The sequence below is a fragment of the Miscanthus floridulus genome, chromosome 16, assembly GCF_019320115.1.
Source record: "Miscanthus floridulus cultivar M001 chromosome 16, ASM1932011v1, whole genome shotgun sequence".
In the NCBI taxonomy this organism is placed as follows: domain Eukaryota; kingdom Viridiplantae; phylum Streptophyta; class Magnoliopsida; order Poales; family Poaceae; genus Miscanthus; species Miscanthus floridulus.
Genome location: NC_089595.1, coordinates 29,946,286 through 30,018,374, shown reverse-complemented (window position 1 = coordinate 30,018,374; position 72,089 = coordinate 29,946,286). Strand labels below are relative to the sequence as shown.

The window sequence follows — 72,089 nt, the reverse complement described above, 5'->3', positions numbered from 1 at the left end:
GTAAACCTGCTAAAGTAGAGGTGCATAGTTATGATATCATCAATAAGTAAAGTTTAATCAGTTCTTCTATTGCCTTTATCCTCCCCGACAATGGCACTAGAAATGCTTGTTGACATTTCATAGCATCGCTACTAGAATTGTAGTTCCTAGCAATGACACTAGAAATGCTTGTTGGTATATAATAGTGCAATTAAGAAAATAAGAATTCTATAAGCGCACAAATATACCATTGTAGCACTTCACCGGGAGTATTCCAGGTATCGTTATTTATATTTTACCACTGGGAGGAACGATGGCATAGAAGAGAATGATAAACTTGTAATTATGATAATAACATTAAAAACACTTGCTCTAAATAGGGGTAAGACAAAGAATATTTATATGATAAGTGCATAACAATTCAGAGAAAGAGATAGATACTCATAAGTGTAGTATAGCTAAACTAAGTAATTATCAAGAAAGTAAGATTTCTAAGTTAGTTCTAATCACAAGTTAGAACATATAGATTCTATAGCAATAATTAACTCTCCATTTATACATAAGGGACATATCTAAGAAGAAGCATATTAATACACCTCTCCGTCGTGACATAGGTCCTGCTAGTCCTACAAACGGGGTATGTAGGGTGCATCCATAGGGAAAACAATGTATAAGCACCACGCTTACACAGAGTTCGGCTACTCAACCCACATGAGTAATGAATTGAGCGCTCTGTGATCTTATGTGTAAACTTAAAGATAACTACAACTATATCATGTATAAACACATAGTAAACTAAGAACATGATAGAGAGAAACATAATGAGAAATAAGAACAAAGTCATAACAAGATGATAAAAGGATACAAAAGTTATACCAAGTCTTCCAGAGATGAATCTAGAACATTGGATGATAGCACAATTCTACTTGAATCTTACTATAGCTAAACTATACTAGAACTATGGATAACTAGAGTTCTACTCTTGTCTCTTGAATTAGATCTCCGAATGTCTCCGAATTCAGGATGATGGCTTCCAAAAGGGGGTCTAGGGGGCTTTTATAGGGGGGATTGAGTAGGGTGCAAGCAATTGCCACGTCATTGATCCGCGACACGCCTTAATCTCGTCCTCCACGCAAACTGACTTGAATTAATGGCTGAGATTTGTCCCAAAAATTGGTGGAGAAAACGTGGGCTGATAGGTGGGGTCCATTAGGGTCTGTCGACCTATAGGTGGGGTTGGCCGACCCCACCTGGGCCCCCCTGTTAGCTGGGTTTTGTTCCTTCATCATGTAATGATGTTTAGGGCCTAGTAGAGTTGGTTCCATGATGTTTGGATCTTGTTTTGTTGACATAATGTGGCCCAATAGTCCTGTTTTCTAGGAAAATTCTCCTGCATTTATAAAATCACCAAAACTCATGGAAATACTTAGTATAAATCACTATACCTATGTTGGTGATTGATTTTAAGGATGAATACACGTTATATTGACGGTTTATGATTGACATTATTGACCGTCAACACCTGGGTCACTCTACCGCTACCAGCACGGCAAGCGGGTGTATGACAACACCTACCCAGGCATGGGTCAGATGACCACAGGAGCCGGCTTACTCGAAGCCGGCCAGGCTAGAAGACCCTGAGCACCGCGTGCATGGTCGAGGGTAGCACTAACATGACTGGGAGGGCGATGGTCAACAAAGGACAGCCGTCCTGCTCCCACGCTGGCGCCATGACACTCCTTCGGATTACCGGTGCTAGGACAACAGCCATGCCTAGCACTAAACACCCACGACTTGCTGGATGACATAGGGATGGACATGACCCGCACTGTGCCACCATGGCGCACCATACCTTGACGTAGGAAACAAGAACCGATGATGATATCCGGACGTGCAACAGAGGCTGAGACGGGACACGGAGGGACCACCGATCAAGCTTGCCAACTTCTCCCTCCCCTCGAGCTCTCAACCACTTAGGTTGGGAGAACCTTTCTCTCTCAATTGTTACCTGGCCCCTAGGACTATATAAGGGCTTCCATTCCAAGAGACTGAATCCCCCTATCTCGAATCCTCACACTGTAGAACCCACACTTGCAAGCCTCCATTATAAGCCTTCAGAGCACTTGAATCGAGGAACATGAACTCGGATCCCTCGAAGACCTTACGTAGGGCTTCACCATGAACTAGTATAATTCCATGTGTCTCCAGTGCTACCATTGACTCCCTAGAATAGCGTGGCGCTAAATTTACTGGTTGGTCCTCAAAACACCGATAGTTGGCACACTAGGTAGGGTGAAGTCCCGCATTCTCATTAAAAAAGGAAGTTGATGGCACCTTACACCTATGTCAGATTTGCTCTCAGCGCATCCCCCAGCGGCTGCATCCGCTCTGGAGCCTTGAGTTCATTGATGTATATGGGCCCGCCCCACCTTTGATTTCCACCCTAGACTGGCTCTCTGCTTCGGGGACCAAGATTTTGTGGCTGACCACCTGGGTCAGCTGCACCTCTGCGAGGGGGCTACGTCCCCACCGCAAGTGCCATCATAGGATCCTATGCCCTTTGGTAGTGGTCCTATGGTCATCGATCTAGACACGCTGGCGCACCAGATCGACGCGTATCTCAGGCCTAACCCCGAGTCGGATCTAAGCCAGTGCACTTTTTATGCGCTGGCCAACACCTTCTCCCAGGCCACGAAGGGTGAGCCCATGCCCTAGAAACCAAATTCTAGGATCCTCGCGTCAGCTACCCTATGGACTTAGGAATGCCATGGAACTTTTTGACCAGGAGCTAGCCAAGCGCACGTCCTCCCCATCAAGTCCTGGCATCCTTGAGTTCATGGGAATGGTGGACCGTGTCCCCAAATCCTTCTATGACCTCCTACTGTTGTCCCCAAGTGCTGAGGACTCTTGGTCTAGCTCTATGGGGAGTAGCCACCCATCACGGGAGTCCAACATGTTGCACCTCTTGGGGAATGAGGAGGCGGCAGGGGAGAAAGAAGATGGGTACCAAATCCTATGAACCCCAGAGGAGCAAGCGGCGTACGACCAAGAAAGGCTCGAGCGAGCCAAGGCTTGTGAGGTCGACCTGGCGAACGAGTGCCGCGGCGAGGAGTCCCCAAGCCAGTAGCACCTTGACATGCTGAAGCACCAGCATGGGCTCACCATGTTTTTAGCCAAATCCAACAGGGCGAGGGAGAGACGTTGGTCTTCCCCCGAGCCAGCCAAAACATCACTACTGTAGTGATGATTATGCATACAATGCCCGAGCCAGCAGATGACGAGGGTAAGCGCATCCACAAGGAGCTCCGAGACCTGCTGGAGGCCATGGCCTTGCAGCAAGCACAGAGCTCAGTGGATTGGGGATGGCCCGAGGCTAGCACTAGGCCCAGCTTGTGTGGCCATGGTGCCCCAAGCAGGCATCACGCAGAGGCCAAACAGCAGAGCAGGATGAAGGCTCATGGTTTCCTCGACACGTAGCTGGTTTGCCAGCAACCACAAAGCTCGTGCGGCCCTAGGCGCACGACGTCGTGAGTTTAGCGTGGTGAACGTCAACTGACAACTTATCTTCGCCAGCGATCCCGGTGGTTGCTGGCATCACTGGCATGACTGAGACATTCAGCATAGTTTGAGCCTAGACTCTTACATTCCACAGGCATATGCAAGAAGGATCCGACAAGCACCATTCCTGGTGTGGTTCCGCGCACCACCCAATATCATCAAATACTCTTGGGACACCAACCCTGGCGTATGGCTCGAAGACTTCTGCCTCATGTGTTGGGTTGGTGGAGTAGATGATGAAGTCTTCATCATCTAGTACTTACCCCTCTACCTTGCGAAAAGCGTGCGATCCTGGATCGAGCATCTCCTAGTAGACTGAATGCACTCATGGGTTGACCTCAAGCGCATCTTTGTGGGGAATTTCTAGGGTACATACCTACACCCTGGTAACTCGTGGGATCTCAAGAGCCGCAAGCATAAGGCCAGGGAGACTCTTCAAGAGTATATCTGCCACTTCTACAAGCAGTGCAATGAGCTCCTTGACATCGTCGACATAGACATTATCAAAGCATTCATCTCCAGAACCGCCAATGAGACTCTTGTCCACGAGCTCAGGCACAACAAGCCACGGATGATGCAGGAGTTGCTCAATTTTGCAACCAGCCATGCTTTCAACGAGGCAGCTGTCTAGGCCAACTTTGGCAGAAGTAAGGGCAAGGCCCCTACCAAGCCCGTGGATGAGACTAGAGATCACACCCAACGATGGAGGGGCAAGAAGTACAAGAAGCACCATGGTAGCAAGTTCATCATGGCGACCAACAGGGTCGATAAGCAGAAGACCGATAGGACCAACCCTATCAACTTTGAGAAGATGATGAAGGCACCATGTTGCAACCATGGCTACCCTGTCAAGCATGCACTTGAGGGCTATGACCTCCTGAAGCGCTACCTCAAGGGTGAGTACAGGCCGGCCAACAAACAGAAGCTGGCGGAGCCCGCCGGTGACTAGGAAAAGGGGGATGCTTTCCCTGATCCGAAAGGGTGCCTCATGATCTTTGATGGGCTGATCGCCAATGAGTCTAGGCACATTTAAAAGCTCATGACTAGAGAGATCAACATGGCCATTTCTCTGAAGGAGGTGGTTCTGGCCTACTTGAATTGGTCAGAGGCTGCGATCACCTTCCACAGGTCTGACCACTCCAACCACATTCCTCAACTAGGTTGATTCCCTCTCATCGTCAACCCAATCGTCGACAAGATGCGACTGACCAAGGTGCTCATGGAGGGCAGGAGTGGTGTTAACCTCTTCTACGTCAAGACATATGATGCCATAGGCTTATTGCGAGCAACGATTTGGCCATCCAACGCCCTGTTCCATCTAGTCGTACCGGGCATTCAAGCCATCCCCCTCGAGCAAGTCAATTTGCACGTCATGTTCGGGAGCCGTGCCAACTTCCACACAGAGATGCTCACCTTTGATATAGCGGACTTCCCTGGGTCTTATCATGTGATACTGGGCTGGCCATGCTACGCCAAGTTCATGGCCATCCCCAACTACACGTACCTCAAGATCAAGATCCCAGGGCCATGCGGAATCATCACCATGGGTGGCAACATCCGCTAGGCACATCTCTATGAGTGGGAAAACTGCAACATTGCAATGGCCACATGCCAGCTCCCTGAGCTTGGAGCGGTCTAGGCCACCACGACCGAGGTTGCGCCCAAGTCGAGCGCTAAGAAGCAGTCCTTGGGGGCTTTCAAGCCCACTGAGGACACTAAGGTGATGTAGATTGACCTAGAGGATACTAGCAAGGTGGTCCATATCAGTTGTAGCCTCTCCAACCAATAGGAGCGCGCGCTCATTGATTTCCTAATTGGAAATCGGGACATCTTTGCATGGAGGCCCTCTGACATGCCAGGAATCCTGAGGGAAGTCGCCGAGCCCAGCTTGGACATCTTGCCAAGGGCCAAGCCAGTCAAGCTGCGCCTCCACCGCTTGGACAACGAGAAGCGAAAGGCCATCGAGGAAGAGATCACTCAGCTCCTGGCATCTGGGTTCATCAAAGAAGTGTTTGACCCCAAGTGGATTGCCAATCTTATTCTTGTGCAGAAAAAGAACAGGACATGGTGCATGTGTGTCGACTACACAAATCTAAACAAGGTGTGCCCAAAGGTGTCGTATCCCTTGCCATGCATTGATCAAGTGGTCAACTTGACCATGGGGTGCGAGACCCTATGGTTCCTAGATGCATATTCAGGATACCACCAGATCGTAATGAAGGAGTCCGACTAGCTCGTGACTTCCTTCATCACTCTGTTCGGTGCTTACTGCTACACCACTATGTTGCTTGGGCTCAAGAATGCAGTTGCAACCCATCAAAGGTGCATGACCAGGTGCCTCGGTGAGCTCATCAGAGAAACCATCAAAGTCTACATCAATGACATCATTGTAAAGATGAAGAAGGTCGATAGATTGGTCAACAACCTGAGGGCGACGTTCACCGCCTCCGAGAGTTCAGAATAAAGCTTAACCCCAACAAATGCATCTTTGGGGTGCCTAAGGGGAAGCTCCTTGGGTTCATTGTCTCCAAGCATGGCATCGAGGCCAACCCGGAGAAAATCCTGGCAATTGAGAATTTGGGCCCCATATCAAACCTGAAGGGCGTCCAGAACCTCATGGGATGCCTAGCCTCCCTTAGCCAGTTCATATCATGGCTGGGCGAGTGCGACATGCCCTTTTACAGGCTACTGAAAAAGTCCAACCACTTTGCTTGGATGAACAAGGCGTAGGAGGCCCTCGAGAGGTTCTAGACATTCCTGGCAACGGCTCCAACCCTGGTGTCACCCGAGAGGGGTGAACCGCTCCTCCTCTACATCACCACGACCACATAGGTGGTTAGCGTGGTGCTCGTCATCGAGCGGGATGAACCAGGGTGCTCCCACAAGGTGTAGAGGCCAGTGTACTTCGTTAGCAAGGTCCTCTCCAACACTAAGGTGAGTTACCCTCTGATCCAAAAAATAATATACGCAATCTTTAGTGCCAAGCGCAAGTTGTTACACTATTTCGAGGGGCACCCCATTGTGGTCATGGCATCGGCTCTGCTCGATGACGTGGTCCAGAATCGCGATGCATCTGGCCGCGTCGCGAAATGGGCAATAGAGCTCATGGGATGCCACATAACATATGTCCCTAGGATGGCGATCAAGTCGTAGGTCCTTGTAGATGTTGTTGCCGAGTGGACTGAGGAGCAGACACCTCAGCCTCTGACCAACCAGTAGTACTAGATGATGTACTTGGATGGTTTGCTCATGGCCACGGGCGCTGGTACTGGGGTCATTCTCATCTTCCGAAGGGACACCGCCTAGAGTACGTTGTTCGACTTCACTTCTAGGCCACCAACAATGTAGCAGAATATGAGATCCTCATCCATGGCCTTAGGATCGCTTTGGAGCTCAGCGCGCTCTGCCTCTACGTTAGGGGAGACTCAGAACTGGTCATCAGCGATGTCATGAAGGAGGCATCATGCCACAATGACAAGATGGTCGCATACTATGATGAGGTATGGAGGCTTGAAGAAAGGTCCAATGGGCTCGAGCTCCACCATATTCTTAAGCGCAACAACCGTGCCGCCGATTTCTTGGCCAAGCTGGCCTCCAATGGAGAGCCCGTGTCTCCCAGAGTGTTCATCAATGACGTGCACAAGCCGTTAGTGTGGACAACACAACAATCTGACCCAGTGCCGGAAGCAATGACCCATGACCAGTCCGGTTTGACCTGTATGGGCCATGACCCGGAGGCTGCGAACCCCCTCGACCAAGTGATGGTCGACTGAGAGGTCACGACCACTAGCCAAGATTGGACTGCACCTTTCATCGACTACTTGGCACGAGGGAACTTGCCCGGTGATGTGACAGAGGCGCGGCGCCTAGCTAGGCGCTGCAAGTCATTCGTCATCATCGGCGATGACCTCTACAAACGCAACACGTCACGAATTGTCCAAAGATGCATCCTCTGCGAGCAAGGGCAGCAACTCCTCCAAGAGATCCACGCTGGCATCTATGGCCACCATGCGGCATCGAGATCACTGGTCAAGAAATCTTTTAGGTAGAGCTTCTACTAGCCCACGGCAGTCGCGGACGCCCAACAGATCATGCGCACCTGTGAAGGGTGTCAGTTCTATGCGTGACAGACACACTTGCTCGCACAGGAACTGTAGACCATTCCCCTGGCCTAGCCTTTTGTGACCTGGGGCCTCGACCTACTTGGGCCTTTCAGGAATGTGCTCGGGGCCTACACCACCTCCTCGTCACTGTGGACAAGTTCACCTAATGGATAGAGGCAAAACCAATTACAAGAGTTAGGTCCGAGAATGCGGTGGAATTTTTCTTGACTTCGTGTACCAATTTGGAGTCTCAAACTCTATAATAACCGATAATGGTATGTTGTTCACTGGGAAGAAATTCATGTGATTTTGTGACGACTATGACATCCGGGTCGATCGGCCCTCTATGGATCACCCACGAACCAATGGCCAGGTAGAGCGTACCAATGCCTTGATCCTTTAGAGCCTCAAAAGACGCATCTTCGACAGACTCAACAAGTTAATAGGGCGTTGGGCCAAGGAGGTCCCTGCTGTGCTATGGAGCCTAAGGACGACCCCAACCATTCCACGGGCTTCACCCTGTTCTTCATGGTATACGGCGCGAAAGCCGTACTCCCAACTGACCTCGACTATGGTGTGCCATGGGTCAAAGCATATGACGAGACCAGGACCGCTAGGGCACACTCGACTAGCTCAACGAGGCGCGTGACGTGGCACTCCTACGATCTGACAAATACCAACAAGCCCTACGGCGCTACCACAACAGGAACGTTTGAGGTCGCACGTTCCGGGTCGGTGACTTGGTACTGTGTCGAGTCCAAGCCAAGGACGTGCACAAGCTAATGCCACCCTGGGAGGGACCCTTCACCATCGCCAATGTCATACGCCTGGGGGCTTACTACCTCAAGGACCGTGACAGCAGAATCTACACCAACTCCTGGAACATCGAACAACTATGTCGATTTTACCCCTAACTCCTTTACACGCATATGTTTGAATCTGTACATAAGTCCATGAAAGAATCATTGAATTTCATTTTCAATCGTCAAATGTGGCTTAAAATTCAAACTTTATATACGCCCACCATGACGACGCTACCCGAGCGACCCATATCGACCAGCACGAGCAGTCGCCACGGCTCGCTCTCGAGGGCTACTCACATGGGCACATACGGCCAAACTAAAGACTTGTTTTTTTTTGTGCTTTTTCTCGCCTTCCTTCTACATCACAAGGAGCCAGCGACCCGTCTCCCGACCTCTTGCTCGCACCATTGGGTCGCGCAAGACTAAGCCCCGCGGGCCGGTCCCTAGGCGAAGTCACGTGCCCACGCACAAGTCTAAGGAGACGGAATGCTACTTCGGTTCGAGCATAAGCAACGGGGAAAACCAACTTTCTAAAAATTCTGTCTCTGTCTTGTTTTCTCTTGGCATCACGAAGAGTCAGCAGCCCGAGCCCCGACCACTTGCTCGCGCCATTGGGTCGCGCACGACTAAGCTCCGTGGGCTGGTCCCTAGGCAAAGTTTCGCACCCATGCACAAGATCAAAGGGAAGCGGAATGCTACTCTAGTTCGAGCGTTAGGGCCGGGAAGAAACAAGATTTACTTCGAAAGCATAAACATTATTCGTTCATCATAAGCGAAACTTGTTCATTGCAAATCATTCAACACAAACTGAAACTAACTATTCATACTCCGTGGGGACGTGGCGACTGACACGGACGCCGGCAGCTAGGACCTGGTCAGCCAAACGCTGTGCGCTCGGGGAGATGGCGTTCGCGATCGCGTTGATCTTGACATCAGTCCGGTTCGACGAGTACCCCTGCCCCACAGCTAGGAACTCGATGCCGTCGTAGTGGGCACCGACCGACATCAAGGCGGCGAGTGCTCAAAGGTAGACTTCCTTGGATATCAGGGGTCCACCTCGAGCCAAGCCTCGTTGAGCTGGACAGCTATCCGATCGCTCCCTCGACCATCACCGAGCACATGCGCGCAAAGCGCCTGCGCAGAGGCGGTCAAGGTCGATAGCTCATCGGCCGTCTCCTGTGCCTTTTGGCCCGCCACCACCTTCTCGTCCTAATACGGGATGGCCTTTGTGGGTAGCTTTGAGGAACCATATGACGCAAATCAGCAAGAGCAGAAACCAGAAGAAGACAAGACCCAAGCAAAAGCAGCTTACCTTCGTAGGCGGCGCAGAGCTCCCGACACTCAGCCTCTGTTACCGGATACTGGAATTAGGTAGCTATGGTGAGGATTGGATAGAGTTTCGTCGAGCACGCCAGGTGATCGCCGCGCCTCGCCACCGTAGCCAAACGGCCCGGTTCAACAATACGATAGCCAATTCCTATCCTGCTTCTCAGGGAGCTTCCCCGTTTACAAGACAGCATCAGTCTCGCCCGTTACATGGGCCGATTTGTCTACACCCAACTGGGCCCTATGAAGCGCGTGTTGGGCTTTGTACTCCTTTTCTCCTTTTCCAGAAGATTGCCGCCAACCTGAGGTACAGCTTCAACTTCAGAGCGGTCTGGGACAGCTTCAGAGTGATCTAGGACCTCCAATGGTCAACAGCTAACAATATGGCCATACACTCCTTTTCATATGTGGAGAGTCCTTGTGCCTTGGGTCCCAATGCTTTACTCACATAGGCAATTGGATGGCCATCTTGCTGGAGTACTGCCCCTATAGCTTTATCAGAAGCATCGGTTTCCAGAACAAATTGTTTGTTGAAATCCGGCATGGCTAGAACAGGAGCAGTAATAAGAGCTTGCTGCAAAGCTTGAAAAGAACCTGCTTCAACAGTGGTCCAAATATACTGCTGACCTTTCTTCAAAAGATTAGTTAGGGGCTTAGACAGTAGGCCAAAATTTCTCATAAATTTCCTATAGTAACCTGCCATCCCTAAGAAACTCGTCAACTCTTCGACAGATTGTGGAGGGGGCCATTTAGCTATGATTTGCACCTTAGATGGATCTGTTGCAACTCCTTCAGGACTGATGACATAACCCAAGTAGTGGAGTTATTGCTTGGCAAAAGAGCACTTGGATAATTTGATGAAGAATTGATGCTCCTGTAGCACAGCAAACACCTGAGCCAAATGATCTAGGTGCTCTGCCCAAGATTTGCTATATATCAGTACATCATTTATGAACACCACAACAAATTTCCTTAAGAAGGGTGCCAATAGCTCATTCATTATAGCTTGAAAAGTTGCTGGACCTCCAGTTACCCCATAAGGCATGACCTTGTATTCAAAGTGACAATTATGTATTTAGAAAGCTGTCTTGTATTCCTCTCCCTGTGCCATCCTTATCTGGTGGAAGCCAGAACACATGTCCAATGAAGTAAACCACTGAGCACCACTGAGCTCATCAAGTAACTCGTCAATCACTGGAAGAGGATATTTGTTCTTCATTGTCGATGCATTCAGCTTCCTATAGTCGACACATAAACGCTAATCTCCAGTTTTCTTACGCACCAGCAGTGCAGGAGAAGCAAAGGGGCTTGAGCTAGGTTGTGTCAAGTCTTTCTGTAGCAGCTCCTTGATCTGCCTACCTATCTTGTCCTTCTGGAAGGGGTTGTACCTATATGGCCTCAGCCTGAATAGTTGGGCTCCCAAAACCAGAGGTATTGTATGGTCACTAGCTCTTTGGGGTGGAAGGCCAGGTATGGACTGAAAAATTGACTGATACTGCTGAACCAGAGACTGAATCTCAGCAGGAATTGGCTCTGGAGGGGGTTTTCCTTCAGACATAGAATTCAGCTGAACCATATACAAGATGGATTCCCTCTTGTGCATTGCTTGCAGTTGAGAGGCAGATATTGGGGGCCCCATTGTTGCTGATGGTTGTATCCCTTTGAGCTTGATAGGTTTGCTGAGATGGTCAAACTGCAACCATTTTTCACCCCAATGAATGTGCATAGGCTATGTTCAGACAACCAGTCCATCCCTAATATAACATCATACCCAATGAGAGGAATAACCTTGAAGTCTGACTTGAAGGTATGCCCTTGAAAACTCCAAATGCAGTCTATCAGTTCATGTGAGCAGTTAATCTTCTCCCCTTTAGCCACTTGGACTAAGGCAGGCTTGTCTAGAGGTTTCTTATCAGCAAGAACATGAGCTAACTGATCTGTGATAAAGCAATGAGAGCTACCCGAATCTACCAGCATGAAAACCTCTTGCTCAGCTATAAAGCCTCTGAACCTGATAGTTCTAGCTCCTTCAACACCTCTCATTGCTTGCAAGGATATGGCCATAAGCTCATCATCAGATTCCTCCTCTTCTTCATCTTGCTTAAGAGATGGATGGGAATCTTCATTGAGTACCTGCCAAACTTCTTCCAAGGCATGGAGTGAGACAGTTGCTGCACATTTATGAGAGGGGCTCCACTTCTCTCCACATTTAAAACACAGACCCCTTGCTTTTCTGTAGGACTTAAGAGATGACAACCTATCATCGACAGTTTTGTTCCTTCCAGGATCATACACCCTCTTATCTTTAGTAACTTGAGTTGAAGATTTGGTAGGAAGTAAACTGCTAGTCTTCACATTATCAGTAGAGTACCTTCTGGAGATAGCTGAATAATCATGCTTTCTTGTTTCTCTCCCAACAGTATCCTGCATGGCCTCCTCCTGCAAAAGGGCCAGAGAACCAGCTGTATCCAAATTTTGCGGTCGATGCACCATTATAACAGAACGAATTTCCTTTTTTTAAACCATCAATAAAGCGGTTGGTGATCACAGAAGAGGCTATAGTGGGATCATGAACTAAGAGTTGGTGGACAATTTCGCTAAAGCACTCTATGTAATCAGAAACTGATGTGCTCTGCTTTATGTGGATGAATTATCTAAGCAGATGATCATGTTCGTCTCTATCAAACCTGAGACAAGCTGAGGAAGTGAACTCAGCCCAAGTCATTGACTCAGGACCGACACGCAGCGTGTGCAGCCAAAGAGCAGCAGAACCAGAGCAGTGCATGGTAGCTATCTTAACCCAAAGCGAAGGATCAACACAGTAAACTGTGAAATAGGTTTCAGCATTTTTAACCCATAATTTGGGGTTAGTTCGTTCCATCAAATTGTGGGAAAGGGAAATTTGGCAGAGCACTTTGTGGGCAACCAGGCAGAGTATGGTATGGGAAGTTCGATATGACATGGATACTAGAATTAGGTAGCTATGGTGAGGATTGGATAGAGTTTTGTCGACCACGCCGGCGATCGCTGCGCCTCGCCACCGTAGCCAAATGGCCCGGTTCAACAATACGGTAGCCAATTCCTATCCTGCTTCTCAGGGAGCTTCCCCTTTTACAAGACAGCATCTGTCTCGCCCGTTACATGGACCGATTTGTCTACACCCAATTGGGCCCTATGAAGCGCGTGTTGGGCTTTCTACTCCTTTTCTCCTTTTCCAGAAGATTGCCGCCAATCTGAGGTACAGCTTCAACTTCAGAGCGGTCTGGGACAGCTTCAGAGTGATCTCCAGCTTCAGGGTAGACGGTGACAGCCTCGAGGCCCTAGCGGCACTACTCAGCCTCATTCCGAGCAGCGACGGCCACAGCGCGCTCCTTACCAAGGGCAGCCATGGCCGCCTTAAGCTCGGACGCCTGGGATGTCAGCGCATCGAGCTGCCCCTGGGCCAGCGCCTCATGCTCTAAGGACTATTTCTGCATCGACTGGACCATCAAGGAAGCACGGAGAAAAGCCATGTGCAGCTCTTTCTTGGCCTTCTAGGAGGCCCTCAGCTCCTCGCGCAACCGCTGCACCTCCGCCTCCGCTTCCACCAGGCGCCGGCGATCTAAGGTTCTGCCCGCCTGCGCCTGATAGGCCATGTGCAGGATGTTATGAACGACGTATAGGAATATGAAGTAAAGAATCAAGCCACAGAGAAGAAACACAATTTAACGTGAAAAACCTCTCCGATGTGAAGGGGAAAAAACCACGGGCACCAGCCAGCAACAATCTCACTATCTCAAAAGTTTTGGGTTACACGCCTATGGCGGCTTACAAGAGAATCGAGTCTCCACGAAACCCTAGTAAGGGTGTATATACACTCCGGCCCAAGCCTCCGGCGACGGGCCTCCGCTTCGCTCCGTCAGAAGCCCGGCCTATATCCTGGAGTGAATTTGGAACAACTCCAACAAACTCCACCTTGAGACAAATTCATCTTGTATCATAAATCAACCCTTTATCCTAAACATAACAAAGATAGAAAACCACTGGTGCTAACAATAGTCTCTTGGACTATCCAATTAAACCAACTAAGCTTGAGCACAGCTCAAACTTAGCAACAGGAACATGCTTTGTCATCATATCAGCAGGATTATCATGAGTACTAATCTTGCATACCTTTAGCTTACCTTCTTCAATCACATCACGCACAAAATGATACTTGATATCTATGTGCTTAGTTCCCTCATGGAACATCTGATCTTTAGTGAGGTAAATTGCACTTTGACTATCACAGTGCAAACTTATGCAAGATTCAACTCCACAAAGCTTAGCGTACAAACCTTTCAGCCAAATTAATTCTTTGCACGCTTCACAAATAGCCATATATTCTGCTTCAGTAGTAGACAAAGCAACAACTGACTGTAAAGTAGCCCTCCAACTCACAGCACAACTGTCAACAGTAAACACATAACCTGGAAGTGATCTTCGCCTGTCCAGATCAGCAGCATAATCAGAATCCACATAGCCAATAAGATCCTTATCAGTTCTTCCAAACTTTAAACAGGAATCTGCTGTGCCTCTGAGGTACCTGAAAATCCACTGAACTGCCCTCCAATGTTCTTTGTCAGGATTAGACATATATCTACTAACAAGACTCATAGCATATGACAAATCTGGACGAGAGCAAACCATGGCATACATCAAAGACCCAACAGCACTAGAATAAGGAACCCTTGACATGTATTCAATCTCTGCATCTGTACTAGGACATTGAGCAGCTGACAACTTAAAGTGAGGTGCAATAGGGGTACTAACAACCTTAGCATTTTGCATGTTGAAACGCTGAAGAACTTTCTTGATATAATTTTGTTGACTAAGAAATAGCAAACCAGATTTTCTGTCTCTACTAATTTCCATACCAAGAATTTTCTTAGCACTACCAAGATCTTTCATATCAAAACCACTACTCAATAGCTTCTTTAACTTAGTGATTTCAATCTTACTCTTGGTAGCAATCAGCATATCATCAACATACAACAGCAAATATATAGGTGATCCATTAACATGCTTGATGTAAACACAGCTATCATACTTAGATCTTTTAAAACTGTGTGCTAACATAAATGAATCAAACCTCTTGTTCCACTGACGAGGGGACTGTTTCAAACCATACAAGGATCTCTTCAACTTGCACACATATTTTTCCTTGCCAGGCACTATGAACCCTTCTGGTTGATCCATGTATATGTCCTCCTCAAGCTCTCCATGCAAAAACGCAGTCTTCACATCTAACTGCTCAAGCTCAAGATCATGTGAAGCAACAATACTAAGGAAAGTACGAATTAAACTGTGTTTTACCACTGGAGAGAACACATCATTGTAGTCAACACCCAGAATTTGACTGTAGCCTTTAGCAACTAACCTTGCCTTATACTTTGGAGGCTCGCTTGGAGATAAACCCTCCTTTCTCTTGAAGATCCATTTGCAGCTGATGGTCTTCTTATTCTTAGGCAAAGGTACAATCTCCCATGTACTGTTCTTCTCAAGAGACTGCATCTCCTCATGCATAGCAGAAATCCAATTCTCAGTATCACCACAACGAATATCTTCTTTATAGGTTGCTGGCTCATGAACATTCTCCACCTGTTCAGCACAACTCAAAGCATAGTAAGACAAATTACACTCTTCAATAAGACGCTTAGGAGGTGCAATTGTCCTTTTTGACTTGCGTTGAGCAATAGGTAAATCCTCCTCTAACTGCAAAATAGGAGGAGTTTGCTGAACATCATCATGAGCATCATCCTCAGCAACATCATTATCATGGTCACCATGCTCATCAACAGGCTCCACCTGCACACCTGTATCATCATCAACATGCTCCACCTGCATGCGCATACGCTGCAGCTCTTTTTCTGAAACATGATCTGAGGGCAAACTGTCAGTAAACATCACAGATTCATTGAAAACAACACTCCTGCTCATAAAAGTCTTTCCTGTTTCAGGATTCCACAATTTATAGCCTTTGACTCCCGAACTATAACCAAGGAAAAGACACTTAACAGCTCTAGGCTCTAATTTTCCATTATCAACATGAGCATAAGCAGTGCATCCAAAAACTTTCAACTGTGAATAATCAGCAGGCGTACCAGACCATATCTTAATGGAGTTCTTTTATTTAGTGGAATAGAAGGCGACCTGTTTATCAAGTAACAGGCAGTATTAGCAGCTTCAGCCCAAAAATGCTTGCTCATCCTGGCATTAGATAGCATGCAACGGGCCTTGGACATGATGGTTCTGTTCATGCGTTCGGCCACACCATTCTGTTGTGGAGTATGGGGTATGGTGTGATGCCTAACAATGCCTTCCGATCTGCAATAATCATTAAATTCACGCGAACAAAATTCTCCACCATTATCAGTACGAAGCAATTTTACCTTCCTTTCAGTTTGCCTTTCTATCATTACTTTCCAGTCCTTAAAAGCAGCAAAAGTATTATCTTTCTATTTCAGAAAATAAGGCCAAACCCTTCTAGAGTAATCATCAATAATTGTAAGCATGTAACGAGCACCACCAAGTGAGGACTTACAGGAAGGACCCCATAAATCAGCATGAACATAATCAAGAGTACCTTTAGTGGTGTGAACAGAAGTGTTGAAATGTACTCGGCCCAAGCCTCCGGCGACGGGCCTCCGCTTCGCTCCGTCAAAAGCCCGGCCTATATCCTGGAGTGAATTTGGAACAACTCCAACACAGGAACCTTGACTTGTTCATCGAGGTCTCCATCAGCACCTGAGACGAGAAGGTCGCGCTCAGACAACTCCCTTTGCATCACTGACAGCATAGTACAATCAGAGGCCAAAACACTTACCCGCCCACACGGAATCACGTCGCCTGTCATCGTGATCAACGCGACTGAGACCAGCTCTGTAGGCGAGGCAAGTGTGTCACAGAACTTCGACAGATCTGCCCGGACGCCCTCGTGATGCCCCGAGGCGGCGGCCCACGTAGCTCATTCGGCCATGTCATCCAAACGAAATAGGGCCTTGTGGCGATCCTGGTTATACGACCAGACGAAGGGCTCTTCTCCGCCCGGCGCAAGCTGCCCTCTGGCCAGGACGAGCGCTGACGACTCCAAACCCCTAGGGGCCGCGACCTCGAGCATGAGGTCAACGGCGAACGCTGAGGCCTCATCCTCTCCCACCGCCACAGTAGCCGCCGCAAGCGCGCCCACATCAGGGGCTTCCCCCTCGACCATGTTTGTAGCCACCCAGTTGCAAGCACGGTCCTCGCCCACACGAGAGCTCTCTATGAGGGAAGACAATAGGCTCATGAGAGGCAACGCCTGAGCCACTGTCACAGTGTCACCACGGCCACGCCACCTCCCCCGACTGACTCCAACCACAACGGTGGGTTCACAAAGCCCACCGAGGGCCGCTGGACGGTGACCCCAGGGAGGAACACCCTAAGTCAGAGTTCGCTGGAGAAAATGACCAACACCACCAACTGAACAACCAACCCAATGGGGGGGGGTGGGGGGTGCAGCACGCCGCGCCATGTGCGTCCTTGGGATCGGAACCATGGTCGGCACCTCCTCAGACGATGGCCCGGCTGCTGCATGCGTCAGCGCATGTGTCCCTCCCCCTGCGATGGCACCAGCACTAGTAGAGAACGGACCTTTGATCCTCGGCTAAAATGGGCTCAAGTCCTGGCATTTTTTGCGCCCGGTACTAGAGATACCTTTAGTCCCGGTTGGTGGCTCCAACCAGGACTAAAGGTCCCTCCCAACGGCTACTGCGCCAGACAGAGGTGGTATGGACCTTTAGTCCCGGTTGGAGCCACCAACCGGGACTAAAGGTAGACTTTTACTCCCGGTTGGTGGCTCCAACCGGGACTAAAGGTCTCTGCCACCTCTGTGTGGCGCAGGAGCCATTGGGAGGGACCTTTAGTCCCGGTTGGAGCCACCAACCAGGACTAAAGGTCCCCCCTTTATATATCGGCCGTCTCCTTCTTCCTCCCCGAGCCCGAGCTCAGCACATTTTGAAGCTCACTGCACTAGTGTTCTTGCTTCCTCCCTCCATTGTTTCTCCATCGATTTCTTCGATTCCTCCATCGATTTCTTCGATTCCTCCGTCGATTCTTCAGTTGTAAAGGTTACAAATCTCATACTCTCATTTTTCACCATTGTCGTATCTCATTTTGTTCACTATATATATATGGTTCTTTATTGTGGTTTTTTTCATTTGTAAGCAATTTGAGCTCAAAATCACTTCAAGCTTGCATATTTACATGAAGGAAGGTTAAAGTAGCTATTAAAAACTAGTATTCACCGTTCATTTGTAGCATGCATAGCACACTTTATTGTTTAGAGATATAGAGAATTTTAGAGTTTTTTAATTTTATTTGTTTATAAAATGAGAAATTTATAGTGTATTAAAAAATGAGTATAGGGACTAGTGCCTCCGACTGGTATGACAGATGCAATGCAAGGCCGTGCAATAGAAAGCAAATCCGTTCTCTTTTGACGATATGCCCGAACAGCCGGGCCTGACAGATTTGATGGTTGAACGGGTCCGTCGGCCGTCGCCGTGCGACTGTACGACAAAGAACGGCATCGATCGACCATAGTATTTTATTGTCCGGAGTCTGATTCGGGGTGCAATGCAACGCAATGACAATTGACAATGCGTTGCTAGGTCAAAATATGGCCATTTCTTTGGACTCCACGACTAAACATTTTATTTTAACTTTTTATGAAATGAAAAACTTAGAAAATAGTTAGAAAATTATAGAAAATCCGTACTAGTTGAACTTGCGGACCGTGTTCAGCTCGGCGAGCATGTTCTCTGCCGAGCGGTAACGGACATCAAGGAGGAGCTTTGATTCTACGAGGGAGAGCGGCAACGGTCGTGGAAGACCGTGTTCCCTTCCTCGTAGAATCGGAGCTCTTCCTTGACCAAGTACGGTGCCGTCCGGTGGAGAAATGCTCGCCGAGATGATCACGTAAGCAAGGTCAACTAGTACGGATGGTTATTTATTAAAACATGTTTTTGAGCTATCAATCCTGCTATCCGTCTTCTTCCTCCCCGAGCCCGCCCGAGAGCTTAAGTTCAAATTTAAGCAGTGTTCTTGCTCTTTCTCCATCCATTCTTCGATTCCTCCATCGATTTCTTCGATTCCTCCGTCGATTCTTCGGTTCTAAAGGTTACCAACTTCATATTCTCATGTTTCATCATTGTCTTATCCCATTTTGTTCACTATATATATATGGTTCTTTATTGTGGTTTTTTTCATTTATAAGCAATTTGAGCTCAAAATCACTTCAAGCTTGCATATTTACATGAAGGAAGGTTAAAGTAGCTAGTTGAACTAGTGGACCGTGTTCATTTCGGCGAGCATGTTCTCTGCCGAGCGGTAACAGATGTCAAGGAGGAGCTTTGATTCTACGAGGGAGAGCGGCAACGGTCGTGGAAGACCGTGTTCCCTTCCTCGTAGAATCGGAGCTCTTCCGCCGTGGCTAAGTACGGTGCCGTCCGGTGGAGAAATGCTCGTCGAGATGATCACGTAAGCAAGGTCAACTAGTACTGATGGTTATTTATTCACACGTCCCGATATCGTCATAGTAGTCTGTCAATCACCGTACCCAAACGTAGTATATATATAAATATAAACGGTAATCGATTGTTATGTGTGTACACTCCCATTCTTCTGTTAATTTACGGAAATATCATGTGAATTACTTACCTGCCGCAGTAAAAGATGAGAACACAATGACCATTAAAAATATCATTATTTAGAGATATAGATAATTTTATAGTTTCTTAATTTTATTTGTTTATAAAATGAGAAATTTATAGTGTATTAAAAAATGAGTATAGAGAGTAGATGGCAACTGCTTTCGGGTCCTCGGCCTCTCATGGGTTTCTAAAGCGACTTAGGCCGGGCCTCCCTCTCATTCCATGCGGCAAGTGTCGTGATGAGACGAAGATTGTGATGGAGTACCGAGTGAAGAAGGAGGATCCCAACAAGGATCGTATCTTCTACAAGTGTCCGGATCGCAATGTGAGTTATTTTATCGTATTTAATGATTATGGTTAGTTTATACCTATTTTCATGATGGTTGTGATTAAAGTTCTAATTTTTTGTTTTAATTTCAGTGGGATGGTAGTGGACGATGTTTAGGCTTCTACTGGGAGGAAGAGTATGTTGAACTCGTGCAAAAATATCTTGCACAACAGGTAGATACGGCGGCTAATGAGGCAGTGATCCAGCCGAAGAAGCCCAAAGATGTTGCACAATCGGGGGATCTGTCTGTTTTAGTTGAGATTGGTCGCGAAATCCTTGTGCTCCTGAAATGTATTTTAGCTTTAGTTCTTTTAGTGGTAGTTGGGATTGTCTACATTGTAGCGATGCTTTCATAAATTTATACCTTTTGTGGTGGCACACATGTTGTATAAATAATTAATTATGATCTAGGTTTTAATATGGTATTTATGTCATGTAATGCAGATGAGCCGGCATTGGATGTACAATGCTGATCGCCGCTCCCAAGAGTTCATTGACGGCGTGCATTCTTTGTTACGTGCGGCCGAGGCAAACAAACACGACGGTTTCATGTGCTGCCCATGTGCCATATGTAAGAATACGGTGGAATATCCTTGCTCAAGGACTCTTCATTCACACTTGTTCAAGTCGGGTTTCATGCCAAACTATATTTGTTGGACGAAGCACGGAGAAACCGGCGTTGTAATGGAAGAAGGTGAAGAAGAACAATGGGACGACAATGATATTATTCTCGATGGTGCGTGCTTCAATGATACTGCAATGGGAGAAGCTGAAGAAGAGGTAGCCATAGAAGATGAGCCTGCTGATGATCTTTGTCAGGTCATTCATGACGCACAAAGAGAATGTGAAAGTGAAAAGGAGAAGATCAAGTTCGAGCGGATGCTAGAAGATCACAACAAATTGTTGTACCCAACTTGTGATGCAGGGCAGAAAAAGTTGGGAACCACACTAGAATTGCTGCAATGGAAGGCAAAGAATGGTGTATCTAACAAGGGATTTGGAGAGTTACTAAAAATCCAAAAGAAGATGCTTCCGAAGGACAATCAATTGCCCGCCACTACCTACGAAGCAAAACAAGTTGTCTGTCCTATGGGGCTAGAAATCGAGAAGATACATGCATGTCCTAATGACTACATCCTGTACCGTGGCAAAGAGTACAAGAAATTGGATGCATGCCCGGTATGCCATGCATCGCGGTATAAGATCAGGCGAGATGACCCTGGTGATGTTGAGGGCGAACGTCCGCAGAAGAAAATCCCTGCCAAGGTTATGTGGTATGCTCCTATAATACCACGTTTGAAACATCTGTTCAGAAACAAAGAACATGCAAAATTGTTGCGATGGCACAAAGAAGACCGTAAGGTAGACAATATGTTGAGACACCCTGCTGATGGGTCCCAGTGGAGAGCAATCGATAGAGAATTCCCGGAGTTTGCAAATGACGCAAGAAACTTAAGGTTTGCTTTAAGTACAGATGGTATCATTCCTTTTGGAGAGCAGAACAGTAGTCATAGCACTTGGCCTGTTACTCTAAGTATCTACAACCTTCCTCCTTGTTTATGCATGAAGCGAAAGTTCATTATGATGCCTGTGCTCATCCAAGGCCCGAAGCAACCTGGCAATGACATCGATGTGTACCTGAAACCACTTATTGATGAACTTCTCATTTTGTGGAATAAAGAAGGTGTACGTGTGTGGGATGAGTACAAATAGGAACACTTTGATCTGCGAGCATTGTTGTTCGTAACAATCAATGATTGGCCTGCTCTAAGTAATCTTTTAGGATAGTCAAACAAGGGATATAATGCATGCACATACTGCTTTGGTGATATTAGAGGTGTATTCTTGAAAAAATGTCGAAAGGTCATGTACCTTGGCCATCGTCGATTTCTTCCTGTAAATCACCCCGTAAGAAAGAAAGGCAAGCATTTTAAAGGGAAGGCAGACCACCTGACCAAGCCTCGCAACCGAACCGGTGAGGATGCACTCGATATGGTCAATGATGTGAAAGTCGTCTTTGGAAAAGGACATGGCAGCCAACCTGTTCCGAACGACGCTAACGGTCACGCACCCATGTGGAAGAAGAAGTCCATATTTTGGGACCTACCCTATTGGCAAGTCCTAGAGGTCCGCAGCTCGATCGACGTGATGCACCTGATGAAGAATCTTTGTGTGAACCTGCTAGGCTTCATGGGTGTGTATGGAAAGCCTAAGGACACATTTGAAGCACGACAATACATGCATTGTTTGAGAGAAAGAGACAACCTGCATCCAGAGAAGACAGATGATGGACGCCATTACTTACGTCCTGCCAGCTACACTCTAAGCAAAGAGGAGAAGGAAATCATGTTTGAATGCTTAAACAACATCAAGGTACCATCTGGATTCTCCTCGAATATAAAGGGTATTATAAATGTTCCAGAGAAGAAATTCTATAACTTAAAGTCCCATGACTGTCACGTTCTCATGACGCAATTACTTCCAGTTGCATTAAGAGGAATTCTACCTCCAAATGTACGTCTAGCCACCGTGAAGCTATGTGCATTCCTCAATGCAATTTCTCAGAAGGCAATTGATCCAACTGATCTAGCTAAACTACAGAATGATGTGGTTCAATGTCTCGTCAGCTTTGAGTTGGTGTTCCCTCCTTCCTTCTTTGATATCATGACACACCTCCTAGTTCACCTAGTCAAGGAGATTTTCATTCTCGGTTCTGTGTTCCTACACAACATGTTCCCCTTAGAGAGATTCATGGGAGTCCTAAAGAAATATGTTCACAACCGTGCTCACCCAGAAGGAAGCATCGCCAAGGGCTATGGAACAGAAGAGGTCATTGAGTTCTGTGTTGACTTTATTCCCGACCTTGACTCGATTGGTGTTCCTGAATCGAGACATGAGGGGAGACTAAGCGGAAAGGGGACACTAGGGAGGAAAACATATATTGGTACGGAGGATGATTATTTCAATAAAGCGCACTACATAGTTCTACAGAACTCCTCTTTGGTAGATCCGTATATTGAAACACACAAGGATCTCTTACGATCCGAGTTTCCAGGGAAGACTGAAGCTTGGATTACGCATAAGCACATGGAAACTTTCGGCGGTTGGTTGCGAAAAAAATGTCAAGGTGATGAGAGCATCCATGAGCAACTGTATTTATTAGCTATGCAACCATCATGGCATATCGTAACATACAAAGGGTACAAGATAAATGGGAACATATTCTACACAGTAGCCCAAGATAAAAGGAGTACCAACCAAAACAGTGGTGTCCGCATAGATGCCACAGACCCGAATGGGAATAAGGAGACATATTATGGCCGCATAGATGAAATATGGGAACTAGATTATGCACCTACTTTGAAGATCCCATTGTTCAAGTGCCAATGGGTCAAGGTGACCGGAGGCGGGGTAACAGTAGACAACGAGTATGGAATGACAACAGTAGACCTTAGTAATATTGGGTATAAAGACGAACCATTCGTCCTTGCCAAGGATGTGAATCAGGTGTTCTATGTCAATGATATGTCTACCAAACCAAAAAGAGGGAAAAACGATAATGACTCAACCAAAGAGCCAAAGCGCCACATAGTTCTTTTAGGGAAAACAGTCATCGTGGGAATTGAGGACAAGTCGAACATGTCAGAAGATTATGAAAAGTATGACCGAATTCCGCCCTTCAAAGTGAACAAAGACCCTAGCATCTTGGTAAATGATGAGGACACTCCATGGTTACGACGCGATCATAACCAAGGGACATACATAAAGAAGAAGTTCACTACTGTGCCCATTTGATGATATAGTGATTTAATGTAGTGTGTGTTTGAGATATTATGTAATAATTATGAATTCAGATGTTTATTATGTCGTGTTTCAAATTAAATCAATGTTTGATTTGGTGGGATTTCTCTCTCGAAAAGTTAAATTAGGATATTGAGTGATGAAAAATTAAAATATTAACGTTAAAATGATGTGAAAACAAATTTCCTGTCCAAAACCAATAGTTTTAATAATTTTAATTAAACACTACATTTTTGCATTAACGAAATAATAAATATTAGTTACATTATGTTTTATAATTATAACAAAAAATAAAAAAGTTAGGTTATACATTTTTCCTATGTGCAATAAAGAAAAAGAAAATCCATATTTTTAACAAAATAATTTTATGCCTTTTATTTAATTTACTATGTATTTAACAAGAAAATCCATATTTTTATTAAAAAAATTTGCTCAAAACAGGCGGGAAACGAAACTGCAGGCCACCTTTACTCCTGGGTGGGAAGCCCACCCGGGAGTAAAGGTGGGCTGCAGTTTCGTGGCCCGCCAAAAAAAACCCTTTACTCCCGGTTGGTAACACGCACCGGGAGTAAAGGGACCTTTACTCTCGGTTGGTAATACGCACCGGGAGTAAAGGACCTTTACTCCCGGCTGGTGGCTGGCACCGGGAGTAAATCTCCTTGGTATATAACCGCCAGTGCCTGGCGTAGATCGATCCCCTCCTCTCTTCCTCGTCGAACACTACCGCCCTCTTCTTCCTCGCACCGCCACCGATTCGTCTTCCGTGACACCCGAGCCGGCGCCTCGCCTCGTGCGGCCCTCCACCGCCGACGACCTTGTGCCGCCCTCCACTGCGTGTGCCCGTGGCCCTCCACCGCGCCCGCCCGAGGTGAGTTCGTCTCTCGGCTTTCGTGGCAATGGCGCGCGGTTGTCATGGCCACTGGCCGGGTTCCAAAAACCAGTGAGAAGACAACGCTAGCAACGACGAGAGCAATCTTATCGTACCTTTCAAGCCTTTCAAGGTTCAAGCCTTCTGTTGGTAGCTAGGGAGCATGTAACCATGCCATAGATATAAGGGTCGCTCGCCTAGGAGCCGTCACCCACATCCTGGTAACGATAGGTGGCCTCTTGAAGCTGTGGCGCGCGAATCATTTCCTTGATTGTTACTGGCGAACCTACTCCGGCGGCCCTTAATTGTTGTCTCCAGAAGTCACTGGCGAATCTCGCGATGCCTTCCGGCGGAGCTCTAAGGCTTGGCCGTCGTGGACCGAGCGTGGGCTCGCCACAACCATCGCAGACCCTGCCCTGGATAGGGTACGGGGGTTTGAGGAGCAAGCGGAACTCCATCTTGCCATAGCCATAGAGAGGATGCATAAGAGTGTCATCGGCGAGCGCGCAACGCGTGTGGAGAGGATGCATAAGAGAGTCTCGTCGTTGTTAGCACACCGGCCCACCTCACGTCGTCGTTGTCAGCACACCGACCACCGCGCCAACACGTATATATACATCATTTATATTCATATGCATGTATATATACGTCACGGAGCACCGGCCCGCCGCCCTCGTTTGCCTATGCGTTTCTATGTATACGGCGGAGCACCGCCGCCCTCGTTCACCCATATGTACAAACATATATACGGTGAAGTGGAGCACCGCCACTCTCGTCACACCGCCCTCTCTCGCGGCCTAGTCGATCAACATTCGTGTTACGTGTCGGCATAAGATATATTGTAGTTAATAAAGTGACTATGTTTAGTTTAAGATATATGATGAATGACTACATGGTTCACATGGTACATAGGATCACAACATCACGCACCGACACCGCCCTGGCCTGCCTCACATCGTCGTCGTCAGCACGCCGGCCCGCCTCACGTCATCATCGTCAGCACGCCAGCCACCGCGCCGACACATATATATACGTCATTTGTATTCATATGCATGTATATATACGTCGCGGAGCACCGCCGCCCTCGTTCGCCCATGCGTTTCTATGTATACGGCTGAGCACCACCGCCCTCGTTCACCCATGTGTACAAACATATATACGGCGGAGTGGAGCACCGCCACTCTTGTCACACCGCCCTCTCTCGTGGCCTAGTCGATCAACATTCGTATTATCGTTATCGTTAACGCTAAACAATCACACCAGGGCGAATTGCGTCGGTGACTAGGGCGAACCGCGTTGTTGATGTCACCGACGTTGTTCGCCCTAGTCACCGACGCAATTCACCCTCGGTCGTTTATGTATAGCCCTAATTCGCCCTAGTACCAACGCAGTTCGCCCTAGTGTGGTGAATTGCGTCCGTGACCGAGGGGCAAGATTTAATAATGCATATTGTTCGTAGATTTTACGCATGTAAGCAAAGATTTGACGTACTATATATTGGTTTTGTTTTTTGAAGCTAGATGGCCGACCCAAGAAACATGGATGAGGAGGAGTTGATGATGAATTTGATCAACACTGGCACTCAAGTTGCCAGCGATGATGGTGCTAAAAATAACGTGCAAGAGGATGCAGATGACGGGAGTTAGTACTTAGCTCTTGAACAAAATGAGCAACAACATATTGGCCAAGTATATATTTTTTATTATTAGCTATATATATTATCATATGTCTTATGTGTGCTCATGACATTAAAAATAATGTTTATGTTTTGTAGCCCTCTGGATCGACATCAACAACTACAACAAAGAGTAAAAATGTTCGAGGTCCCAAAAAGCCATTGGAGGGCCGCTTCATCATCTCGGAGTTCAATGTGGATACATGCGAACCGGGGGGCCAAATAAAACGAAATTCGTGCACCACTGTGGTTACCTTGTACGGGACCGGCTCCCGATCAGTACCCGCGAATGGAAGAAGAAGACCAATGCTCCTCATATCAGTTTTGTCTCCAATCGTGACAAGACATTAATTTGGAATGATGTCTTGGAACATTTCACGCTCCAAATAGATGGTTATGGTGATATAATAGATGGTGATGAATTGAAGGAGCGAGTTAGGGATTGGGCAATGAAGAAGATGGCCACCTAGTTTTAGACTTGGAAGAAACACCTATACACGACGTATGTCAAGAAGAACATAGCACTAGATTTTACTGTCCCAGGCCTGATCTCAAAGTAGAGGCCCTATTGGGATGAGTTTGTACAGTACAAGACGTCGGAAGAGGGTGTGAGTCGGGTGATAAAGAACCAACTTAATGCCCAACAGAAGACATACCACCATAACTTGGGATCAGGTGGCTACCCGACTGCCATGAAGAAGTGGAACAAAATGGAAGCAGACCTTCTTGCCAAGGGTATCACACCAGAATCACTCGAGTGGGGAGAGCGTGCAAAGAATTGGTTTTTCGCTCATGGGGGAACACTAGACCAGGAGACAGGGAAGTGCGTTTATGGCGCAAGACTGCAATAAGCAGCAGAAAGATTGTTTTATGCTCAGAGAGCTACTGCTAGTGGTGCGTTCAGGCCTAACAGAGAGAAGGATGAACTGACATACGCCATCAGGACTATTGAACACGGTGGCCGAACTAGAGGCAAAGGAAGTGTCTCGTGGGAGCATGGATTCCCTCAGGACAGACCTTTCTATAGAAGCTGTCAGAGAAAGAAGGAAGAAGAGGCATAGCAGCTCCAGAGGTTGGAGGAAGCGGTGCGTGAAGCACAGGAGCGGGAAAAAAACCTTGAAGCGAGAATGTAGGAGGAAATCAGAAGGCAAGTGCAAATAGCAGTGAGTGCAAGCAAGCAGACATTAGAGCCAGGAATCAACATTAGCCAATCTATTCTGTTGAAAAGCAGTTGCGCTTCCACAGAGATACCAAATCAAGGGGACATAGGACTACGCTTCCTTGTGGATGACGTCACTGAACCTTTTACATCGTGTGAGCTACACATTCCGAAGGGGAATTCCACAATCAAGGTGGCTATCGGTCTTGTTAATCCTATCGACCGAACACAGACACCAAGGATTCATGGGAATATAATCCAAGAAGGATATGCTACCATCTCGGTAGATAAAGCTGAAAAAGGTTTTAGTGATTTGCCTCTTGACATTCCTGGAGGTGATGACAAGAAGACTCTAGGAGAAGCAGAGAAGACATTCATTCTATGGCGCAAGCGCTACATCATCATTCCTGGGATGTCGCCTCCACCTCCTCCTGAACTACCTCACCATAGGTGCGGATGAAAACACTACATCATTAATTTATATTGGCTTAAATAATTAACAATTTGCTCATAATAATATGTCATTCCTTTTTTTGTAGCAGATCCTCCCCCAACCTAAATCCAATTGTTCAATCGCCAGATCATCATAGTGCTCTGTACAATGATAATGTGTTGGAAGGCGAGGCTGCATCCACACCATCTCCAAGGAGGTCTCCAACGCCACAGCCGCCACCTCCAAGGAGGTCTCCAACGCCTCCCCTGCCCCCGCCTACCAAGAAGCCAAGTACTAGCAAGAGGCCAGCCCCGCAAATGAAGAACCAGTCCCCGCCGGTAAAGAAAGCCACCATGAAACCAAGGGCTATTCCCAAAATAATATCTGAACAGAAGGAAAAAGTAACTGATGCATATAAAAAAGAAATGTCCAGATTCTATGATAAACTTAAAAAGAATCAAGAAGCAAGGAGAAACCCGGAGAAACTGTACTTCTTCGTAGCTCCAGATATTCTAAGAAAAAAGGTGGCTTCTTACCAGCAACAACAGCGAGAATCTCGTAAGCCATCCAAATCAATGTTAACGGACTATGACCGCACTCTCACCAAGTCAATTAAGGCAGCACAGAAAAAGAAGCGGGCAGGGAAAGGAGTTGCACAACTCGGACAACAATCGCACCAATCAGTCCCCCCGCTAGTTGTTGGTAATGAATATGGTTCGAATTTAGGATTAATGCATCAGGCAAACATACCTCCGGATGTCGATTTGGATCACCTTGGTGAATTTATTGATGAGACTGGTCTCGACCTTTACCAGATGTTTGGTGATGGAAACATTGAGAGTGTGGCGGAGGTTGATATTTGGAAGAAAAAATTTGTACTAGGCCAGAGTCTATACAACCCTCAAGCCTTATGTGATCTGGGGACACAAATGTACCTGCTAAACAAGTGGTACATGCAGGCGTCTACCGGTGTAGACTTCTACGTTGGTGTCAGAATTAGAGACGAACATTAGTTCCGTGGCGATGATGTTATGTATGTTGACTTTGCAGAATTTCATCAACTATGCCACCTGACCTCTCTGGACAAAGTTATCATTAGCTGCTATTGCCTGTAAGTAATAATTCTTTCGATCTATTATTAAACTCATCATATGTGTATATATGCATATAAATTATCCTAACAAGTACTATATATATGCAGATTTACAATGACAGAGCTCAGAAAGGAAGGCTGCAATGAAATTGGTTTTGTTGATCCCCATATAGTATTCAAAGACCCAGTTACTCCAAAGACTAATTGGAAGTCTGAGTCAGAGAGTAACCTCATGAACTTCTTAGTGAACCAACGCCACAAGAAGGATATACTCTTTCCCTACAACTTCAAGTGAGTGTTAATAATGTCGATCATCCTTAATGGATCATATGTTGATTCTAGTTAATTAATGAGTGTTATGTGTTATATCCTATAAACACATGCAACAATCACTGGATATTGATGGACATCGATCTGGTGAAAAGTCACTTGATAATCTATGACTCGATGAGAAAACCACAAGACTACCAAGATATGATAGATATTATCCAGAGGTAATTTCGGTATCTCTAGCAACTATATACACACACAAACATGATGATTAACTATATCTGATGACGTGGCAAATTTTTTATTGGGCAGTGTTTGGAAAACCTTTATTGAGAAGCAACACATGGGAAAATGCAAAGCGCCACTGAATGTAATTCCTTTGAAAGTAAGTCCCCTGAATCGCATCATCTTTATTAATTAAACATATAGCTTTCACCGGATCACCAGATTGGATGACAAATCTTTTTCTCGTAAAGTGGTGTCTGAGGCAGGAACAGGGGAACAACTACTGTGGTTACTATGTTTGCAAGTTTATCAAGGTGGTCTCCCAAAGAACTTCTACAGAGAGACTCAAAGTACGTTAAAAATACACTATATATTCATTTAATTATTATTATTAATTGTGTTACTATGTCTTTATATATATATATGTATGTACATATATTAATTTATTTTCCTTTAATTCAAACCTGTAGGCTCGATGGTTGGAGGAAAAGGTCATACGGCAAGACCAAATCAAAGCAATTCAAGAGTCTATAGCCGGATTTTTTAATGAGCAGGTCATCGATTCCAAGGGCGAGTTCTACTTCGACCCAACACTGCCATGGAAGCCAAGCTAGAGGATGAGAGGAAACTTGTTATATCACAACAACTATAATACAATCTTTTGTAATATATGCACATGAACTAATATAATGTAAAATACACATATGCATGCATGCATGTAAATATATATATATGATGCATGCATGCATATATATATATATATATATATATATATATATATATATTTCTATGCTTGAATTGTGTGATTTAATACGTTCATTGTGCTTGAACCGAAACATACTATACGCGCATATAAATGTATAATTAGCAGCGTACAATACGACTTCGAAAACCTATTTTGAAAAGAAAACAAAAAATGAAAAGAAAAGAAAAAAAACCTTTAGTCCCGGTTCGTATTACCAACCGGGACTAAAGGGTGCCGGCCATCGTGGCATGTCAGGAGGCACCTTTAGTCCCGGTTGGTGTTATCCACCGGGACTAAAGGCCCCCCTTTAGTCCCGATTCCTGACCCGGGATTAAAGGACCCCTTTAGTCCCGGATGCTTGCTCCCAGGTGGGGAACCAGGACTAGAGGGGGTTCCCCACCGGGAGTAAAGCTCTGTTCTCTACCAGTGCAGTCGCCCCGGCCTCGGACGGCACTGGGTGCTAAACCAAAGCCATGGATCCCTGATCCACAGGCTCCATGCCCACGGCATGACCCTCGACTTCTGTGTTAGGGGCCATGATTTTGGTGCCATGCCGTGCCCTGAGCTCTACCATGACCTAAGCCTCAGAGCCCGGAGGCGGGGTCAATGAGTTCCCTGTTGTCGTCAGGCCTGTGGGCGAGAACCGCACCGCGGATGCTGGAGGAACCAGGTGGAGGCGGCAGAGGCACAGTCAAGCCCCCATAGCATGTCTGGTGGGGGCTACGGTTGAGGTGCTCTGCTCATCATCACCACTGGCACATGGGCGCTTCAGGCACATTCCCCTTAGCGGTGGGGTCCCCAGCCATTTTCGAGACGAACGGTCCCCCTCACCATCTCCGGCGCCATCACAGATGCCACTCATCCTAGCCTCGACGCCAGTCCACTAGGACACGCCGAGGAAGCTTTGGAGGATCTACACCAGGTCATCCTCATCGTCCTCATCGTCCTCATCCTCTTCGTCCTCATCCTCGTCCTAATCTCTGAGGAGCGTCCGTCCCTCCCCCACTGATCCCTCCGTCAGATCTTCTGCCACCTCAAGCATTTCCTCTCGTCGGCCTCCACCTTCTGCATCATGGCGCGCCTAGCCCCTAGGGTTGGGGAGGTGGAACTTGAGGCAGCACGACAGCATGGCTTGCACAAGCAGGTTCGATCAAGCCCGCCCCGCGAGCAACGACATGAAAAAGGAGGAATACCCAAACAGGCGGCTTACCAAATTCAGAGGGAAGGACGCCGAAAATGCATCCGGAGTGTTGTTGGCGGTAATGGTCAACCTGGAGGAAATTAGGGCCCCCACCCGCTCTATCACCGCGTCGACGTCTAGCTCCTTGGCCTTCTCATGGGTCGGGTCCCTGACTCTAGAGTACTTGTACATCGGGTGTGCGCGCTTCTTCTGTGGCTGAACGCGCCGCTCGACCAAGGTCTAGAGGACCTTATTAGACCCCATGCAACCCCACCGACACTCGGCCATGGAGAGCCTTCAGGACCTGGTCCACCTTGTGCTGTTGGTTCTTCGAGCATCCCCAACTCTAGGACTCCTGGCGAACTGGCGGGCCGCCGGTGAAATGAGGGAGCAGGGCACCGACGTCATTACGGATGTAGAACCAATTAGCGTGCTAGCCCTGGTTCGAATCCCCTTGAGCAGTAAACATGGGTACCAGTCAGAGAACCCATTACAAATCTAGATGTTCAGCCTGCCCATAAGGCCCTCTGCAGTGTATAGCTTAAGTAGTGCCAAAAGAAGAGAGAGAAAATCTGAGCACCGCTTTATACACTGCAACAGCCGATGCCAGTGCCTGAAATTTCTAAAGCGGATCAAGTAGTTGCTCTGCTGCCTACTTCTGCCTTGTGAATTAAATAATCAAAGCTGGATGCTTTTGCCTAGTACTCTGTACATTAGATGGATTGATGTAGTATTTTATATGGATGCTTTTTTCGTTTGCGGGACCAAGAGCGATGCTAGCACACTATGGCTTGATGATGCCAGTTCCAATGAGCCTACGTGTATCAAAAAAAATTTCAGACACTACTAGTACGCTGTGGAGGGCCTAAAGGCGAGAGTACTAGTGTGCTTCACTTTCCAACTGCGGACCTCAAAAACCCATCGGAATAGATCCTTGGGAGTCTCGATCCCAAGGTATCCCTCGCACACCACCATGAATCCGGCCAGCTATAGCACCGCGTTGGGCAACAGAGTTGGACCTGATGCTCGTGGAGGAACCCATGGAGGAAGTCGAAGGCCGATATTCCGAACCCACACTCGTGGTAATCCAGAAAGGACACCGTCTCCCTGGTCCGCTAATGGGGAACTGCTCTCCGAAGGCGGCCCTCCACCAAGCCACATCCTTGGCTAGAAGGATGCCCTTCTCAACGAGATCCAATAGCTTCATCTTGTCATGGCCAATTCCACGCATGAACTCATCTTGCAGATCGAAGCGGTGGAGCGACGGCTGCGGAGCAAGAGGTAAGGAAGGAGGGTGAGATGATGGCTGCGCAAGCAGACTATGAGCAGCGATGAACACAAGGTATGCCTTCAGCTCTCTTATTTCTTTCTCCCTCTCCTACCATTTGCAGCATATGGCGAATGAAGGCAAAAGTAGGGGAGAGAAATAAATCTGGGGAGCGAGCTAGTTAAGCAACGATGTTCGGGTGAGCAGCGGTGGATCCAAGAAATATTTGAGGGGGGGGCTGAACAACACTGCTGCTCGATCTTAAGTCTTAGCCCCCCTACACTATAGAACTTTGCCTAAAAATTCATGGGGGCTCCACTGGAGGTTCCACTGTTTCAGTATGGGTAGGGGGGCTTGAGCCCCCCCCCCCCCCGCCCCACCATTGGATCCGCCCCTGTGGGTGAGCGAATCGCACCCACAAGAAATCCGCATGAGACCACCCCCATGTCCCTTTGGGAAGGCATGGTCATGTTGGAATGAATCAATTGAATAGATTGATTAAGCATGATCTAGTTAGAGGCTTGAAAGATGTGGTATTTGAGAAGGATAAGCTTTGTAGCTCTTGTCAAGCCAGAAAAAAGTTGAAAACACCCATCCTAAGAAGAGCATAATGAGTACTAGCGAGACATTTGAGTTGTTGCACAAGGATTTGTTTGGGCCAACACAATACACTAGCATCGGTGAAAACAAATATAGCTTTGTGATAATTGATGGTTATACTAGATACACATGGCTATTCTTTCTAGTGGACAAAAGTGATGTGTTTGCAATATTCAAGTCATTTGTAAAGGGCATACACAATGAGTTTGAAACAAGCATCAAGAAAGTTAGAAGTGACAATAATAGTGAGTTCAAGAATACTACAATTGATGATTTGTGTAATGAATTTGGAATTAGACATCAATTCTTGACCAAGTACACTCCACAATCAAATGGCCTTGTTGAGAGAAAGAATAGAATAGTTATTGACATGGCTTAGTGAGTACGATGTGAGTCAATCCTTTTGGGCTGAAGCAATCAACATGGCTTGCTATTGTAGCAACCGCCTCTATTGTCACACATTGAAAGAGAAGACACCATATGAGTTCTAGAATGGTAGAATGCCAAATATTGTATACTTTTGGGTTTTTGGTTATAAATACTACATATTGAAGAAAGGCACTAGATTGAGCAAGTTTGATAAGAAATGTGATGAAGGATTCTTGCTTGGATACTCAACCACTAGCAAACTTATAGAGTTTGGAATTTGGCGCTCGTCGTAGAAGGAGAGGCAGGGGAGGCCTGCGCCTGCGCCCCCATCCAGCGTGCCTGTTGGTAGGAAGGGGAGGCCTGCGCGCTGCGCCTAAGGTGTACGCTGGACCATTGCTCTCAACGTCCCCCTGACCCGAGCTTGCTAGTTACCAGAGTTCTCCACCATGTAGATTGTGGCCGCCGACGACACTGTGTTTCAAACATTTCAGACTTACGTTTTTCAAGTGTTTCATCTGAATGTTGAAATAGATCTAGATATTGCATATGTTGCAAACACTTGAAACATACGCTTGAAACATGCATATAGATCCATTGTAACATATGCAACATCTAAAAGAAAACACTAGAAACATACGTCTGAAACACCTTAAACACTTGAAACATGTTTCAGACTCATGCTACAAGTGTTTCATATGTATGTTGCAAAAGTAGATCTCAATGTTGCATATGTTGCTATGACTATACATATATGTTTCAAGCGTATGTTTTAAGTATTTTATCTGTTTTAGACCTATGTTGCAAACGTTTCATCTTGATGTTTCAAAAGTAGATCTGAGAGAGCACATATTTCATCTATCGCAGCCGCCCAATTGGGATGGGCTGCTAAAGTGAGTGATGGGCGTGGGTGTGGCATCCGGACGTGGGTTGTGGTGCGGGATAACGTGCAGGAGCTATGTCTGGACGCGCCGTCCGTTCGGACGTCCGGGCGCTAGCCATTCCATCAAAGAAAACATGTGTAACTGTTTCATTACAATTACTGAAACAACACTTTTGACTACCTTTCTAATTCCTCTTAATTAAGTTGTCCTCTCTTAAAATTATCCCCAATGGAGATATAAAGAAAAATCTTGATTTTTTAGAAGATTTTTTAACTTCCAAATCACTTTCTAAGAGAGACATATTCCGATTTATCCTATGAAGATATATAACAGATCGTAAGTTTTCCATCATGATGTAAGCTCCAAATAAACAAATCTCTCTCATCAATTAAATTAAATGGTTGATCTTGGCTACTAAGTCTTCCCATTCATCGATTTATCCCCACATGTTAGGATGGATGGAAAACCTTTTTGTTGGAGTTACTACAAAGATCTTTTCGTAGGCTAGCAACAACCAGGCAAAGCGTCCGCCTCCGTCGAATGGTCTATGTTAATGCAGATTTACGGAGGCGGTTTACTTACAACAACCGCTTGTGTGTTAATGTCTATTAACATTGCCTTTCAAAAAAATATCTATTAACATAGGCGGGCATCTTAAAGTATTAACGAAGGCGGCTAGTTTTTACTTGCCCACCTCCGTAAGTCATTTTCCAGTTTTAAAATACATTTTCCTGCCATTTGATTTAAATTTGAATTTGAATACTATTTTCACAATTTAAACATAGACGATATATATTGAAAATGAAGAAAATACGCATGAAGAGAACAAACATATACATACATATACCCCATTCGTGTGTCATCATTATCGTAGCACGTCCAAATTATATGTCATGTATATACATATGAAACTAAGACAAGTGGTTTCCTAATAGGGAGGCACTTATATATGTGGTCGGTGCCGACTAATTGCGTTTAAATTTGTTTTGTTCCTAAAAAATGACTTGAGGTAGTTGTTCTTTTTGTTTGTTTGTTTTTTCCTCGAAAAGTTGTTCTTTTGTTGTGATAGATTGGTTTCATCATGTTTAGCAATGTACATTAGGCTTTATAGTTGCTGTCGGTCTGGTCTTGACACTATCGTTTTAGCATAGGTTAAGATAAATCTGTTGTAGATCCAGGTATAATTATTTATGGTTTTTGGAAATGCTACCAAACTTACCATGAAGGGCTCGTTCGGTTAGGGGAGGATGAGTGTAACAACCTGGAGTTTCGCACAACCAAAAATATGAACTTTTTAAAAATTTTCCTACAATGTGTGAATCATGTAGTCGCTAGGTCAAACCTAAGTCAAACTGAGGAGATACGACTAACGAATCAGTGCATTCATATAGAATTGATTATAGGAGTGTGCCATTGCTCTTGAGTGGTTTCGTGTTTTGAGTTTTGTTGGAGTTTGGAGTGCACAAATCCATAGCAAAGTCTTCTCAAAATCCCTTTCGAAACTCTCAAAGTTCCTCGAATCATACATGGGAAACCACTCCTACCCTTTTCCCAAAAAGGAATCGGGATATCCCTTTCCCTTCTCCTCTCGAAATACTCCTAGTCCCATGGAGTCCTTCTCAATCCTTTTCTTGAACTCTCTCTCAAATCCCCTGAGTCATAATTCATACAGGAAAAATCATTTTCCTTCTCTCCTTGAATTATTCTAAATCCCTCTTTGAATTCGTCTCAAATCTCCTATAAATCTTCATTCAAAATCCTTTGATTCCAATCTCAAATTCCTTAAATCAGAAATGGGAAAACATCTCCTTCTCCCTTGGGCTCAAACCCCTCGAGCTGACCCAATAGCACCCACTCCCTTCCTTCACTTTTGGCCCAACCGGCCTCCTCCCCCTCTCCCTCACCCCGCAGTCCACCTCCTCTCCCTCTCCTCACGCCTGGCCCAGCTCAACCCCACCTCCTCTCCTCTGGCCAAACCGACCACGAGGCCCAGCTTGTGCTCTGTCCCAAGCCATCGTATAGCCCATTAGCGTCGTGCCCCGCTGGCCTACCTCGCATGTACGCATCCCACTGACCTAGTCATGGCCCCTGCAGGCCCATCCCGTTGGCCGCCATAGGCCTATTTGCCAGCCCCCGCTGGCCCACAAGCTCAGCAAGCGGTGCCACCCCTGCCGCTCCAAACCCTGGCAGCCGCTCCTGGCCGCTCGCACCTGGGTGACCCACACCGCCGCCACAACAGCGCCCCATGCCCGGGCGTCTACGGCCCACCTCCCGATGCTAGCCACATGTCCTAGGGTACAGACGTCGAGGCGCATCACCATCCATGCCTGGAATCCTAGATGGCCGCACCTATAAAGCCCTAGCAGCCACCGCTCCCTTCTCCACTTCCCAGCGCTCATCGCCATCTCCTTGCCTCCTCCTCGCTCGCAACACTAGAGCCGCTCGCCACCACGACCGGCCGGTCGAGCCACCCTCGTCCCGAGCCTTGCCGCTATGGCCGCAGCCAACCACTGTGCCACCCACCTCACCACCAGGCTAGCGCAGCCGCCCCACCGTAGCTCGCCCTATGCTGTGACCACGACGCTGTGCCATGATGTTGCGCCTCTACGTCAAGCCCGCCGCCGGCCTCCTCCTCGCCGTGCAGCTCCATAAGACAAGCCTCGCTGGGCATAGCCGCTCGCCACCGTGAGCTACCCCGGACTGAGTGCATCGCCCATGCCTCGTCACCGCTGCCCTAGCCATGCCATGCTACTCTAAGATGGTCCGCTCTATCTTTAGTGTCGTACTCTACCTTCCCTAAGCCACGACCCTCCTCTCTGTCGGCCCCTCATTAGTGGCAACCAGTAGCGACCACCACCTCAACCATGGCGCTTGACTCCATCAAGCCAACGTTGTGCCCCTACTTCCTCTTCGAGATGCCATGCCTCTCCTTCCACCAAGTTGAGCCCCTCGCCGAGCTAGGGCTAGGAGCACCGCGACCATGTCGGGCTGCTGTTCCTCACCGAGCAGCAGAGCACGACTGCAACCAGGAGCTCCCCTTATTACCTATACGCGCTTGGCATCACCTCGCCCTCCTCCACTCCATCCACGGCCAGCACCACGACCTCGCCGATGACCCACCAGTGAGCCTCTAGCACCAATGCTCCACCCTTTCTCCTTCATGTCACCATTCTTGTCTGATGGTCAGCCCTTGTGCCATGACCTTTCATTATCATAGGGAAGCCACCCCTACTTGCCACTGCCAAGAGCTGGGAACCGGAGCTGCTGACCACAGCACCGACCACCTTGCTGGAGAACAACAGCACCGCCTCACCGGAGCACCATCTCCTCTGCCACTGGTGAGGTCCAAAGGGCCAAGCTCCTGTCTTTCTCCCTTGCTGTCAGTATCTTGAAGAGACCGGCCTTCGTGCCATGTTCTTCCATCATCGTAGGGAAGCTACAGCCCTGCTACACCACTGCATGGAGGCTAGACATTGACGTCACCTCGCCAGACCCCTCCATCACCATCGAAGCCACGTCTAGCAGTAGCAACCAGCCCTGGCCGACTCCAGCTAGCCGTAGCTAGCTAGCAGCAGACCGTAGCTAGCCACAGCAAGCCGCAACTATCTATAGCCTACTAGGACATGCCACTACAGTCCTTCACCTTGAAGGTTGACCTTTTTACCCTAGCTGCCGCCATCCCCGACATTGGCAAAGCTCCGCCTTTCATTTTATTCACTTGTTCATACATCATTATATCATCTATCATCTATACTTGTTCACGCACTTGATACATGATCATCCATCTATGTCTATGAATGCATGTGTCATGCCTTTGCCGCTGGTCTATCTCTTGTGCTATGGATATGTGCTACTCCATCTGTTGTCGTCGTTGTGTTGTGGTTCTTTTGTGTGTTGTTGTGGTTGTTTGGGGACCGTGCCTTCGACCCGGTCGAGGGATTGTACTTCGTTTGATCGTTTCAGTCATGGGTTCATCTCTCCGTGGCCGTAACACTGAGCATAACTCATTCCCTCGCTTCTTAGTTGGCTTTGTAGTACTATGATCGCTAGCTCATATCCACGTCCCTAGGACAAGGCCATTGTGGACTTGATGTCGATATCGATGTGGTTCTTACCTGCACATTTCAAGGCCTATGTGACCTAGTCTAGTGGGATATGAATTAGGGGGACAACCTTCATGGAACCATCGGAAGCCAACCCATTTAGATGAAGCTCATGGCCATGAGTTGCCTTGCCATGACCATCGGGCTTTACCTCTTTTGCTCGCTTGTTTATCCTAACCACCTCGTATGCTTGTACCACTTTGACCATAGCGTTCCTTCAGATCTAGCGGTGACAAACGCATCACTCCGGACCTTAGGGATAGCCTTGTGCTGATTTAGTTGCACAGTTGTGGTGCCCTATGAGTGGGTTTGGATCATGGGATCGTGTCTCATTTCTAAACCTTCGTCCGTTCCATGACGAGTTGGTCAAAAGAGTGTGGATTCCATTCTTCTCTCCTCTCTTGTTCTCAATCCTGGTCGATCCAGTAAGATGTGGATTGAGCCATTCACTTGTTTGGTGTTTATTGCTCTCTTGATTCCATTCCTTCGATGCCCGTCGTTTGCTATGGCGAGTGGATCAAAGGAAGGTGAATCCCACGTCCTCCTATTTTGGTTATGTCGTGCTTAAGCCCTTGTATGCTTGTACCTATTTAGACCATAGCATTTCTTTGGTTCTTGCGGTGACAACCGCACTACTAAGAACCCTAGGGATGTCTTAGTGCATCTAGTGCACCTAGGTCATGGTACCCTACAAGTAGTTGGGAACTTATTTTGATGCCCTGTCTCTCCCAATTGTAGCAGAACCGTCTAATTTATAAGAGCACAAGTACAATAGCAGTCCGCAAGCGGTCGCACTGTCATACTTGAGCCCATATAAACTCGGTAGTCCATCGAGTACCGCGAAGGATCTCGATTCAACCAACATACAACCAAGATCGTACATGATTCAACATACATGTCACACGTTACATAAAGTTCACAAATATAGTTCATCCATCAGAGTTTGAATTAAAGTTATTACAATCCACGTTCAGGTAAGAGAGTAGCGGAAGCAAATTAAAAGTTTGAAACCAACATCTGCAACATTGTTTAAATATAGTGCCAGCTCATGATCACACTTCCACAAAAGCATAAGAGAGGGATTAATAAGAGATGCCTGCCCAAGGCTTAATCCTCGTCCATGGCGGGACAAAAGCAGTTCTTGCAATAGCCATGATAAACTATACCATCTGCAATAATGGAAATAAAACCCTGAGTACTCAGCTAGACTTACCCATCATAAACCAAAAATAAAGTGACTCCAAGGATTATGCAAGGCTTTATAAGTGGAGCTAGCTTGACAACATTTTGCATAAAAAGCTTACTAATTCAAGTATACAGTTATAATTCGGTCATCAAGTTAATTACAGCTATTCATCTCTAAATTAGCAACTAACCTATGCTAAACATGTGGTATATCATTTAGTATCATACAGAAGTAACCATAGCCGGTATAATAATTCCATGTTCATCCGAACCATCATATTCTATAACACAATTACTACGATGTTGGTGTGAGTCAGAGTTTTTCACTATCTGGGAGAGACGGTGATTCGAATCGATTTCAACCAGCTAGAAATTTATTCCTAACACAAACCCAGACATACCAGCACCAAGGTAGTCTTAGGTCACCTTTGGTACAACTTAGGTCCAAATTTCGTGGGTTCGCCCAGCGTCGCACAATCAGGGAAAACCAGCTGCCAGGACGTTCAGGCCTGGCTTACCCTTGGGCTCACGGCTGGCTCCCCGCATATCCTTACTACCATCTAGAGTGCACTCTTTTATAGAATGGGGCCTAGCCTAAGTTGAGCTACTCCGCTTCGCGGTCGAAATAAGTTATCCGGCTAGCTAAGTGAGAGGCATGCGTTCAATCTTGATAGAGTCGCCAACAACGGTACGGCCCTTGAGCGGTACAGATGGAATCACATGAGTCAACCGACAAATAGACTCTGCCTAGCCTTTAGTTACATTACCCCATGGTTCTGTTCAACGATAGCAAATATAGCCAATCGTGCTTCGGTATCCACCTATATCTCGCAGATGACAGGAAATTACCCGACTTCTACCAGTCTAAGCATGGCTAAGCATACATTTGATCCTAGACCTACATAGGCTTAAAGGTGTATATATATGGACAAGATAGTTCTATGCATCGAGTGCTTTCAATTTAACTCTTATCACCTAATGCATCAAACATAAAAGGACTCAAGTGAAGTTTTATGAAACATAGGAGACTTAGAATGCTCTAGGACTTGCCTTTGAGGAAAGAGGTTGGCCTGTGATCTAGGCACTCAGGGAGGTCCTCAAGAGTTTGCTCCTCTCCTTCTGGAGCTACGGACTGAGGTGTCTCCTACTGTTCCTCCTCTTCTTCTTCGTTGAACTCTAAAAGAGTTATTCCCTCAGACGATCCTATATGCATAATCATGGAATAAGATATCGTGGATGCATATATAACGACATGTATAATGTGATATGATGTGATGAATGCATCCTCATAAGTGTTCTCAACAGCATTGCATTAAGGTGATAACAAGTTACATTTTCTTTTACTGAGTAGGTGCATATCTCTTCTCTAATAACTTAAACAAACACATATATAAATCATTTTCTGGACTACAAGACAGCAGTCACTTGTTTTGATCATAACTGGAGTTATACATATCAAAATAGTATGGTTGTAGACTTTCTAGAAAGCTTATAAAATTGCCTAGAACTTTCTTTTAATCATATTAATGTGATTCAGTAGTTATCTAAGTCAAACAATTCAATCTTTCCAATCTACCTAGAGAGCAAGCATTTCTGGCAGCAGAGTTCTAACAGCTATAATTATTAAACCATAAGGCCTATGACTATGAACATTTAACACAAGGTATATAAGTAAGTTATCTACAACTTTGTTATTAACAAGTTTTACAGAAATGATCATTATCATCATGGAATCATCACCACAACAGAAACTACACATGCAGTCATCTAGTTGAATTATAAAGCAATAATTAACTAGTTGCCTATAAACAAATGCTTCTAAACCTCACTAACTATATCAGTAGATTATATGCATCACACACACCACATAAAATATCATGGTTAAGCCTAACTAATTTATTCATATTCATTTATTAATTTCCTTTGATAATAAGGTGATTTAAAGGATAAATATTTTAATGCTCAATAAATTCTGACAAAATTACAGTAGCCTAAATATGATCCGAATAGTATACTATATAAATTTCATGCCATTTGGACAAGTATAGCCATCTCTACAAAAATGACAAGTTACATATGCTTATTTTAGCAAAAATAGTTTAGCATAGTGAAAAGTGTCAAGCAACAGATTTAATATTTTTCTTACTTTCCACCTAGCATGAGAATACTGTGTAAAAATTTGTATGATCATATGTTATGTATTTTTACCCCAATTAATTTTACTAGAAACTAGTAATTACTTAAGATTAAATTGGAAGACCATATTTCAAGTATACTTACTGTAGGTTTAATATTTTTTCTAGCTAGAGCATGTCAATACAAGACCAGTAAAATTAGAATCACAATTTTATCACTTTCCTAGCTCAAGTTATGCATTTTACAAGATATACACACATTTAAAAGCACTCAACTTACTCAATTTAACTCTCCAAGAAAAATACCCTAAGAAGTAGATCTCATATTTCTATAAAATAGTACACTTCAAGATGAATCCAACAAAATTTGGTTCACCCCATTTTGATACTCTTAGCTCCAGATATGAATTTTTGAAGTTTGTATTCAAATATGTGAAATTAATTCAAAAACCAACTAAACCGTAAATGCTATGTACACCCGGTCTACTACACCCACGGTGGCTAACACACGGGTCCTACAGTCAACCTGGTCCCACTCATCAGTGGAACCATAGCAGAGCACCGGCTTTGACCGGCGAGAACTCACCGTCGACGAGGTCACCGGCGAGGAGGTCACAACCATTGTGTTCCCCACACCCTTGCGCACCCATTGGTACCCTTGGTTGGCTTCGCGGATCACCGGAGTTAGCTCGCCGACAAGCATGGCGGCTCGGTGGCGGCGCGCTGCGGCTAGCCCGTCGTCTCTGGCGACGGTGAGCCTAGGCGAGCACTGCTACGGCACCTAGGAACCCTAGCGAAGCTCTACGGCATGGATTAGGTCAAGGTGGAGCGGCGAAGCTTGGCCGCGTGCATGGCAGCACGGCGGCGCGAGCGCAATGGCGACACGACGGCGTTCCGCTCCAACGAGGCTGGCATTGGCCTTAGGCTCTTGCCTTGAGTTAGACCTAGCTCTAACCTAACCCTAACGAGAGGAACGCATGAGCGAGATGGCTCGGTGGAGCACGGCCATGGCGAGCGCAAGCTCGGCAGTGCTTTGGTGATGGCTGCGGCGACAACGATGCGAACTACGACCTCACCTGAGCTCGAATGGTGACAAGGGTGAGTCGGCTGGGTGGAGCAAGGTGCGGTGGAGCTATGGGTGTGAGGAATCGAACAATGGCCCGGCGGCGGTGGCGTGCGAGCTCGGCAGCGATGATGGCGACACTGCGGTTTTGCTCGAGCGTGGCGAGAGCGAAAGCGAAAGTCAGGCGAGGCAGAGCGAATGAGCGCGAGTGAGAGGGCGAGCACCATACAGGTTGGGAGGTAGTCGGTATCAGCCTAGGTAGGGCACCGCCGATGATGGTGATCTTATGATTATAGGTGTATACGCTCTGCAGAGTTGATCGATCTATACGTATAGCCGAGTCCTCGGATATGGACATTCCTATGACCTATGCTTCGCTTGATTAGTGAGAGGAGTCCTTTCTTTTTCTTCCCTCCTATGTTTGGTGTTGGTTTCCGGCTTTGGCCATTGAGGTAAGGCACGAGAGGGAGTCGTCCTTGCCGTCTAGAGAGTGAGTGTGGTGAGATGTGTGTGATGAGATGGGTGAACGTGTGTATATGAGATGGGTTAAAACTTGATGAGCTATTATACAATATTGATGAACTTACATAGGAAAACTACAGCCATGAATAGGTCTTTTGCTCTACCCTTGCATTTCACTTTCCACAAAGCAAACACAAAGCATAGGGTGGGAGCCAGTGGCCAGTACAAATTGTACTGAAAGATTTTTGGCATGTTTTGGATGTAATCTATGACAACAGTGGAGATTAGGAGGATTAGATAGTCTCGTTCCCATGCTCAAGTTTGGTTGAGGAGATGAAGTCGCTTATTATGATGAGGAGGAGCCTTCACCCACTGAGGCGCTACATCTACTCTGATATTGTTCTGTATGCGTCTTCGCTAGTATACGTTGTACTTAGGCGTGTTACTAATTGTCGTAATACCTTGTAAACTTGTAATTCCACGATGTATGAACTGTGATATCAATTAAATAATGATAATGTGACTATCACAATATGATGTAATTTATGGATTTCCCTTCGAGTAAATCGTGGATCGTTTCCACAAGACTCGGAATTTTTCCAGCTAATCACCGCGAGAGCCATTCCTCGTGAAACAAACGGGCCCGAAAGGAGCTGATATGAAGATAGGAATTTCCAGGAAAGTGTCTTTGAGAGACTATGATGTGAGAATTGAGAAATCTTTTTCATTTCGGTGACGACGGAGCCGCTTGCTGACTGCCACTGACGGGCTCTCTCACCTAACTAGTCTGCGTACGTAAGCAACGATGTCACGCGTTCACCCTCCCGTTGACCAAACACCGATCCACTTCTAGGCTTCTAGCACCTTCTTGTTTCTCTCTTCTCCCCCGAATAGCAGCAGCGCCAGCGCCAGCGCCAACGTCGTCTCTGATCTCTCCTCTCTTCTCTCGCTAGTGTATAAGTAGCAGCTGCCAGCAGGCTGAAGCTGCACACATCCATCCATTTCTAGCTGCCGATCATCCTATCTTGATCCTGCATCATTGTTGGATACTTGGATCTCGCGCGCGCACACAAGTAGCTAGAGCTAGCTGCTAGTCGTAGCACTCGCGAGAGGGCAGAGCGGAGCTGAGGAAGCCATGGCTACGCCGGCGGTGAATTGTACGGGTGGGCTATCTCGCCGGTCGTTTCGCGCGCGCTGCTGGCCCTGGAGGAGGCCGGCATCGACTACGAGCTCGTCCCCATGAACCGTCAGGCCGGCGACCAGCACCGCCCGGAGCACCTCGCTAGGAACGTACGTACCTCACTCCCTCGATCCACTATGAACTTGATGGTTTCGCATTCACTCCACTCATCGGCCATCACTGGTTTCGCCGACTGACACACACACACGCCGCTCCTGTGCTTAATTGCTGCAGCCTTTCGGGAAGGTGCCGGTGCTCGAGGACGGCGACCTCACGGTCTTCGGTAAGTTCATCAGCAATTAGCCGTGTCATATATGCTCCTTCCTTTCAAATTATAATTCACGGTTTTGTCCTAATTTTCCTAAGTCAAAACCTTTCACCTTCATAACTAAGTTTATAAAAGATACGTCAAACACCTACGTGGTCACATTAGTTTTATTAAAACTTTCATTAATACTCCCTCTGTTCCAATTATAAGTCGCTTTGACTTTTTAGGTACATAGAATTTGCTATGTATTTAGACATACGTTATATCTAGATGCATAGCAAAATGAATGTACCGAAAAGATAAAAAACGACTTATAATTTGGAACCGAGGGAGTATGTTTTAATAGTGTATTTATTTTTTGAAAATATAGGAGAAGATATTAAGTCAAAGTGAATTAAAATTTACAACGAGGGTGTAGCATTTTGTTGTGATCCATAAGTTCTAAGCGTGTGACATGTATATTTTCAAAGAATCCCGGGCGATCGCGAGGCATGTCCTGCGGAAGCACAAGCCAGAGCTGCTGGGCTCCGGCAGCCTAGAGCAGGCGGCGATGGTGGACGTGTGGCTGGAGGTGGAGGCCCACCAGCTGAGCCCGGCGGCGATCGCCATCGTGGTGGAGTGCATCTTCGCGTCGCTCCTCGGCCGCGAGCGCAACCAGGCGGCTGTCGATGAGAACGTGGAGAAGCTGAAGAAGGTGCTAGAGGTGTACGAGGCGCGGCTGAGCCAGAGTAGGTACCTCGCCGGCGACTTCCTTAGCCTTGCGGACCTTAGCCACTTCACCATCATGCACTACTTCATGGACACCGAGTATGCCACGCTGGTCGAGGCATTACCGCACGTCAGCGCCTGGTGGCAGGGGCTTGCCGCGCGCCCAGCGGCGAAGAAGGTCGCGGAGTTCATGTCGGTCGGCGCGGCCGAGGCGTCCAAGAAACAGGAGTGATGATGAAAAGTGATGTGTGTTGTGGTTAATTACTTTCTCATGTGTACGTGGTACCTCTATAGTTTGTGTATTTGTCTTTTGCTGTTTCCTCCAATGAGTAATAGTTATTTGAAATTTATTGTATTTCATCACATTTAGGAAAAAATATTTCATTGGATTTTCATATCGCTGTGTAACAGATGTCGTCATCGAATTAGACAGATGGCCGCTACTACACATGGCCATTTTTTTTTTTGTCTAGATGTGGTTTTCGCGAGAGCCTCTAACCAACCAACCAACTCTAGAAATCATTTGTCTTTATTTATCTAAAAAATAAGTCACCTGCGAACTACACCTGGAAATCAATTTATAAAGAGTCCTGACTCATTACTAGAAATTATCTCTTCTCTCTACACTGAAAAGGTTCCACGGGAATCGTCCACTGTAGAACCAAACTCCGGTAAAAAAAATCTCTGTTAAAAAAAGGATTGGACCGGGTAAAACGATTGGACTCTAGAAAGAAAATCTATGTCAGAACAAAATCCGGATCGGGTAAAACAATCGGCGGACTCTGGAAAGAAAATCTACGCCAGAACAAAATCCGGATCATACTCTGGGAAGTAAACTCCTAATAGGATCGGACTCTAGGAATTACTCATCCAGATCGTAATCACTCGATTGAAAAAAAAATTCAACCGACAGAAGTTGTTTTGTTCCTAAAAAGACTTGAGGAAGTTGTTCTTTTGTTTTTTTTTTCTGTTTTTCCCGAAAAGTTGTTCTTTTGTTGTATTAGATTAGTTTAATCACGTTTAGCATCGTGCACTAGGCTTCATAAGTTGCTGTCAGTCTGGCCTTGACACTATCGTTTCAGCATAGGCTAAGATAAATCAGTTGCAGATCCTGGTAGTTTTCTAGTTTTTGGATGTTCCTAACTTTACTGTGATAGGAGCTGATATGAATGAAGACAGGAATTTCCAGGAAAGTGTCTCTGCTGACCGATGTGAGAAATCATTTTGATTTCGGCGACGGAGCAGTTTGCCTTCCACTGCCAGTGACGGGCTCGCACCTGACTAGTCTGCGGCTCTGCGTACGTAAGCGATGACGTCACGCGTTCACCCTTCCCGTCGAGCAAATACGACTTCACTTCTTCCAAACCTTCTTCTTCCTCTCCCCCAAGCAGCAGCGCCAGAGCCAGCGTCGTCTCTGATCTCTCATCAAGTCTCCCGCTCCTGTATAAGTATCAAGTAGCAGCCTGCAGCAGGCAGCAGAAGCTGCACACATCCATCCATCCATTTCTAGCTGCTGATCTTTGATATGTCCTGCATCTTCGGATCTTGCGCGTAGATTACACAAGGAACTAAGGAAGCACCCGCTGAGCTAGGAAGCCATGGCTACGCCGGCGGTGAAGGTGTACGGGTGGGCTTTCTCGCCGTTCGTGTCGCGGGCTCTGCTGGCCCTCGAGGAGGCCGGCGTCCACTACGAGCTCGTCCCCATGAGCCGCCAGGCCGGCGACCACCGCCGCCCGGAGCACCTCGCCAGGAACGTACGTACCTCGCTCCCTCGATCGACCCATCATGAGTTTGTTGGTTTCACTTTCACTCCGCTCATCGGCCATCGCTCGCTTCGCCGACTGACACGCCGCTCCTGTGCTTAATTGCTGCAGCCTTTCGGGAAGGTGCCGGTGCTTGAGGACGGCGACCTCACCATCTTCGGTAAGTTCATCATCATCCATTGGGCGCGTTATATCTGCTCCTTATTCTTTCCAAATTGTACTCCCTTGGTCAAAAAAAAAAAAACTCTTTAAATAGATTTATTATAAAAATATATTTCAGGATTAATCTAGTAATATTTACACAATAAATATTAATTATTTATATATTTAGTGAAATTTAAGATTATTTAACTCTTTTTTCAAGATTATTTAAATCTTTAAGATGTGTGATTTACATTTTTTTAGACGGATGTGGTGTAATTCACAGTTTTATCCTAAGTTAATTTTTTTCAACTTTAAGTAAGTACGTTTATTAAAAAAAATGCCAACACCTGCATGGTCACAATAATTTTATTAATTTTTCATCAATATTTTAATAATACACTTATTTTTGAACCTATAGGAGCAGATGTTAAATTAAAAGTGCACTACATTTTAAAATGGAAGGGTTAATATTCTGCTTTGATTCTACGAGTTTTCTAAGCGTGTGATATGTATATTTTTCAGAATCCCGTGCGATCGCGAGGCACGTTCTGCGCAAGCACAAGCCGGAGCTCTTGGGCACCGGCAGCCTGGAGCAGGCGGCGATGGTGGACGTGTGGCTGGAGGTGGAGGCCCACCAGCTGCACCCGGCAGCGATCGCCATCGTGGTGTACTGCATCTTCGCGTCGTACCTTGGCCGCGAACGCAACCAAGCTGTCGTCGACGAGAACGTGGAGAAGCTGAAGAAGGTGTTGGAGGTGTACGTACGAGGCGCGGCTAAGCCAGAGCAAGTACCTCGCCGGCGATTTCCTTAGCCTCGCCGACCTCAGCCACTTCACCATCATGCACTACTTCATGGCTACCGAGTATGCCACGCTGGTCGAGGCATTGCCGCACGTCAACGCCTGGTGGGAGGGCCTTGCCGCGCGCCCAGCGGCGAAGAAGGTCGCGGAGTTCATGCCGGTCGACGCGCCCGGGTCACCCAAGAAACAGGGGTGATGATGAAAAGTGATGTGTGTTGTGCTTAATTACTTTCCCATGTGTACGTGGTTCCGCTATAGTTTGTGTATTTGTCTTTTGCTGCTTCCTCCACAGAATAATAGTTATGTGGAAATTTAATGTATTTCATCACATTTAGCAAAAATATTTCATTGGAATTTCATATCGCTGTGTAACAGATGTCGTGATCGAATTAGACAGATGTCCGCTACTACACACGGTCATTTTTTTTTTGTCTAGATGTGGTTTTCGCGATAGCCTCTAACCAACCAACTCTCGAAATCATCTGTCTTTATTTATATAAAAAATAAGTCACCTGCCAACTACACCTGGAAATCAATTTATGAAGAGACCTGACTCATTACTAGAAATTATCTCTTCTCTCTACACCTAAAAGCATCCACAGGAATCGTCCACCGCAGAACCAAACTTCGATAAAAAAAAAATTCTCCGTTAAAAAACTGATCGCACCGGGTAAACGATCAGACTCTGAGAAGAAAATCTACGCTAGAACAAAATCCGGATCATACTCTACGAAGTACGCTCCTCAAAAGGATCGGGCTCTAGGAATTACTCATCCGGATAGTAATTACTCGATTGAAAAAAAAAAATCAACCGGCAGAAGTTGTTTTGTTCCTAAAAAATGACTTGAGGAAGTTGTTCTTTTGTTTTTTTTTTTCTGTTTTTTCCCACGAAAAGTTGTTCTTTTGTTGTGTTATTAGATTGGTTTAATCACGTTTAGCAATGTGAACTAGGCTTCATAAGTTGCTGTCAGTCTGGCCTTGACACTATCGTTTCAGCATAGGCTAAGATAAATCAGTTGCAGATCCTGGTAGTTTTCTACTTTTTGGATGTTTCTAACTTACTGTGATAGGAGCTGATACGAATGAAGACAGGAATTTCCAGGAAAGTGTGAGAAATCATTTTCCTTTCGGCGACGGAGCCGTTTGCCTTCCACTGGCAGTAGGGATGAAAACGGGGATATTTTCCGACCGTATTCGAAACCGAATCCGTTTAGAGGGGTTGAGATCTATCTGTATCTGAGTCCGGATATCCAACATCTGATACCGTATCCATATCCGAATACTCAAATCGCATATTTATGATGTCGATATCCAATCGTATCCTATCCGACATAGTTGACACTATCCGTATTCGAATCCGAATTCAGACAAAAATATGAAAACAAATATAATATCGGTGATATCCGTCCGTATCCGATCCGTTTTTATCCCTAACTGCCAGTGACGGGCTCGCATCTGACTAGTCTGCGACTCTGCGTACGTAAGCGACTACGTCACGCGTTCACCCTTCCCGTCGAGCAAATACGACTTCACTTCTTCCAAACCTTCTTCTTCCTCTCCCCCAAGCAGCAGCGCCAGAGCCAGCGTCGTCTCTGATGTCTCCTCTCCTCTCCCGCTGCTGTGTAAGTAGCAGCCTGCAGCAGGCAGCAGAAGCTGCACACATCCATCCATTTCTAGCTGCTCATCTTTGATATATCCTGCATCGTCGGATCGATCTTGCGCGTAGATTACACAAGGAACGAAGCACTCGCTGAGCTAGGAAAAGCCATGGCTACGCCGGCGGTGAAGGTGTACGGGTGGGCTATCTCGCCGTTCGTGTCGCGGGCTCTGCTGGCGCTTGAGGAGGCCGGCGTCGACTACGAGCTCGTCCCCATGAGCCGCCAGGCCGGCGACCACCACCGCCCGGAGCACCTCGCCAGGAACGTACGTGCCTCCCTCCCTCGACCCACCATTAATTTGCTTGTAGGTTTCACTTTCACTCCGCTCATCGGCCCCGACTGACACCCGCTCCTGTGCTTAATTGCTGCAGCCTTTCGGGAAGGTGCCGGTGCTCGAGGACGGCGACCTCACGCTCTTCGGTAAGTTCATCATCATCCATCGGGCGTGTCTATCAACTCCTTATTCTTTCCAGATTATACTCCCTCGGTCAAAAAAAAAAAGAAATCTGTTTAAATAGATTTATTTGGAAATATATTTTAATATTTACATAATAAATACTAGCTTTTTTATATTTAGTCAAATTTAAGATTATTTAACTTTTTTAAGATTATTTAAATCTTTACCATGTGAGATTTACATTTTTTAGATGGATGGAGTAATTCACAGTTTTATCCTAAGTCAAGTTTTTCAACTTTAAGTAAGTTTATAAAAAATATGCCAGCACCCACATGGTCACATTAGTTTATTAAAACTTTCAACAATATTTTAATAATACACTTATTTTTGAACATATAGGAGTAGATGTTAAATTTAAGGGTAAAGTACACTTTACAACCCTCAACTCGCTTTGAGATCTACAACTTTCAATACGATGTCGGATGAAGATAATTTTTATATGTAAATTGTAGATCTCAATGAGATCTACAACTTTGTAGTTTTGAGTTTTTTCATTTGAGAACGTTAAGATGCTCAAAAAATAATTTAAAATTTTGGCGTCTCCCGAAAATAGAAAACCGCTTTTGAAACCGTCCGAGGACCAAATTTGTCGGGTTTTGATAGTTGGAGGGTGTTTCTTGATCGGTTTCATAGTTGAAGGTTGAAAATCGAACTTCAGCGCGAGTTGAGGGTTGTAAAGTGTACTTTACCCTAAATTTAAAGTGAAATACAGTTTAGAACGAAGCGGAGGTAGTATTTTACTTTGATTCTACGAGTTCTAAAACGTGTGATATGTATTATTTTTCAGAATCCCGTGCGATCGCGAGGCACGTTCTGCGCAAGCACAAGCCAGAGCTCTTGGGCACCGGCAGCCTGGAGCAGGTGGCCATGGTAGACATATGGCTTGAAGTGGAGGCCCACCAGTTGAGCCCGTTGGTGCTCGCCATCGTGCTGGAGTGCATCGTCGCGCCGTTCTACGGTCGCGAGCGCAACCAAGCGATCGTCGACGAGAATGTGGAGAAGCTCAAGAACGTGCTCGAGGTGTACGAGGCGCGGCTGAGCCAAAGCAAGTACCTCGCTGGCGACTTCCTTAGCCTCGCCGAGCTCAGCCACTTCACCATGATGCACTACCTTATGGCCACCGAGTACGCCACGCTGGTCGAGGAATTGCCGCATGTCAGCGCCTGGTGGGAGGGCCTTGCCACGCGCCCAGCGGCGAAAAAGGTCGCGGAGTTCATGCCGGTCGGCACCAGGGCACCTAAGAAACAGGAGTGATGATGAAAAGTGACGTGTGTTGTGCTTAATTACTTTCTCATGTGCACGTGGTGCCTCTGTAGTTTGTCTATTTGTCTTTTGCTGCTTCCTCCACAGCGCACGTGGCCGTGTTGACCCCGGCTACTTGCTCCACCGTGGAGGGTGCAGGGGCGCCTGATTCTGCGTACGTTCTGTTGGCCCAGTCTGAAGCTCTGCATACGCGCATGCACTTTGACCAGGGAATACTCGGCTATTTGGGCACTGACCACCCAATGCGTGCACGTCCGACTATTAGAGTTGGCCCACATGACAGAGATAGGCAACGCTGGATGGGTGCAGGCAGCGCATGCGTGCCTGCGAGTCATAGCGCGTGGAAGAAGTACATGCTGCAATATACTAAAACCAAGTGAAACAATTGAAACATACGTTAGCAACATATGTGTATAACCACTGTAATATATGCAACATCCAGATAAAACACTTGTAACATACGTCTAAAATAGGTGAACCATTTAGAGCATACACTTGCAACATACGTATATAGCCAATGCAACATATAGATGAAAACATGCAACATTCAGATGAAATAGCTAAAACATTTGGAAAGCACACTTGCAACATACATGTATAGCCACTGTAATGTATGCAACATTTAGAAGAAACACTTGCAATATATGTTTGAAACAATTGAAACATACACTTGCAACACACGTGTATAGCCATTGCAATATATGCAACACCAGATCACCTTTTGCAACATCCAGATCAAACATATGCAACATACATCTAAAACACATAAAATATACGGTTGCAACATGTGCTCATCTACTTGGCGGCCCAATGAAGGTGGACGCGGGCGCGGGGGAGCGCAGCGTGAGGCACGCGGCACGAGGCACGGACGGCGCGCGGCTAGTCCGGCGTGAGGCGCAGGGGTGAGCGGTGGGAAGCGTGTCCCAGTCGAAGCGTCCAGATTTTTTAATAATGGGCCGGTCAAACCTGGCCCGTAGGCCCAGCGAAAGGCACGCGTCCCAGACGCTCGGTATAGAGCATTACCGTTTGCCAACTACACCTAGAAATCATTTTATAGGGGATGATTAGAGACCTGACTCAATACTAGAAATTGATTTAAAAAACAATTAGTCCAAGTTAGCATGTTTCTATTTTAAATAATCCTAAGACATATTAGTTTCTTATGTGATCTGTTCAATCTAATCTACTAATCCCTCCATTTTAAATTGTAAGTTATTCTAGCATTTTTAGATATGTAGTTTTTGCTATGCACAGATGCATACGTTACGTCTAGATGCATGATAAAAGCTATGAACGTATAAAAGCCGGTGCGACTTACAATTTGAAATGGAAGAGTTTTTATGCACTGAATCAGATCAATCCAAGATAGATGAGTACCTATCTTTATCATTGTTAAGCATCCTAATTAGTGTCAGAAATTAACCTAAGTCAGATTGCCGTCGCTAAGGCATGCCAAATTAAATTCTATGTGTTATCCTTAAACAGAACAATGTTGACATGTTTTAGTTTGGTTTGATGCCAATTGAGATTCTAATAATTGAACTAGGGTGCAATCAGTGAGCAATCATAAGATAATTAAGCATATTTTCTTAATCTATAGTTCCCTCTTAATAGTAAGACTATCTACCCTAAATCCGGCCACGCACTATATTGAGTATCGGCCAGCAAAATTGAAACCCCTAGCTTATATCTTGCCTTCGGGCTTGTTTTCATCTCTTTCTTCTTTCTCCAAGTATTAGCATGCTCTATATGGCTTGATGATCACTCAACCACATCCTAGTCTTGCTCACCATCTTGATATGAACCTTATCTCAATCACAACTTAATTGGAATTAAGCATCAGTCCACTAGTTGTCATTCAATTACCCAAATTAAACTTAGAGCTTTTACGGTCCTGCGCAAGGAGTCAGACGTCCATTAGAACACCACAAACTCAGCACTGATTTTTTTAGAGAAGTTGATGCATCTCATGAGTATTGATCAAATGTCAAATGGTACGTCATCGATCCTAGCAATCGGTCAATGATCGATGGATACCGTTGCTCCCGCCTTAACCCAGAAGGGATGGCAGGCTGGGTCAGTGGGCCATTATCGGGCTGCTTGCGTGCTCATTAGATGAACATGATTTTGCTCCGCCGGTGGGCCACACAGTTCTAAGGGCAAAAAATGTTTTTCTTTGCTGAATTTATTATGTTAGGGCAAAAAATGTTTTTGATTGCATTTACTGTTTTGTTAGTTTTCTTCAGTGAATTATTTTTTTAAAGTATAGACAAATAAGTTTATTGCCTAAGAACAATGTTTACTTCCCAGTTTTGATAATTTAATCCCCAAGATATTTCAGTAGACAATTAAATGTGACCTTTGGAATATCTTTGTTCACAATGTTTAAGTCTTTGAGCTATTAGTTTAATTCCTAATAATTTTTAATTCACAAGATAATGTAATTGTTCTGATTTATAGAAAGCGATTTTTATGCAAGTAACTGTCGACTAAAGATGATCGGTAGTCCACCGAGGGGGCTACCCGCGATGGTAGATTGATCGGAGAGGTGAGCAAGAACAAGAGCAAGATGGTGACAAGATACAAGATTTATACAGATTCAGGCCGTCAGCTTAACGTAATACCCTAATCCTATGTCCTATCAGTTTGTATTGGCTATCATATATGATTGTGTATGTTTTGAGGGGGTCCCTGTGTGGCAGAACCTCCTAAGGAATCAGGCCCACATGCACCTATCGTTGTCTTAACAGACTTCGGATAGTGTACACGAGTTCCCAACAACTCAACAGGTCTGTCGGGTGTCCTCGGGAAACCCGAATCATCCACGTTTCTCTTTTCAAACAGGATCCCAATCACAGTCATTGCAGATTACAACAGTTTATTCAAATATATATCAGAGTAAAAGATAGCGGAAGTCTTAAGATAGCATTATTACAAACCAGTTGTTTTCAAAGTTACAATACCATAAGTGTCATACAACCATAGTAGCGGGATAATATTACATTAACTTTATTTATCATACAAACTAGTGCCTTGTCCAAAGGCCATTCATTACTCCTCATCATCATTGTTGACTTCAAACACTGACATGCAGCAGGGACCAAAACAAGCCTGCGCATGCGACTCACCTGCAACAAGGGTTAACAAACCCTGAGTACAAAGGTACTCAACAAGACTAACCCGACGTGACGGGGTGTAAGAGTCTAGAGATGCAGGGGTTTGGGACAAGGTAAGGATGTAGCAAAATTCAAGTCCTTTGCCAAAAGCTTACTATATTTATCCTATTCTCAATTTTTACCCCTAAGTCCTTTTAGTTCTTTATCTCAAACTAAATGTACATTTCCCATATTTCATTCCTTCTCATTCCATTCTTTTTCTCATATTTTAGTAATTCACCAGTACTACATTGCTTCTGTAATGAATCGAGTCTCCATATCCGTGGAGCACCGGCAATTCGAATTGAGTCAAGTCCCAGCTGGGGATTCCTTATCACACGACATATGTAGAACTTAATCTTGCATATATCAACCTCGCTACCGGATCTTCCTATACTAAGCCGTCTCCACGCCACCCGAGAGTACAGCACACCTCAAATCTGGCCACATTCCAGCCACGAGGGTACACGCTACTCCCGCCATCTCTCCACTCCCAGTGCGCGGGCATTCGTCTTAGTATCGGATTAGCCGAAGTAGGCTTACCGGAGTATGTGACCAGTACTACAAAGTGTCTCGTTCAGAAGATCCACAATGAGTGGCCTTTAAGCGACATAGCCGACAACATTACCCAAAAATTCAAGATAAGTCACCCGACTAGTCTCTAATTCATTCTATCTTCTTTCTTTCTTTGGCCAGTATGCCATCTTTGATTGTATCAAAACTTTTACTTTGAAAGCCTACCATAAAGCATACTAAGCATACTACGCTTTTATAAATGAAAACATCTTCAAGGATGGTAAACAATTATCAAGGTAGGTAATGCATCAAGTAGGTAACATTTGAATTAAACAACTTAATGCAATAAGTAACATAGGTGATAAACTTTTCAAAGTAAACAAGGTAATGGCTTAATGCATAAACCGGGGCTTGCCTTCGTTGACGATCTCAGATTCCGGTTCAGTACCACAATTATCGAATCCCGTGACAATCGGGGATTCTTCCAGAACTTGCTCAACTAGAATCGTTTCGTTCTCGGGTTCTACACGAAATGATAACATATGCTTTAACATGATGATAATGTAAACATGATGCTTTCACGACACATAAAATGTAAAAACACCCGCAAACGATTTGATTTTGCGGTACAGTCGCAAGCCAACAAAACCAACTTGCAATCCTACCATTAAGAACCACACATGTGACTTGACCAAATGGATCTTGAAACCCTACTAGTCACAAAACATGACCAAAACAAGATCCAACACTAATCAAACACTTAGGGTTTACTTTTATCTATTTTTGAATTAATTTGGAATTAAGCCCAAAAATAAACTTGTTCCAAATGACCTGAAAATTTTATGTAAGCTTCCTTATGACAAATTAGTGTACCAAAACAAATTTCATAATTTTTGGAATTATACAGTGACCTACAAAAATCATGGAAATTGCATTTTTCAATTAATGGACTGAATATTTGAACATTCAAAATTTATCCAAATTTCAAATTTCAAATTTTTAAATCATACTAGAACATGTACAGAAGCTACACAAAAATTTTCAGAATTTTTGAATGTGTAAATAAATTCCTACAAAATTGCAAAATTGCTGCACTATTCAAAATCAGAAAATAACCAAAGCTCACTATTCTTCTTCCTCAGCATCACTGACAGCCTGACCCCACGCGTCAGCGACAGTGGGCAAGACACGGCGGCGCGGCCAGCTCCGGCCAGCAAAACGCGCCGGTGGTGACCCTCCGGTGAGACGGGCTGCTCCTACATGATCTACACCAAGTCGTGCATCTATCCCAAGTCTCAGAACAGAAAAGAGCACACCAGATGGCACTCAACGCCGGCCATGGCGGCTCGGACCCGACGGCGGTCGATGTAACTAGGGCTACGGTGCAGTAGAGTCAAAGGAAGAGTGAGCAACACGCTCAGGAGCTCACCGTGATCACGATGATGGGCTTGGTGCAGTCGGAGATGGTCTAGAGTAGCCTGGCCACGGTGAGGGCAGTCACGGCGGAGCTCTGACCGGTCACGGGGAAGACGGGTTGCGCCGGGCGATTCCGGCCAACACCAGCGACGAGAGCAAGTCGAGGAGGAGCACAAGACCAATGCGATCGCGTTGACGTAGCTAGGAACGACAGACGCGGCTCGACGAGGCCTACGGCGAGCGGCGGAGCTACGTGGTGACGGAGCAGAGCAGAGGGAAGGAATGGGAGCGACGGCGGCGACGGTGGCTATTTATAGCCCGGAAGGAGGCGTCCGGTGTCGCCAACGCACGGGCGGGTTCACCACGGTGACATTGGCGTGTCATCGCGCGTGAAAGCGGCGAAGAAGGTCGGCGGCAAGCAGACTGCGTGGCGCCAGCGGTGAGCGGCGATGTAGTTTTTAAATTTTGCATTATTTACAGAACTGCCACTGAGTCTATTTTTCAAATTACTCAGAAATTTTCTAAAGAAGTTGAAAATCTCCAAAAATGAAAGTTGCTCAACTTTTCAAGTACTACAACTTTGATTTAAGAAACATTTTCAAATTCTGCCTCCATTTTGAATTTCACATTTGGGGTACATTTAAAGATTTGAATCATTTCAAAATTACTCCAAATTTTGTATGTAAACTTGAAAAACTTTGAATACCAAAGTTGATCCTTATAAAATAATCTCCAACTTTGCTTTTTGCCTCAACCCCAAATTCCTCATGGATTTTGAATTAGTAAAAAGGGGCAAAAAGGACTTTTATAATTTGAATGTGAATTCAAATTTGATTTGTCTTCCTTTTACTTAGATTTTGATTTTTGACCAGTAACATGGCCCATTAGGGTTATTTGAGTCAAAGGACATATGACCTCACATGATCACATGAAATTTAACCCCTGTGGTCATGATCTGTATTTAGGGTTTTTGAAACACATCACATGAAATAACAACATTATGAAATAAACCTTATTTAGTGAATGCATTCAAAACTTTATACTATATGAATGCTTTGCAATGCACATGATGACATGTCAAATTTTAGTATTAGGTCAAAACACCAGAGGTGTTACAACCCTTCCCCCTTAAAGAAATCTCGTCCCGAGATTTAAAACTTAAGGCTAAGTAATGGAAAAGGAAATGTGTCAAGCTAACACTTTAGAACTTTATTCAAAAAGGCGAGAGAGGGGGTTTTTCCATTCTGCTGACAAACGAGACAAGTTACAATATAGACAAGGTATTGCAACTAGATAGAAGCGAAGAAGTCAGGAAAATTCTCTTCTAAGTAATCCTCGGACTCCCATGTAGCTTCATCTTCAGTGTGTTGATTCCATTGTACTTTGTAGAACTTGATCGTACGTCTCCGAGTGACTCGATCTTTCTGATCTAAGACTCTAATGGGGTACTCGGCATAAGTCAAATCAGGTTCTAGTTCTACACCACCAAAGTCGATTTCCTGGTCAGGTACTTGAAGACACTTCTTTAACTGAGATACATGAAAGATATCATGCACCACTGACATGTGATCTGGTAGTTTGACGCGATAGGCGACTGGTCCACATCGTTGTTGGATCTAAAAAGGACCGACATAACGGGGCGCCAACTTTCCCCGAATCCCAAAACGATGAACTCCTTTCATCGGTGATACCTTGAGGTAGACATAATCTCCCACTTTGAATTCTAGCGGTCTTCTCCTCTTATCAGCATAGCTTTTCTGTCGGGATTGAGCTATCTTCATATTAGCTTGTATGAGTTTAACTTTCTCTTCAGCTTCCTTGACCACATCCGGTCCAAAGAACCAACGTTCTCCAGATTCTGACCAATTTAAAGGTGTTTGGCACCTACGGCCATACAGTGCTTCGAATGGTGCCATTTTAATGCTCTCTTGATGGCTGTTGTTATATGAGAATTCAGCTAAGGGAAGGCATTCATCCCATTTAGCACCAAAGGAAAGAACACATGCTCTTAACATATCTTCAAGAATTTGATTTACCCTTTCAGTCTGTCCGTCTGTTTGCGGATGATAAGCAGAACTACGGATAAGTTTAGTTCCTAAAGACTCATGTAAACTTTTCCAAAACTTGGATATGAACAATGATCCTCTGTCAGAGACAATGGTCTTGGGTGCCCCATGCAGACTGAAAATTCTATCAATATAAAGCTTTGCATACTGCTCCGCTCGATATTTATCTCTGACTGGTAAGAAATGAGCTATCTTGGTTAGACGATCAACAATAACCCATATTGAATTGTAGCCTGCAGATGTCCTAGGCAATCCCACGATGAAGTCCATACAAATATCTTCCCACTTCCAAGATGGAACTGGCAACGAATGTAATGGACCTGCAGTCTTCATATGAACTGCTTTGACTCTCTGGCAAATATCACACTTGGCCACATATTGAGCTATTTCTATTTTCATTTTGGTCCACCAATATCTCTTTCTCAGATCATGATACATTTTGTTGCTACCCGGATGAATGGAGTATCTTGTAGAATGAGCTTCATCAAGAATCTGCTTTCGCAGCTCTGGATTTTTAGGTATTACCAACCTATCCTTGAACCATACGACATCTGATTCATCAATCTTGAAACATGTTGGTTTTCCAGATCTGATTTTATCCTTAATATGGGCTATGCCCTTACTTTTCTGTTGAGCAGCAATGATCTGATCTTTGATAGTGGACTCAACTACAATATTGGACAGGGAACCTTGTTCTATGATTTGTAAATTCAGATGCTCCATCTCTTGACACAATGTTCGCTGCATAGGTTCTACAATTAGGCAATGACAATGACTCTTGCGACTCAGGGCATCGGCAACCACATTAGCCTTGCCCGGATGATAATGCACTTCTAAGTCATAATCTTTGATAAGTTCTAACCATCTCCTTTGCCTCATATTCAGTTCTGACTGAGTGAAGATGTATTTCAGACTCTTGTGATCCGTATAGATATGACATATATTGCCCAATAAATAATGTCGCCAAATCTTGAGTGAATGGACAACAGCAGCTAATTCAAGATCATGGGTGGGATAATGTTCTTCGTGCTTCTTAAGTTGTCTGGAAGCATATGCTATGACTCTGCCTTCTTGCATAAGAACACAGCCAATACCAATTCCAGATGCATCATAATAGATATCAAATGGCCTCTCAATATTAGGTTATGCTAATACTGGTGCAGTTGTCAACAACTTCTTCAATGTCTGAAAGGCCTCTTCACATTCTGTTGACCATACAAACTTTGTTTGATTTTTCAACAGTCCAGTAATTGGCTTCGCAATTCTGGAGAAGTCAGGGATAAACCAACGGTAATACCCTGCCAACCCCAGGAAGCTATGAACTTGATGAACAGTTGTAGGTGCTTTCCAATTAAGGACTTCTTCTACCTTGCTCGGATCAACAGCTATACCTTCAGCAGATAGCACATGACCTAGAAATTGTACTTCCTCCAACCAAAATGCACATTTGCTGAATTTGGCATATAGTTGGTGATCTCTTAATCTTTGTAGAACAATACAGAGATGTTCTGCATGTTCCTCTTTGCTCTTAGAGTAGATAAGAATGTCATCAATAAACACCACGACAAACTTATCCAACTCAGGCATGAAAACTGAGTTCATCAGGTACATGAAATGAGCCGGGGCATTGGTCAGCCCAAAAGACATGACTAAATACTCATATAGTCCATATCGGGTAGTAAACGCTGTCTTTGGCACATCTTCATGTCTGATCTTAATCTGGTGGTAGCCTGATCTTAAGTCTATCTTTGAGAATACCTTAGCTCCCGCAAGTTGATCAAAAAGTAAATCGATTCGGGGTAAGGGATATTTGTTCTTGATGGTGACTTCATTTAATGGCCTATAGTCAACACATAACCTTAAGGTTTGGTCCTTCTTCTTCATGAAAATAGCAGGACATCCCCAAGGTGATGAACTGGGTTGAATGAAACCCTTGTCTAACAACTCTTGTAGTTGCATTTTTAATTCTGCTAATTCTTTCGGTGGCATCCTATATGCTCTTCTGGACACTGGTGCTGTCCCTGGTTTCAGATCAATTCTGAACTCTATGTCTCGGTCTGGTGGCAGACCAGGCAGGTCATCGGGAAAGACATCCGTAAACTCACATACCACTGAAATTTCCTTGGCTCCTTCAACAATAGTTGCACAAACTGTCTCCACTGTACTCTTAGGAAAAGGAAGTTGGATAAGAAGTTGGGTTTTGCTGTCAGGTGCATTTACCCTTATGGTTCTACACAGGACATCAATGATAGCCCCGTGTTGAGTTAACCAGTTCATACCAAGGATCACATCTATATCTTGATCCTTTAATATCAGCATATTGGTAGGGAACTCATAACCTCCCAAATCAATAGGTACATGCTGAACTACCTCCCTTGTACAGATTCGTCCCCCAGGCGACTGTATATGATAGGGTTCTTTTGTTTCCCCAATAGCTATCCCATGCTTCACAACAAATGTACGATTGATGAATGTATGGGATGCACCAGAATCAAATAAGGTAATTGCAGGATGCTTAGCAATGGGAAACATACCCATCATAACTGGTTCTCCTTCTGGAATAGATTCCACTTGCGTATAGAATACCCTTCCAGTTTTCTTCTCAGCCGGACCCTTCTGATGGTTCTGAGCATTGCCCTTGTACTGATTTTGAGTTTGATTAACAGGGGCTTTGGTTGCATCAGGATTGTTCTTCCTAGGATACGGACATTCTCGGGAAAAATGCCCGGGTTTACCACAATTATAGCATGAAAAATTGTGATTCTGGGAAGTAACATTGCGGTTTGCATTATTGGCATTGTTCTGCTGCTGTGGTGCTTGATGAATATAAGGCGTATTAGTTGCAGGGCGAATGAAGATTTGCTGCCTGCTTTGGCCTGGTTGTGGGCGAAATGGCGTACGACCATGATTCTGAGGATGGTATACTATCTTCTGACGCTTGCCACTTGATGATCCAGAAGCAAATATTTTCTTCTTCTTCGCCTCTTTGTGTCGGCGGTAATTTTCTTCCGAAGCGATAGCAATGTTGATTGTTTCATGGTAAGTTGCATTACCACAGGCTGCCATCATTGTCTGAAGTTTAGTGTTCAAGCCTCGAAGAAAATGACTCTTTTTCTTCCTGTCCGTATTCACATACTCAATAGCATACTGAGACAGGTGGTTGAAACGCCCAACATAATGCATCACCGGGTGCTCCCCTTGCTTAAGAGCCAAGAACTCTTCCAGCTTCATGGTCATCACACCGTCCGGAATATAATGTGCCCTGAAGGCATCCTTAAACTCCCTCCAGTTGATTTGGTGACCAATGGGCTGTACTGCTACCAAATTTGCCCACCAAGCACCAGCAGCTCCTCGGAGTTGCTGTGCCGCAAACCTTGGTTTTTGAACCTCAGTACAGTGGATCAGCTCGAACTTTTGCTCTATTGTCCTAAGCCAATCATCCGCTTCTAAGGGTTCATCTGCCTTAGAGAACACAGGCGGACGTGTGTCAGTAAAATCCACATAGGTTGACTCGTCGTTTCCATTATTACGACGGCCACGATTAGGGTATGGTGCCTGCTGGTTCTGCGCCAACTCCCTTAATAGCCTGGCATTCTCTGCCATTGCATTGACGAGTGCAGCTATGGCATCAGCCATAGTCGAGGGCATTAGTGGAGGATTTGGGCACTCATCATCATCATGCGAGCCACTAGCACCAGTTCGGGTGATAGGACGAGGCATCTGTTAGAGAAACACATTTACTTACATTATTCTTTATTGAAAGCTTTTAAAAGGTTGCATGCTACAAAGGGTTCTTATTTGTAATACATGTCTTGTATCCCACAAGACAACCCTGGTTTTCTAGGAAAGCAGTAAAGGAACTACTACTACTCCAAGCTTTCAGTCTTCGACATCCGTGCCCGTATCAGACAAAACCTCATCTTCATCTGAGAAGTACACTAACTCCTCAGGGTCCTCCTCCTCTTCTTCATTCTCGACTTCTCCTGGAGCTACAATCATTTCTTCATCGGTAACTTCACCATCCCCATGAGGAGGATGAAGTTGAGCATACAACATATGGACATTTTCATGCAGGATGGCATTGTCCATCTCCAGGTCCTCTACGTAGAACTCCAACTCATTGACGCGTTCATTGGCCGCATCTTCTCGTGTCCAGGCTTCATTCCGCAGCTCCATGGTCATGGTGATACCTCTTTGCATTTCTGCCATCTCCTCTTGATCTTTGGCATGAGCTCGATGAAGAGTGTTGAGCTCCTTGTTAAGGTTCTCAACGTTGGCGGGGTTGCTTGAAGATCCTTCCTCTCCTAGGTTCTTGGAACTTCCTTCACCAAGCTCGTGATTTCTTGGTGCCAATTGGTGACGAGGGACTCCATGAGGTCCGGTGGACTTGCGTGCGGTTTTCTTGGTCTTTGCCATAGCCTGAAGAATTTAGGGTAGGACTATAAGAATAGCTTGAGGATAACGGAGGTTAGCAAGAATGGGATTGACATTACTTACCCAACCACTATTAAGGGGAATTATTATGCAATGTGCTCAAGCATGATGCATGAATCGATCTTACGAATCTAAGTACAAAAGATTAATATAATCATAAGTACTAGATTTTCATAATACATAGGACAAACCTAATCATATTATCCGCCACAAACTTTTCAAATAAGTCAGGATTGAGTCTAGATCAAAGGTAAGAAGAAAGAAATTGAACTTTCAAAATATCATGTTTACTATCCTTGATCCAAATCATTTTGAGGGTTTTCCAAAGTAACCTACAATGATCTTAGATGGGAACTGCTCTGATACCAGCTGTGGCAGAACCTCCTAAGGAATCGGGCCCACATGCACCTATCGTTGTCTTAACAGACTTCGGATAGTGTACACGAGTTCTCAACAACTCAACAGGTCTGTCGGGTGTCCTCGGGAAACCCAAATCATCCATGTTTCTCTTTTCAAACAGGATCCCAATCACAGTCATTGCAGATTACAACAGTTTATTCAAATATATATCAGAGTAAAAGATAGCGGAAGTCTTAAGATAGCATTATTACAAACCAGTTGTTTTCAAAGTTACAATACCATAAGTGTCATACAACCATAGTAGCGGGATAATATTACATTAACTTTATTTATCATACAAACTAGTGCCTTGTCCAAAGGCCATTCATTACTCCTCATCATCATTGTTGACTTCAAACACTGACATGCAGCAGGGACCAAAACAAGCCTGTGCATGCGACTCACCTGCAACAAGGGTTAACAAACCCTGAGTACAAAGGTACTCAACAAGACTAACCCGACGTGACGGGGTGTAAGAGTCTAGAGATGCAGGGGTTTGGGACAAGGTAAGGATGTAGCAAAATTCAAGTCCTTTGCCAAAAGCTTACTATATTTATCCTATTCTCAATTTTTACCCCTAAGTCCTTTTAGTTCTTTATCTCAAACTAAATGTACATTTCCCATATTTCATTCCTTCTCATTCCATTCTTTTTCTCATATTTTAGTAATTCACCAGTACTACATTGCTTCTGTAATGAATCGAGTCTCCATATTCGCGGAGCACCGGCAATTCGAATTGAGTCAAGTCCCAGCTGGGGATTCCTTATCACACGACATATGTAGAGCTTAATCTTGCATATATCAACCTCGCTACCGGATCTTCCTATACTAAGCCGTCTCCACGCCACCCGAGAGTACAGCACACCTCAAATCCGGCCACATTCCAGCCACGAGGGTACACGCTACTCCCGCCATCTCTCCACTCCCAGTGCGCGGGCATTCGTCTTAGTATCGGATTAGCCGAAGTAGGCTTACCGGAGTATGTGACCAGTACTACAAAGTGTCTCGTTCAGAAGATCCACAATGAGTGGCCTTTAAGCGACATAGCCGACAACATTACCCAAAAATTCAAGATAAGTCACCCGACTAGTCTCTAATTCATTCTATCTTCTTTCTTTCTTTGGCCAGTATGCCATCTTTGATTGTATCAAAACTTTTACTTTGAAAGCCTACCATAAAGCATACTAAGCATACTACGCTTTTATAAATGAAAACATCTTCAAGGATGGTAAACAATTATCAAGGTAGGTAATGCATCAAGTAGGTAACATTTGAATTAAACAACTTAATGCAATAAGTAACATAGGTGATAAACTTTTCAAAGTAAACAAGGTAATGGCTTAATGCATAAACCGGGGCTTGCCTTCGTTGACGATCTCAGATTCCGGTTCAGTACCACAATTATCGAATCCCGTGACAACCGGGGATTCTTCCAGAACTTGCTCAACTAGAATCGTTTCGTTCTCGGGTTCTACACGAAATGATAACATATGCTTTAACATGATGATAATGTAAACATGATGCTTTCACGGCACATAAAATGTAAAAACACCCGCAAACGATTTGATTTTGCGGTACAGTCGCAAGCCAACAAAACCAACTTGCAATCCTACCATTAAGAACCACACATGTGACTTGACCAAATGGATCTTGAAACCCTACTAGTCACAAAACATGACCAAAACAAGATCCAACACTAATCAAACACTTAGGGTTTACTTTTATCTATTTTTGAATTAATTTGGAATTAAGCCCAAAAATAAACTTGTTCCAAATGACCTGAAAATTTTATGTAAGCTTCCTTATGACAAATTAGTGTACCAAAACAAATTTCATAATTTTTGGAATTATACAGTGACCTACAAAAATCATGGAAATTGCATTTTTCAATTAATGGACTGAATATTTGAACATTCAAAATTTATCCAAATTTCAAATTTCAAATTTTTAAATCATACTAGAACATGTACAGAAGCTACACAAAAATTTTCAGAATTTTTGAATGTGTAAATAAATTCCTACAAAATTGCAAAATTGCTGCACTATTCAAAATCAGAAAATAACCAAAGCTCACTATTCTTCTTCCTCAGCATCACTGACAGCCTGACCCCACGCGTCAGCGACAGTGGGCAAGACACGGCGGCGTGGCCAGCTCTGGCCAGCAAAACGCGCCGGTGGTGACCCTCCGGTGAGACGGGCTGCTCCTACATGATCTACACCAAGTCGTGCATCTATCCCAAGTCTCAGAACAGAAAAGAGCACACCAGATGGCACTCAACGCCGGCCATGGTGGCTCGGACCCGACGGCGGTCGATGTAACTAGGGCTACGGCGCAGTAAGAGTCAAAGGAAGAGTGAGCAACACGCTCAGGAGCTCACCGTGATCACGATGATGGGCTTGGTGCAGTCGGAGATGGTCTGGAGTAGCCTGGCCACGGTGAGGGCAGTCACGGCGGAGCTCTGACCGGTCACGGGGAAGACGGGTTGCGCCGGGCGATTCCGGCCAACACCAGCGACGAGAGCAAGTCGAGGAGGAGCACAAGACCAATGCGATCGCGTTGACGTAGCTGGGAACGACAGACGCGGCTCGACGAGGCCTACGGCGAGCGGCGGAGCTACGCGGTGACGGAGCAGAGCAGAGGGAAGGAATGGGAGCGACGGCGGCGACGGTGGCTATTTATAGCCCGAAAGGAGGCGTCCGGTGTCGCCAACGCACGGGCGGGTTCACCAGGGTGACATTGGCGTGTCACCGCACGTGAAAGCGGCGAAGAAGGTCGGCGGCAAGCAGACTGCGTGGCGCCGGCGGTGAGCGGCGATGTAGTTTTTAAATTTTGCATTATTTACAGAACTGCCACTGAGTCTATTTTTCAAATTACTCAGAAATTTTCTAAAGAAGTTGAAAATCTCCAAAAATATAAGTTGCTCAACTTTTCAAGTACTACAACTTTCATTTAAGAAACATTTTCAAATTCTGCCTCCATTTTGAATTTCACATTTGGGGTACATTTAAAGATTTGAATCATTTCAAAATTACTCCAAATTTTGTATGTAAACTTGAAAAACTTTGAATACCAAAGTTGATCCTTATAAAATAATCTCCAACTTTGCTTTTTGCCTCAACCCCAAATTCCTCATGGATTTTGAATTAGTAAAAAGGGGCAAAAAGGACTTTTATAATTTGAATGTGAATTCAAATTTGATTTGTCTTCCTTTTACTTAGATTTTGATTTTTTGACCAGTAACATGGCCCATTAGGGTTATTTGAGTCAAAGGACATATGACCTCACATGATCACATGAAATTTAACCCCTGTGGTCATGATCTGTATTTAGGGTTTTTGAAACACATCACATGAAATAACAACATTATGAAATAAACCTTATTTAGTGAATGCATTCAAAACTTTATACTATATGAATGCTTTGCAATGCACATGATGACATGTCAAATTTTAGTATTAGGTCAAAACACCAGAGGTGTTACACCCTGTCGACGAAATCTGGTCAACAGTCTACCGAGGGGTATGTCCACGGTAGGTGAATCGATGGAGGTGCGCGTGAGGAGAATGGATGGTGACACAGAACGCAAAAGACAATGATTAGACAGGTTTGGGCCATTGGCTTGATGTAATACCCAACGTCTTGTGTCTTTGTGGATTGTATTGCGTGTATTCAGATGAAAATAAGGGGGGTCCCTACCCGCCTTATATAGTTTTGGGGGTAGGGTTACAGATCAGTTATTTCCATTCTGATCAGTTTGCAAGATAGGAAGTTACAAATCGTACAATATCTATCATATTTGAGCATATTTCATAGATCACCGAGGATCTTCATGTTGCCTTGCGAAGCACGTCGTCCTGCAGCATACTACGCGTGGCATTGTCTTGCGAGCTAGGCCTCGACCAGTGGCGCGACCCATGCATAGTCTTATGGGCTGGGCCTCCCCTAGCGGCTCAGCCCACGTGGAGCCTTGCGGGTACCAAGGGTCATACCCCAATAGCTAATCCCCGAGCACCTTGCATCCGCTGAGCAACACCATCTTGCATCCATCCGAGCTGTCCAACTTGCAGCAACTCATGAGGATCAGTCTTCCGACCAGTTCAAATAGGAGCCGAGCTGTTGAAGCAATCGTCTGAGCAGTTCGAACGAGTGTCTGAGCTGTCGAAGTGGGTGTCTGAGCAACTGAGACAGGCGTCCAACCACTTTAACTAGGCGTCAAGCTCAGACTCACTAGAAGTCATGGTTTGCCATAAGGATGCAAGGAGCTCAAGTAAAAATTTTGAAGTCTTGGTCGGTGAAGTGTACACACTTAAGTGTCAATTGCGATGGTCCTGACGATGTGGTCCTCAGGGCGGAGCATAGGCGAAGACTTGACGAAGTTGAAACACCGTGAAGACGAAAAAAGTATGTGCACCGCAAGGTGCATTGTACATAATGTAGTCCCCGAGCCTGCTGGAAGATGATGAAGGAATCTTATAGCAGGGTCAAAGAAAAATATGCAGCCCCCATCATTGCTGAAAGATCGAGTAATCAGGGAACCAGTACATTCACTGCAAGATGAAGTGTACACACTTAGTCCCCGAGCCTGCTGGAAGATGATGAAGAAATCTTGTAGCAGGGTCAAGGAAAAATATCTTAGCATAGATGCATAATGAATTCCGTTGACCCAGCGCTGAGTCTAGAGATTCGTTTCATCGTTCCGCTTTCAACGCGATTTAACGCCGCGGCCCACCTTGCTCATTTGGTGGCCCATCAATGTGCAACGATTTTGGGAGGGAATGCAGTGGGTCAGGCGTGGTTTCCCAGAATCCCTAGAAGGCAAAGGGTCGAGGGTCAAACTGTTATAAAGTGCCGTAGCCCCAGCACACATTCTCCACCTTGCTCTTGCCTCTTCGTCTTCTTCCTTACACCCGCAACACATCAACCGGCAACTGTTCCACCATCTTAGCAACCGCAAGCTCGTAATCTCCCACCATTCCTTAGATCGGCGAGATGGCACCCAAGAGAAGCCACAGCAGCTCGTCGCACTGAGGAATGGGTGAGCTCCATCAGCAATGAGGCGGTGCTCAACCAGTTGGTGGTGGACGACGTGCTGCTGGATAGGGTGACGATAGGATGGCATCCTGCTCGTGGTGGGAGCTTTCCTACCCCCACGGTGATGAATTGGTCATGTTTGAAGATTATTTCTATCGCGGATTTGGTGTTCCGATTCATCCGTTCCTCCATGGATTGATTAAGTATTACGCCATTAGTCTTTGCAATGGTAGACTTATGGCTTGAAGTGGAGGCCCACCAGTTGAGCCCGTTGGTGCTCGCCATCGTGCTAGAGTGCATCGTCGCGCCGTTCTACGGTCGCAAGCGCAACCAAGCGATCGTCGACGAGAACGTGGAGAAGCTCAAGAAGGTGCTCGAGGTGTACGAGGCGCGGCTGAGCCAAAGCAAGTACCTCGCCGGCGACTTCCTTAGCCTTGCCGACCTCAGCCACTTCACCATGATGCACTACCTTATGGCCACCGAGTACGCCACGCTGGTCGAGGCATTGCCGCACGTCAGCGTCTGGTGGGAGGGCCTTGCCATGCGCCTAGCAGCGAAGAAGGTCACGGAGTTCATGCCGGTCGGCACCAGGGCACCTAAGAAACAGGAGTGATGATGAAAAGTGACGTGTGTTGTGCTTAATTACTTTCTCATGTGCACGTGGTGCCTCTGTAGTTTGTCTATTTGTCTTTTGCTGCTTCCTCCACAGCGCACGTGGCCGTGTTGACCCCGGCTACTTCTCCACCGTGGAGGGTCCAGGGACGCCTGGTTCTGCGTACGTTCGGTGCTGTCCCGCTCTGGCGCTCTGTACGTGCGCATGCACTTTAATCAGGGAATGCTCGGCTATTTGGGCACTGACCGTCCCATTCGTGCACGTCCGACTATTAGAGCTGGCCCACATGACAGAGATAGGCAGAGCTAGATGGGTGCATGCAGCACGTGCGTGCCCACGAGTCATAGCGCGTGGGAGAAGTACATGCTGCAATATACTAAAACCAAGTGAAACAATTGAAACATACGTTAGCAACATATGTGTATAACCACTGCAACATATGCAACATCTAGATAAAACACTTGTAACATACGTCTGAAATAGGTGAAACATTTAGAGCATACACTTGTAACATACGTGTATAGTCAATGCAACATATGCAACATATAGATGAAAACATGCAACATCCAGATGAAATAGCTGAAACATTTGAAAAGCACACTTGCAACATACATGTATAGCCACTGCAATGTATGCAACATTTAGAAAAAGCACTTGCAATATATGTTTGAAACAGCTTAAACCTACACTTGCAACACACGTGTATAGCCATTGCAATATATGCAACACCAGATTTACTTTTGCAACATCCAGATCAAACATATGCAACATACATCTGAAACACAAAATATACGGTTGCAACATGTCGTCATCTACTTGGCGGCCCAATGAAGGTTGACGCGGCCGCGGGGGAGCGCAGCGTGAGGCGCGTGCGGCGCGCGGCACAAGGCACGAGGCACGGACGACGCGTGGCGTGAGGCATAGGCGGGGTGCGGGGCACGAGGCCAGTCCCTCGTGAGGCGTGAGTCGTAGGGGCGTGCGGTGGGAAGCGTGTCCAACGCGAGGCGCGGGGGTGCGTGGCATGAGACGATTCGTCCCGGTCCAAGCGTCCAGATTTTTTAATAATGTGCTGGTCAGACCTGGTCCGTAGGCCAGCGAAAGGCACGCATCCAGCCGACGGACGCTCGGTACAGAGCATTACCGTTTGCCGACAACACCTAGAAATCAATTTATAGGGGATGATTAGAGACCTGACTCAATACTAGAAATTGATTTAAAAAACAATTAGTCCAAGTTAGCATGTTTCTATTTTAAATAACCCTAAGACATATTAGTTTCTTATGTGATCTGTTCAATCTAATCTACTACTCCCTCCATTTTAAATTGTAAGTTATTCTAACATTTTTAGATATGTAGTTTTTGCTATGCACCGATATATACGTTATGTCTAGATGCATGATAAAAGCTATGAACCTACAAAAGCCAATGCGACTTACAATTTGGGATGGAAGAGTTTTTAAGCAATGAATCAGATCAATCCAAGATAGATGAGTACCTATCTTTATCATTGTTAAGCATCATAATTAGTGTCAGTAATTAACCTAAGTCAGATTGCCGTCGCTAAGGCATGCCAAATTAAATTCTATGTGTTATCCTTAAACAGAACAATGTTGACATGTTTTAGTTTGGTTTGATGCCAATTGAGATTCTAATAATTGAACTAGGGTGCAATCAGTGAGCAATCATAAAATAATTAAGCATATTTTTTAATCTATAGTTCCCTCTTAATAGTAAGACTATCTACCCTAAATCCGGCCACGCACTATATTGAGTACCAGCCAGCAAAATTGAAACCCCTAGCTTATATCTTGCCTTTGGGCTTGTTTTCATCTCTTTCTTCTTTCTCCAAGTATTAGCCTGCTCTATATGGCTTGATGATCACTCAACCACATCCTAGTCTTGCTGACCATCTTGATGTGAACCTTATCTCAATCACAACTTAATTGGAAGCATCAGTCCACTAGTTGTCATTCAATTACCCAAATTAAACTTAGAGCTTTTACGGTCCTGCGCATAGAACACCACAAACTCAGCACTGATTAAGCCCCGTTCGGCTTGCTGAAACTGGCTGAAAAACACTGTTCTGACTGAATTGTTGTGAGAGAAACATTGTTCCGGCTGAAAAAACAAGCTGAATGGTGCAGAAAGAAAAAATGTTTTTCTTTGCTGAATTTATTATGTTAGGGCAAAAAAATGTTTTTTATTGTATTTACTGTTTTGTTAGTTTTCTTCTGTGAATTATTTTTTTAAAGTATAGACAAATAAGTTTATTGCCTAAGAACAATGTTTACTTCCCAGTTTTGATAATTTAATCCCCAAGATATTTCAGTAGACAATTAAATGTGACCTTTGGAATATCTTTGTTCACAATGTTTAAGTCTTTGAGCTATTAGTTTAATTCCTAATAATTTTTAATTCACAAGATAATGTAGTTGTTCTGATTTCTGCGGAAGACACAATGCACCGAGGTTTTAGTGCTAAAAGTTTAGAAGGATGGATTGGGAGTTTTTTTTTTCCGATCTTTCCAAAAAAAGCAAGGATTGGGAGAAAATTTAGGATACTCTTGGAGATACTCTTAGAGCAACTCCAATAGACTCTCTAAATCCTTCATAAATGCTAGGAATAAAGATTTTGATAAAAAAATTACCCTTAAACAGCTTCTCTATATGGTTATCCAAATATAGCCATCTTCTATTCTGGATTTCTTGCTAGCCAAAAATAGAAGATGAGAATGACTCTTTAGAGTGCAGATGAGATATAGAAAGACTGTTAGAGAGTCAAAAGATATAGAAAGCGATTTTATGCAAGTAACTGTCGACTAAAGATGATCAACAGTCCACCGAGGGGGCTACCCGCGATGTTAGATTGATCGGAGAGGTGAGCGAGAACAAGAGCG

At 45.4% G+C, this 72,089-nt stretch overlaps 3 protein-coding genes and 2 pseudogenes across 3 annotated transcripts; all 5 read left to right on the top strand.

Moving 5' to 3' along the window:
• Positions 1 to 4,735: 4,735 nt before the first annotated feature.
• Positions 4,736 to 5,101, top strand: LOC136510504 (uncharacterized). Its single transcript, XM_066504924.1, has one exon. It carries the CDS (start codon positions 4,736 to 4,738, stop codon positions 5,099 to 5,101), a length of 366 nt encoding a protein of 121 aa, XP_066361021.1.
• Positions 5,102 to 44,228: 39,127 nt separating this feature from the next.
• LOC136513562 (glutathione S-transferase 4-like) lies at positions 44,229 to 45,870 on the top strand (annotated as a pseudogene).
• Positions 45,871 to 46,755: 885 nt separating this feature from the next.
• LOC136512828 (glutathione S-transferase 4-like) lies at positions 46,756 to 48,561 on the top strand (annotated as a pseudogene).
• Positions 48,562 to 49,717: 1,156 nt separating this feature from the next.
• Positions 49,718 to 51,753, top strand: LOC136513797 (glutathione S-transferase 4-like). Its single transcript, XM_066507768.1, has 4 exons — positions 49,718 to 49,806; positions 49,911 to 50,107; positions 50,214 to 50,262; positions 51,087 to 51,753. Exons 2-4 carry the CDS (start codon positions 49,952 to 49,954, stop codon positions 51,551 to 51,553), a joined length of 672 nt encoding a protein of 223 aa, XP_066363865.1. The 5' UTR covers positions 49,718 to 49,806; positions 49,911 to 49,951; the 3' UTR covers positions 51,554 to 51,753.
• Positions 51,754 to 68,806: 17,053 nt separating this feature from the next.
• Positions 68,807 to 69,306, top strand: LOC136511468 (glutathione S-transferase 4-like). The gene has a single exon (XM_066505531.1). It carries the CDS (start codon positions 68,807 to 68,809, stop codon positions 69,191 to 69,193), a length of 387 nt encoding a protein of 128 aa, XP_066361628.1. The 3' UTR covers positions 69,194 to 69,306.
• Positions 69,307 to 72,089: the final 2,783 nt, after the last annotated feature.

Bases quoted from the DNA above. Each gene is read 5' to 3' on its own strand.
- LOC136510504 (XM_066504924.1), top strand. From the start codon at position 4,736: ATGCGACTGACCAAGGTGCTCATGGAGGGCAGGAGTGGTGTTAACCTC.
- LOC136513797 (XM_066507768.1), top strand. From the start codon at position 49,952: ATGGCTACGCCGGCGGTGAAGGTGTACGGGTGGGCTATCTCGCCGTTC. The intron at 50,108-50,213 runs GTACGTGCCTCC...TAATTGCTGCAG, and splicing joins CGGAGCACCTCGCCAGGAAC to CCTTTCGGGAAGGTGCCGGT. The intron at 50,263-51,086 runs GTAAGTTCATCA...ATTATTTTTCAG, and splicing joins CGGCGACCTCACGCTCTTCG to AATCCCGTGCGATCGCGAGG.
- LOC136511468 (XM_066505531.1), top strand. From the start codon at position 68,807: ATGGTAGACTTATGGCTTGAAGTGGAGGCCCACCAGTTGAGCCCGTTG.